At 33.2% G+C, this 71,264-nt stretch overlaps 8 protein-coding genes across 16 annotated transcripts in view; 4 read left to right on the forward strand and 4 right to left on the reverse strand.

Moving 5' to 3' along the window:
• Nucleotides 1–1,652: 1,652 nt before the first annotated feature.
• On the reverse strand, nt 1,653–7,503 carry LOC123711972 (5'-AMP-activated protein kinase subunit gamma-2-like). 6 transcript variants are annotated; one of them, XM_045664864.1, is made up of 3 exons: nt 7,435–7,469; nt 7,184–7,363; nt 1,653–4,074 (listed from the first exon to the last, which is right to left on the reverse strand). In XM_045664864.1, the coding sequence occupies exon 3, from the start codon at nt 4,000–4,002 to the stop codon at nt 1,990–1,992; it is 2,013 nt and encodes a 670-aa protein (XP_045520820.1). In that variant the 5' UTR covers nt 4,003–4,074; nt 7,184–7,363; nt 7,435–7,469; the 3' UTR covers nt 1,653–1,989. The 6 variants fall into 6 exon arrangements, with proteins under 6 accessions (XP_045520820.1, XP_045520819.1, XP_045520825.1 ...); XM_045664863.1 differs by having other exon boundaries at nt 7,184–7,503; XM_045664869.1 differs by lacking the exons at nt 7,184–7,363; nt 7,435–7,469 and adding an exon at nt 7,034–7,124.
• Nucleotides 7,504–13,269: 5,766 nt separating this feature from the next.
• Nucleotides 13,270–25,293, forward strand: LOC123712543 (probable nuclear hormone receptor HR38). The gene is made up of 4 exons (XM_045665698.1): nt 13,270–13,639; nt 22,338–22,414; nt 22,661–24,089; nt 24,407–25,293. Exons 1-4 carry the CDS (start codon nt 13,576–13,578, stop codon nt 24,664–24,666), a joined length of 1,830 nt encoding a protein of 609 aa, XP_045521654.1. The 5' UTR covers nt 13,270–13,575; the 3' UTR covers nt 24,667–25,293.
• A 3,409-nt stretch (nt 25,294–28,702) lies between these two features.
• On the forward strand, nt 28,703–33,148 carry LOC123712346 (vacuolar protein sorting-associated protein 52 homolog). Of its 2 annotated transcripts, XM_045665374.1 has the most exons (7): nt 28,703–29,232; nt 29,369–29,514; nt 29,662–30,229; nt 30,740–30,895; nt 31,652–31,770; nt 32,013–32,136; nt 32,502–33,148. In XM_045665374.1, the coding sequence occupies exons 1-7, from the start codon at nt 28,981–28,983 to the stop codon at nt 33,129–33,131; spliced, it is 1,995 nt and encodes a 664-aa protein (XP_045521330.1). In that variant the 5' UTR covers nt 28,703–28,980; the 3' UTR covers nt 33,132–33,148. The 2 variants fall into 2 exon arrangements, with proteins under 2 accessions (XP_045521330.1, XP_045521331.1); XM_045665375.1 differs by lacking the exon at nt 32,013–32,136 and having other exon boundaries at nt 32,502–32,634.
• A 2,726-nt stretch (nt 33,149–35,874) lies between these two features.
• LOC123711797 lies at nt 35,875–47,147 on the reverse strand. 2 transcript variants are annotated; one of them, XM_045664596.1, is made up of 12 exons: nt 46,955–47,147; nt 46,572–46,639; nt 46,155–46,293; nt 45,775–45,876; nt 45,160–45,325; nt 44,783–44,946; nt 44,636–44,699; nt 42,162–44,561; nt 41,349–41,861; nt 40,766–40,948; nt 39,592–39,846; nt 35,875–38,037 (listed from the first exon to the last, which is right to left on the reverse strand). In XM_045664596.1, exons 1-12 carry the CDS (start codon nt 47,024–47,026, stop codon nt 37,844–37,846), a joined length of 4,320 nt encoding a protein of 1,439 aa, XP_045520552.1. In that variant the 5' UTR covers nt 47,027–47,147; the 3' UTR covers nt 35,875–37,843. The 2 variants fall into 2 exon arrangements, with proteins under 2 accessions (XP_045520552.1, XP_045520551.1); XM_045664595.1 differs by having other exon boundaries at nt 46,946–47,147.
• A 1,280-nt stretch (nt 47,148–48,427) lies between these two features.
• LOC123712576 (BTB/POZ domain-containing protein 2-like) lies at nt 48,428–50,587 on the forward strand. Of its 2 annotated transcripts, XM_045665744.1 has the most exons (3): nt 48,428–48,490; nt 48,680–48,758; nt 49,012–50,587. In XM_045665744.1, exon 3 carries the CDS (start codon nt 49,012–49,014, stop codon nt 50,362–50,364), a length of 1,353 nt encoding a protein of 450 aa, XP_045521700.1. In that variant the 5' UTR covers nt 48,428–48,490; nt 48,680–48,758; the 3' UTR covers nt 50,365–50,587. The 2 variants fall into 2 exon arrangements, with proteins under 2 accessions (XP_045521700.1, XP_045521701.1); XM_045665745.1 differs by lacking the exon at nt 48,680–48,758.
• A 138-nt stretch (nt 50,588–50,725) lies between these two features.
• Nucleotides 50,726–52,644, reverse strand: LOC123712571 (peroxisomal N(1)-acetyl-spermine/spermidine oxidase-like). The gene is made up of 2 exons (XM_045665736.1): nt 52,279–52,644; nt 50,726–52,101 (listed from the first exon to the last, which is right to left on the reverse strand). Exons 1-2 carry the CDS (start codon nt 52,554–52,556, stop codon nt 50,799–50,801), a joined length of 1,581 nt encoding a protein of 526 aa, XP_045521692.1. The 5' UTR covers nt 52,557–52,644; the 3' UTR covers nt 50,726–50,798.
• A 207-nt stretch (nt 52,645–52,851) lies between these two features.
• LOC123712643 (aromatic-L-amino-acid decarboxylase) lies at nt 52,852–58,516 on the reverse strand. The gene is made up of 6 exons (XM_045665871.1): nt 58,405–58,516; nt 55,694–55,778; nt 55,202–55,436; nt 54,762–55,011; nt 54,323–54,471; nt 52,852–54,203 (listed from the first exon to the last, which is right to left on the reverse strand). Exons 2-6 carry the CDS (start codon nt 55,771–55,773, stop codon nt 53,484–53,486), a joined length of 1,434 nt encoding a protein of 477 aa, XP_045521827.1. The 5' UTR covers nt 55,774–55,778; nt 58,405–58,516; the 3' UTR covers nt 52,852–53,483.
• Nucleotides 58,517–63,983: 5,467 nt separating this feature from the next.
• The window catches only part of LOC123711906 (trifunctional enzyme subunit alpha, mitochondrial), a 13,995-nt gene continuing 6,714 nt past the window's right edge, over nt 63,984–71,264 (forward strand). The window contains exons 1-8 of the mRNA XM_045664759.1: nt 63,984–64,179; nt 64,302–64,408; nt 64,808–64,994; nt 65,873–66,065; nt 66,273–66,394; nt 66,943–67,169; nt 69,815–69,994; nt 70,530–70,696. Coding sequence (XP_045520715.1) covers nt 64,113–64,179; nt 64,302–64,408; nt 64,808–64,994; nt 65,873–66,065; nt 66,273–66,394; nt 66,943–67,169; nt 69,815–69,994; nt 70,530–70,696 — 1,250 coding nt within the window. The 5' untranslated portion in view covers nt 63,984–64,112. The remainder of the gene's footprint in view (nt 64,180–64,301; nt 64,409–64,807; nt 64,995–65,872; nt 66,066–66,272; nt 66,395–66,942; nt 67,170–69,814; nt 69,995–70,529; nt 70,697–71,264) is intronic.

The following is a 71,264-nucleotide window of genomic DNA, read 5'->3' on the forward strand; positions in this document are numbered from 1 at the left end:
TGTTTAGCGGCATCGTGTAGGCAGATTTGTCACAATCACGCGACAAGCTTCCATATTTATTTAGCCAGTGTCAGGTAACTTACCGGTTTTGCAGCCGCCTCTGCTTCATGATTATCAATAGAATCTGTTACGGAATACTCTTTTATATACTTATATATAGATGAACCTGTTTGTATCGAATCTCTTGTAGGTTGGTCTCATTGTCCAAATTTCATTCCTGGAGCCCCGTTTTTTAAAACGATTGGAGAAGTCTACAATGCAATCTGTGTTTTTTTGTATATTGAAGCATAATTATGTCTTTAAATTTGCACTTATATGTATTAATTATGTTTAAATCAAACTGTTGTTTTCGTATATTAAATAAATACCAACAAATCTACAATAATTACCGGATAAATAAAAGAATTTAAGACATTGTTCTTTATTTAACACATCGCATTACAAAACCAGTAAATAAAGAAATTTAACAATTAGTAGGGCAACGGGAGGGCACATCTCTTCCAGGTAACCATAACAAGGAAAAATAAAATTAAGTAAGCAAAAACTGCAAAATTACAAATTCAATAACTACTGTTACGAGAATTATTCGACACATACAGGATGTGTCATTATTACTAAGCAGTCTTACGCCAAAGCTAAATACAGAAGAATAAAATTCTATTATTATTAATTCTGAAAGTATACAAATTCTAGTAGTATTTTGTAAAGGGGATTATTAAAAATAACCTCATCCAAAATAATGTCTAAAAATAAAAGTGGGACGTTTTGAAGGCGTAAATTAATGAACAACAAAACCCTTAAGAATAAATATAGCCCATTTATTTTAGTCTTGGAAGCTGACAGCTAGGTAGTAAAAGATAAAATAATAACCTCTTGAAGTAAGAGATACGGAGCAACCTTGAAGCAATGTTGTTCCGGGTACTACTTACTTCTTCCAACCGGTCGTCTGCTGCATTTACTTTACAATCAACATTCTATCTGCTGTATGTCAGGTTATACGTCCTTGTGTTTATCTTATAGGTTCGATTCCAGAAAAAAAATCTTCATAGATAACCTATATACCTAAAATATTTCGTGAAATACCTGTTAGTGTCTGGCCTAATAAGTTTAAAATAAATGTAGTTTACAATATACAGCCTTTGCTGTTTGATAGCTAGATATACATATTTTTTATTATTTAAAGTATTTGAAACGTTACCGCAATTAAATAATTGATATAAAGAATACAAGCGCGAAACCAAATCATTTCAAAAACATGTTTGGCTCGTTAGGTATACAAGAAAAGTGAAAAATAAAACTAATTTTATTTTCTTGCAAATCAACTCGAATGTCCTTGGTTGGTTTAAATAGCATGTATTTTAACAGGTTGCGATTTCAAGCGAGTCCGAAAATCAATAAAAACTCAGGAAAATAGCAAACAGAAGTATATTGTTATTCTTTGATTGTATAGGGACTTAATGTATTGTTTGAGTGACACAATATTCTAATATAGATAAACCAAAATCAATATTATATTCAAGCTATGTAGATGTCTGTTTTGATGAAGAAACAGACGAAGACAGCTGTCAATGGTGCCTACCTACGCATTTATGCCTTTTTCTGCTTTTTATTACATTATTAATATTTAAATGAATAAGTAATAAAACAAAGTATTGTGCTTAAAATTTCTACTTTTTATAACCAAACAAGAGAAAATGACGAAAGTAAGATATCTGCCAAAATATTTTATTGAAATTTAGCAATAATGTTATTATACAAATAAGGCCCTCGCACGGTGATTAATGCAAAGTATTATATAGACAATGTTATATACCTTTATTAATATCGAACTATTAAAGATAGAAGCAAAAATCGTGACACGGTATTTAATTATATGTTATAAATTAAATTGTTTAATAAGTAACATTAAATATCTTTGGGTTTAGAAAATTACTAGTTATTTTCATCTACAGTATTAAGTTGCGATTCGTGAGTTTCATCTACATTATCTCAGTGTGGGACAACATTTACGTCAATTTTGGGACTAGCATCACCTGCGTCAGTCTCTTTCTCGTTTTCGTTTATCGCTACATCAATAGAACTAACGTTTTCAACGTTAGGATCATTTTGTTCGGCGACCGTCGCCTCAGGTACATTGGGGGTCTCTAGTTTAGGTACTTCGATGGTTATAACATCACTATCTGTTTCTTTAGCAGCCTCCGGAAGTTTATTCTCTTCTAAAGGCTTAAAAATTTCTTGTAGGGATGAAACTTTTTTCTCTGAAGGTATTATCCTATTTAAATACACTAAAATATCAGACAAAGAAACAATTCCCACAAGTTTGGCATCCTTATGAACTAATAGTAATCGATGACTTTCTGTTCTTACAATAACTTCTAAGGCCTCATACAAAGTTATACTTGAATGACATTTCTGTAGCTTTTCTTCCCAGTCTTTCTTTCTCGTCCTAACTTCACCCACGGTCAGAGACAAGTTCAAGTATAATTTCTCACTAACTAAATTCAAAACTTCATACTTAGCATAAACATCCATAAGAGTACCATTTTCATCTAATATCGGCAAGGCAGAAACATTATTATCTAAAAGAAGCTGGAAAGCATCTTTAACAGTAGTTTCATCGGTTACTGATATAATATCTTCAAACGTACCTATTTTCAGATCTGTTAGTTTTTTATGGAAAAATGTTAACTCGGGAAACTCATTTAAATACACGAATAGGAATCTTAATATTCTCTTATGTGACAATATGTAAAGGACGTCTCCCGATTTTGGATCTATCATCAGTAGACGATGCACTCTATATTTTATTAGGAGATTTATGGCCTCATGTAATGATTGATCTGGACCAATACTACAAAGAGGTTTTCGCGTATCACGTAGTAATTTTCTCCATGTGTGTAAAGTGTGACTTTCTATATCATCCATTGAAAAATTTTCCTTTTCAAAATGTAACAAGATTCTTATAAAATCAGATACGGTTATCATACCAACAAGTAACTTTTTATTGGAATCCCACAATGGCGCTGATCGTATTCCGTGAGATACAAGTGTTGGAAATGTTTTCTTAACTAGAAATTGGGTATCAAAAATTATAACTTTAGCTGATTTCGGTAAAATTTCATAACATCGGTGGTATTTAAAAAAGTTTAATAATAATCTAGTTTTATCTCGCCCTCCAAGAGATATTTGAACGATAGACAAGTAAGGATCGTATTTGGGCAATCCACGAATTTCCCTAAATAATTGTTTTGCTTGAAGGGGATCTAATGCTGCATATGAATTTTTATGATAAGTAGGGGACGTAGTGTCTAAAGACGATCGTCGTATTTGGTTTTTAGTTTTCTTTTTATGTGAATCAGCTGCTGGAGGCTCTGTTGTTGACGGTTTACTTCTAAATATATCCATAACTCGTGTGATAGGACTATATTTTCGAGACGATACTCCCGTAACCGTATAATAGTATTTTTTATGAGACTCTTTAGAATCAGCATTGTCATCTTTAGTAGTGTCTGGGGATTCAGCTGCTTTAGATACTTGAGTTTCTTTAACATTTTGCATAACAGATTGATGTTTTTTGGCATCACTCTTCCTCCTTATGCGAAAAATATCAAATATTGAACTCCGTGGACTAGTCGACGTCCCATGAAAAGTTTCATACTCTTTTTTAGACCCAGAATCTCTTTCAGCACTTGCGGACCTAGATGTTTCAGCCGGCAGTTTATCCTTAAAAATGGACCTAACGTGGGGTCGCTGTGACTCTGCTCCACGAGTACCAAAATGGACAGTATGTACATTGCTTTCAGGTATACGACTTCCACTTGCTTCTTGCTCGTCTGACGCTGACAGTTTTGTCACAACAAATTTTCTCCTATCTCCAACAACTGTCTGACTTTCTTTTTGTGACTCTAAGGGACCTTTTCTTTTCTTGTGCTTTTGTTTTGATTTTCCTTGTCTACCAGGAGATTCTGCGGTGGCTGATTCGTTTTCTAATATAGGATCCATGTTATATAATATTTACATTAAATTTTCTTTAGTTTTCTAAGCACCATAATACTGAAGATGAATAAGTAATACCTGTAACAAGAGTCCAATGTTAAAACATGACAATGAATACTAATTTTAGTTAGATGCGTTTCTTCGCCTATTTTATCAATAATTTACATAATAGTCAACGTATAAAATACTAAATTTACAAGCAAACTTAGCTTAAATTTATATGTATGGGTGGGCTAAAGGAAATATGTTTAGGAATTATAAAGTAGTTATGACAATAATGTTATATATTTTTTTTATAGTTACTACTACGAGTATAAAATGTTATTCATAATTATGGTGCAACATTTAGATACCAAAACCCGCTAAACAGAATCTCCAATGCCAAATACTCATGAAATTATGACGTCAAATATAATATGAATATCGTTACTAAGCAACACGTTGAAGTAATGCACCAATTTAATGCACCAGCGCGATACGTACGATTAAATGCAATTAGATAATTAAACAGTACCTTATATTGCATTGTACGCCTCAAAGTACTTTGCCAATAAACATTAAAATTATAAGGCTAACGTATACTTCACAAAAAATTACATCGACATGCGGTTATGAATAGTTGAATAGTAAATAATCAATACAGCATAGAAAGGTGACGTTTAAATATAGTTACGTAAAGACATTGCCTACCTGTTTTTTGTTGCAGTTTCATCTTCATAACAATTTTTACTAAATAATTGAGAAAACCATGTAACCGCGGCCACTATTTAATATAACAGAAACTTATTCAAAAATAATCTTGCCGAGCATCGCGTGATGTGATGCCGGATTCGTGAATGAACCGCCATATTGTTGTTAGTCGGGGGGGCGAAGTGACATCTACCGGTGGGTGAAGAAAATCGGAAAAAACAAGGGAAGTTCACGAACATTCAATGTTCTTATAGAACGAAAGATGTCATTGACATTAGAGATGTCCATTCGGATGTACTAGTTCTTTTAAATTATAATCCTAATAATGTGATACACTATCAAGATTCTTTTATTATTTTAAGAATTCTAAAAGCTGTTAGAGTTATAGTATTTTGTATAAAATCTATCGTGCCATGTCATTCAACGCGTACAGCGATATGATTTGAATTAATTATAACAAAAAGTAGCCTTTATAAGTAAAATAATAAAATAGCTTTCTTAAAAATTCTCTAGTTCTTTCTCTTGAGACACAGTTGATTTTACATTTAACACGCATGCGCCCGTTTCAATTACGTCACATATCGTCATAGATTTATGACGTCATTATTACCCCAGCAGGGGAAAGGATGACGTATTAAGTTGCGGGGCGGAGAGGCCAGATCGATATATTCTAAGTTTAAAAATATACCGGCTAGTAACTTGTAACGCTCGATTAGAGTATATGTTTCCATATAACACGGGTCGGTAACTCACGTGCACTATTCCATATAGATAGGTCAGGGGTTCATTAAGTTGTGACATTATGATATGAGAGTAGCGATTAGTTGACCCATAGTGAGCTTCGTTCGATTTTCAAGTGCAATGCCACGGGTCAATAAAAATATAGGATGTTAGACCTTGTCCCGTATCAAGGGCGAGGAAAATTTTATTTAATAATGTGAGGCTTGAGTTAATAAGCGAAGCGAACTATGAAGCCTATACTCGTATACTCGTATACATATAAAAAGTATAGAAATAATAGTTTGGCAGCAGCAGTTGATGAATTAGTTGAAAATTGCCATCAAAACTATATCAGGGACTACTCACAATTATGTTTTTGAATATTTTCTAATTAAACGTTATTATTATAAGTTAACTCAGATTAGGCAAAAGGAGCGAGCCATTAAAATGGAGGCAACGAGAATTTTGATGAAACATGTATGACGAAATAAAACACTCAGCGTTAATTCACGTTCATTAGTAGGTACCAATTATAAGAGATACGTTTTCATCTATTTTAGTACGCGTCCCACGGAACGTTGTAGTCTGTTTGGCAGCATAAATTATAACGCAGAATGAGAGTTACATTAAGCATAAGAAGAAGTATTAAAGTGCCGGCAAGGGTTGTATTAGAATTTTTAGTATGTCACAGGGTGAGATTCTGTAACGAGACTTTCCACGAGCTATGACGTATGTCAAAATCTAATATATTGTTGACGTACCTCAGTCTCGTTTCTAAATTACCAATAGAACTGTAGGGATAAGTTCTAAAGCACAGGCTCAGCCTGAACGATGACTTACGTGCCTATGTCAAAAATTTTATAAATTCAAAACGCATGTCAATGCTGAATATTATTAAAAACAAAATCTATTCCTGTTTGATTATTGTACTTTTAAAACTTAAAAAATGTTTTTCGTTATTACAAGAGCATCTTATTCGTCTCTCAAATACACATCTCTCAAGTACACAATTATTACTCATTTTTAAATCATAGCCGTCAATTTAATCCTCAACGCTTATGTGAAGAAGCACTTGTATAGATAAGATAAAAGTAATAATTTTTGATAATTTCAATATAGTTACACAATTTCATAGACTGATTATATTTGGTAGATAGGTAATATTCATAAGTATGTTAAGCGAATATTATCTGATTATTTTTTTAGATATAGGTACTTATTTAACAAAACGAACGTATAAGAGGATAAAGTCATGAACGTTAAATATATTTTTGGGGGAACAAGACAGGGTCTTAAATTTGCAATTATAATAATACAATTAGTAACAATAACCGGCTCTTCTTAGTATCCTATTACATGGATATTAGTTATTCTTAGAACTGCTATCTATGTACCAAAAATACGGGTAAGAAGGAGATAAGTATTTATGCCCTTAATATACATAAATAAGGCATATAAAAACTGGCATTTTCAAGGCAGTCTAACTGTATTTAAAAAGACAAATGTATCGTATAATTAGAACATCATATTAAAGTTATTTTTAAAATTACATTCACTGTAATAATTTGAATAAAAAACACAAAACATTAGAAAATCTATATATAAAATAAAGTGTATTTATACTGACCTAAATTTTATAAAAATAAACTAATGTTACTCCACATCTCATGCACATTATTGATAGAAAAGCAATGAATTGCCAAGTGTAGTTCACGAGAAAGTTTATAACATAACCTCAAATTACGACAAATAATCACAAACATCAAAATATACTTACGATAGCGATCATTTCGTTGATCTCCTTCCGCACGAACTATTTGTGAACACTTCACACACACACTTGCAATGTGCATTATGCACCCGTCCTAGTGTTAAGAGCAGCGTGCGTTGTTTCTAACTAATTGATTCACTATCTTGTTTCACAGGGCGCTCGCAAGGTTATAAAATATCATCAACACTAAAAAATAAATAGACTCCAGCGTTAATGAGGGCAGCCATGCTCAATTAGTATAATTTACAATCACGCACAATATTCTGACAATACAGACGGCATACAAAGCTGATGTTTCACGTAATGTCCACGCGGGGCGCTGACTCCGCTGCGTTCGCAATCCAATGGTAACACTTTACTCACACTAGCATGCGGGCTCCATACAGATACTCTGAATATGTGTCTCTGTGTCTCACATGACGCGACGGCGAACCAGGCATCGGCGCGCGAGTTTTGTTCTTTAACAAAATATGCTGATTGTGTTTATCACTGCAATTGTTGGATATTAACTGACTATTGTTCATAATTATTGCAGCTTATCTCTTCACTTGCGTTCTGTTAACATAAAATCTATGTCAAAACATTAATATACACATTATAGCGTTACATACATATTCTGATGTTTTTTTTTAAATGGATTGTTACATATATTGTTGTTTATGTGAAAGAAACATATAAAATGTAAAAAATGATTAATTAAAAACAAAATTTTCCTACGAGACATTTTGATACTGAAAAAGTTTGTATTTCTTAGTAAGTACTTCAACCTCTTTTTTGTTAATCTTTTTGTTACGCATTGATTCGTACGATGTTTACATCACACATTTATTTCCTGAGTACTTAAGTACCTTTTTAATCATATGATTTATCTCATGCAATAAACTGTGACCTTGGGCCTGTGTTGTTTTTATAATAATAATTCCAATTACTTATCCCGTCTAGCTATAATTTCGCTTTAGAAAATAAACTGATAAGTGTTCGAAATTTTAAGGATTTTTTTTTAAATTCATTTCTTTCAAACGCATTATGATAAATTACATAAGAAGGTACAACATTATAAAGTACAGAATACGTATTTCCTTTTTAGTAGTCCTGACAGACAAGGTTAAAAAATTAACAAATGGTACTTTCCAAGTCATTTTGGAATAACCGTCTCGGTCAAAGAAGAACCTCCAACTGGTTTTTCCTATTTTACCATAAGATTCTTAACCAAATAGCCCATTTGTTTATTTGCGAAGAATTAATAGGGGAAATGGGCTATTTTCAATATATTTTACATAAATATGTTGATTTATTAAACCTCGGATATAATTTTTCGGCTCTACGTTTTATCCAGTGTTTTTCTTTTATGCAACATTGTTAATATATATTGTGTTATTTTTTGTTTTATACAATATTGCCTCATCATTTTCGAGTAAAACATGAACAATCTATTTTTTTTTTGGCGTGACTTATTAGTTAATCTATCTGAATCTGTTTCGTTACTTTCTATACTTATAGGAAAAACTCATGGTATAAATAAATACTAATTGAAATAAATATGAATCTCTGTGGGCGATATAACTTGGTTAATACCTTATAAAATACAATCACTTTCCACTGATAACACAAATTCCTATGTTCGCGGCATATTTATGCATAACTTAACTTTAAGAAATCTTCCGCACCCGTCGTTTTCACAGGCTAGCGAGTGCCTATATAGTGATTTATTTAATTTATTATACAAATATTGTCTTGAAAGTTCTACATATTTTTATGAACGACTTTAATAACGACACAATCAGCCATATCAAACTAGCATTCAAATATCGAATTATCATTAAAAGCAATTAAAATGTTTATTATGTCATATTCTAGGTTAGTATCTCAAAAATTATAATCAAGGAACTACTAGCGGTGAGTTTATCCTTCTCACAGCTGCAGTTTTTTACAATATGCATACGTTCTGTAGTTATAATTTAGAATTACTTTTTTCAAATTGTTCCAGCAGTAATTTAATAATAAACAAACGAATCTTACATATAATATTAGTGTGTATTCAACTACAACTGTACCTATATACGTCATACTTTATATAGATATACAGCTATACAAATAATGCTTACAGGCATAGGTAACCAGCGTTTTCCATGCCATGCAAATAACGTGTTAAATATTTTGTTTTAAAATAGTTAGATTGAAGGCTTTTTGCTCTCAAAAATAAACTTAAGTATACCTCGTTCTTCTACCATTACCTTTCGTAGAACCGTCCGAATTCTACTGTTGCTAGGATGTAAAGTTAGGTAATAAATTTTCTCCTCAAATTGTCCCCGTCCACTTTTCTTATTCAGAGTTTCAAAGAACTATTTATAAAATGTTTTATTAAGGTTCATTTAAATTTCTCGTTCGTTAATCCATATATGTATTTATGGTTTTTAAGTTTTCTATTAGTTATTATACAGTTAGTAAGCATGTGTTTGCCTGTTAAACGAGTACTTCCTTTAACAGTCAAACACATGTTTATACATTGTTAATAAATTAGTCTTTATTGTTTTTGTTTTTAATTTGAGAAACAACATTTAATTTTAATGCCCATTGGTAATTTAAAAATTAGATTAATGGTTTTTTGATAAACATCATACCTGTCACTGTAACGCACCTACAACTACTTATAAGTGTGGATGGCTCTAGGTTCTGATACATGTCCAGGGGTGATTCTAGCCAATCTGATTGTATACCGAAGAAGACCGGGTTGTCATTAAAACACTTTTTTTTTAAATGGCATTTTTTAAATTAATTTATTTACTGCAGTAGTAATAAATAGATTAGGAATCAAATGATTACTTACTCGTATTGTTAAAAATTAAATCAGTCATATAAAACTGTTTTAACTAACTAGCAGTGATCTGTATCGTATAATAATACTATTTCAGGTTTTATAAATACGTAAGTTTATATACATGTTCAAGAATGAAATCCGCTAAATAAATGATTATTGCAGCATTGTAAAGTCAGATGCAAAATTTAAGTTAGATCCTCGAAAGAAGTCTTTTGTCAGTGAGTCAATACGACGACATCGATTATAAGTAAAATTAGATAACTGGACGTGTGCCCGACGTGCCGGCAACAAATAGTACTAGCCACTAGGGCATGCTACCAATCCACTGCAAATATATGCATCGCGAATGCGGACGAGAAATACCGATATAACATGCATTTAAGTGCTTCAAAAAACGAAAGCGGTTCTGTTAATGGTCAATTGTCATTAAACATTTTGACAGCGTTGACATAAAGGGAATTTGTAAATGGGATTATTTTTTATTTAAATACTCTCGTTAATAATGAATCTGTGTGTCGTAATTTTGATAGCTACTTATGGTTGTTTGTTACTTAAATGTTTTTTTTTAATTACGCCGAGTGTGAGTCAATAAAGAAAATTTCAAATTAAATATAGTTTTCCATAATCTGAAACGATAAAAATATAAACCGATAAAGCAATGTTATAGAAAATAAAATGCTAGTTGGTCATAAACAATTGAAAGTATTTATATTTTTATATTTCATAAGAATTTCTTATAAAATATAAAAAGATTCATACTAATATTATGTTTTAACCTTACACTTATTAGGTAACATACACCAATATCCAGGGCACGTTCAATGTGTTACTTTGTCACAAAAAAATAAAAATGAATAGTAAAATATATTACTAAGTACAAAACTAGAAGACGGATAGACCGATTCGAGATGTTATTAACTTAAATGCTTGAAAATTTGAAAAAAATTACGGGAAAACTTTAAAAACTGTGTTTTATTTCGTAGGATAAGAAAAAAGTCATATTAAGGCCAAATTAAGTTCGCGGAGCAGCTATTAAAATAATAAAAATTACATAGAGTATAGAGTATTTTAGAGCAGTACACAGTAAGTTATATAAAAATGCGTTGATTTTTTTATATAAGACCATAATCAAAAGCCGCTATACTTTAATCACTCTACACTTGTATATATTACTCTTATTAAAAACATAATTCACGGTGAACATGTTCTTATTTCAGTTTTAAGTACTTTTACATGTATTTTAGCTGTCTTCGTAATTTAACATAATGATAATAATTAACGATTAATAAGAAAACTATTCATTAAGTCCGGAAACAAACACTACTTGCGTCAGCAGATTATTTTCTGGTACGTTTATACGAATAATTTTATAATAATTAAGAGCAAGGAAATGTACTTCATAGTTTATTTATAAAAACCGCTACATCAAGTACGAGTCCCGTAATCTCTAGCGAGACTGCACGAACTGAGACAGACGAAAATTTGTTTATATTGAAATGTGTTTCAGCAAACTGCGTGAGTATAAAAGGAGTCAACCAAAAAGCCAGTATGTGATCGTTAGCTTCCAAAGCTTACATAGTACTAAATGTTCCACTCTGGGTGATGCTGACATTATCTACAAAAACAAATTATAATTCAGGTTATGGGACTTTGCCGAATTTGTACCCATAAAGCCAAACGGCGTTATTTACTTATTTTTGAGAGTTTAAATTACATTTTACATTTAAATACATATTTATTAAAAATTATTAAAATGATATTAATATTTTAGTATCAAAATTATAAAAATTATTAACCTAATTATTAGGTAATGATATATAACTTTAATTTACTAAATATGATAAATAATATAAAATGTTTTTTTTAACTAATTGGAAGCGATTAATTAATTAAAATACTTATTTTGTACCGACAAAGAATAGAATCACTTCTTCTAGAACAGTTTTAATTAATTTGTTTGTCATACCACAATACTGAACGTAAATAATAAAGCATACCTACGAGAACCCTCTCGAAGGATAAAGCTCGACCTAGAGATTTTACGCATTAAATTCATGCAATATATGTTTTACTTAATAATTGTTGTAAATAGTGTATATTTTAGTAAAAATTTACGAAACGGCTTCTTTACATTCCATAGAGAATTTTTTAATGAACGTATGTTTTACTTTTTTTATTAAATGTTCAAACTATTATTATTTTTACTTGAATTTTACTTTAGTCTGTGACTGAACCGTTATATCAAAGTGAACACTACTTTAAAAATAGCGTATTTTCGTAATGCTCTCGCTTGGTATCTACAACATAAGAAAACCCTAACCCAAAGTTTTGACTTCAGCGAGGACATCGCTTGACCTGATACATCCTTTTTACAGGTGCCTTAGAGAGAAGCAACAATATGTAGGCCACACCTGTATATAGGCGTGTAAATTCACTCTATAGATATCCGCGTGACGGCGACACAATCAATGCGGAAGGGATCTCGAATGAGAGCGAGATGCGTAGACGCACGCCGCCGCTGCATTTGTCTCTCGATACACGCGTAATTGCATCGAAATTAGTGCATACAGAATCGTCTAGACTTTTTTACTATTTATAAAGTCCTGGTGTAATACTAGCAGTAATGTTAAACAACTCGAATTATACACCGTGTATTAAGCTACAAGCTTAATTACATTATTATGAAGTTAAAAATTATATCTAAAAATGCTTTATAAAGTTCGACCATAATTTATTTACGTAGCGGTCCACGAAATTCTGTAATTGGCAACTTACTTATAGAGGAAACATTGGAAACAACAGCAATTGTAAAATCAACACTTTTTGTTTTAAGTTAAAGATTGCAGAGAAAAGTACAACTTTATTTGTTATAAAATACGTTCAAGGAAGTTTTATTACCAAAACGTTTTATGTCACGAGTTACACCTTTCAAAACTTATTTTTACTCTCAATGTTTTATAATAACAAGACCTTATGCAAAAGTTACGTTTCTTTATTAAAAACACGTGTTTCCTAATTATTACACGAGAGAAGTATAATCGTGAGGCAAGGGCGTCGCTATGGGGTTCGGCGCGGAGTTACGAAAGCTCTGCTCCGTACTAGCGATGCCGTTAGCGCAGGCTCGGGCGGGCGGCAGGCGGCGGGCGGGCCGTGGGAGGTACCGTTAGTGACGTCGCAACCGTGACGTAGCGACCGTGACGTCAGAGCCCGCGATATAGCCACCAGCCTCGGCGGCGGCGGCCTCAGTATCGCACCGACCGTCAGCCTGCGCGTACTTCCGTGCGCCCCTCGCGACACTTTGCCGACAAACCGTGAGTGAGTGCGCGTGCAGTGAGTGCTATGTGCTCGGCCGCATGAGGATCCTGCTAAGCGAGCTGGGACTGTCTGGCGCGTGCCTCGGAGTGACCCTGGAGCCGCGCGCCGCCGCCGAGGACTCGGAGAAGTCAGCGCCAGGTCAGCGCCCGCACGACGATTCGCCTCCCTCTACTTCTGTGTTTATTTTCGCTTTCGTTGTGTAGAACCTCTTGGTGTAAACCTTAGACTCTGTGTGGAACTGTTGTGACGATGGCTATCGGCTAGAATGCGAGGTGCGTTGCTGACGCCCTCCAGCCAACATTGCGGCCTTAGAAAATTCCTTATTACACGTATGTACCGTTTTTGTTTTATTTATTTTTATTTACGGCCTTTTAATTTATTTAAATCCCATCTTTATTATTTTGATGTGTTAATTTATTTGTTAAATTTAAGTTTGCTTGACTTGACGTTACATTTATTCCATCTCCGATAATTTACACGAAGATAAAAATATTATTTAATATTAAAAGGTAAATATCAACGTGGGAAGAAAAATTCTTAATGCAACAGTTGCCCACTGACCTATTATTAATTGCTACGAACATAAAAGGAAAGCTCGATACGTTAAAAATAACTTGAAATTGTTACAATAATCCGGAATTTATATTACACTTCTAACATAGCTCAAATAAATAATAAGTATAGGAAAAAAATAACTAGGTTTGTTTCATTTAATAAATTTAAGTGATTATCAAATTTGCAAGCGTGAACGCTACAGCTTTGTAAATTAAAAATTAGTTTTTTTTACTTTGAAGATTGTCGTGGCTTTTGGATTTGAAAATCGAAAGTTGATAACAAAGTTCGCGCTTGAAAAAGTGGACAACAAATTAAAAGCTTCATATACGTTTAAATTATATACTCCATAACGAAACATTAATTACAGAAACACCTATTTATCAAAAGCTCGAAAGTGTAAAGCTAATAAAAATGTGTATTGCGTTTAAAAATACAAAATTGATTTCAGATAACGTCAACGTGTATCATACGTCTTTTTTTAACCTGAATGTCATTTAATCCTGATTTTGATTTTCAATTATGTGATGATGGAAAATCACACGCATTATCACTTAAAGTTATTAATTTAATGAGTAATATGACATGATGTAATTATAGACATGTTAGTGTGTTAAATATAATGTAGTTTTTGTCTGTTAGGTAACTAAATGGGATGTCGCGATCGGCCCGAAGTCGATGGCCTCTAATAAACTACCTTCCTTGCCCAATCGTCTGTCGCAACCGGCAGACGTTGCACCTGCGGAGATGTCCGCAAATGATCACCGATCGCATAATACTGTAGTATTGTAACATACAAAGTCTAAGCATCAAATGCTTCAACTTTCACTTTTTATTTGCACGAATATTTTTCCGATCGGACGTTAAAATCAAAAGTGGAATCATAAATTTTTATTTACCCACGTAGCAAATCCTACTAAGCGAAAGTTTATTTATAATCATAGATTAAATCTGATGAATGCTTATAATAGTTAGAGATGAAGGTTTTTGACAAGAATCTTATAAATTAGTTGATTCAAGCGTTGATAGGGCACGATATCGTCCAGCTGGTGTGACGTAGATCCGGTATACATTCGTTCCCTCTGACGTCACGATATACACCTCCATAAACTTGGCCGACGCTACGGGTATAAAGATATAGGCACGTGATGTAATAAGGGAGGGTTCGCTTAAGTATAAATACCTAAGTTTAAATTACCTTGAAACTTTATTCGAAATGAATTAACGGGCACCAGATAACCTTAAAAGTATAAAAATAAATAAGAAAATGCTTTGATGAGCTTAATAATATCAATAGGATTTTTTTTCAAAACAGACTTTTAGCTTATACGTATACAAGAATTATCAACAGGATATTTAAATAAATTAATTAAAATGAATAACAGCCTCCGTCGGCAGCCAAAGTAGGTATCTTATGTTACATCTAAAAGACTATTAGAAATTTATTTACATAAACACCAACTCTTATACAGTAAAAACACAATAATTTTATTAACACGCAATTGTAAATCTTACTTTCAATCGTATTCTAAAAATAAATTTCTTCGAATACTTAACACATAGGTGGCAAAGCAAAGAGGACCCAGTTGCCTTCTACCGCATATTTTAGCCATTCATTTGAACTGCTCAAATTTACGTCACAGCGACTAAAAATACGTGGGTGGTAGTAATGGGGTGGGTTGGCCTCGGCCGCCGCCCGTGACGTCACGTATTACGCCACGCATCGACCCGCCACACTCAAGGTCGCTCTTGCTTACCCTCGGCTATCGACTTCCTTAAATTGATTATTATTTAAAGGGAAACTGATAAATCACTTCTTTAACGATACAATTTATTTATATACTTATTTGTTAAAAGAGATGCTACTTGTCTAATCAATAATGGAACTGAATATCTCAACAGTAATTTAAGGCAAAAATGGACTTCCCTTTACGTAAAAACTATCTTTACAATATACTTTAATGCAAAAGCATAGACTTAAATTTTTGGGTAAATATTTTGTTGTTAAACCTGAATACCCTCTCGCCAATAAAACAGATTTGTCGCTACTTTAATAAAACTAAGAAATTAGATTATTAACACACGAGGAAAAAATATCAACGCATGATCAAATCTTTATTCAAATTTATTCAATATAGTTACTTAATTCACAAAAATAGCCGGCGACTACCAAGCCACCGCCAGACTTCAAGGTCACGACTAAATTGAAAAAAAATGTTAGATATACAAAGCTTAATGTTTTATTGTCTTAGTGGTCTTATATTTTTTACATATATTAAAAAATATTGCCGTTTTAATAGTTACACTGCGATTTGAATGTCCATGTTCAAACTTGTGTTTTTATACCGTATTCTCTGAAACTATTTAATATTATTTATTAAAAACATATATATATGACGTAAATCACAGTAAAGTTGAGAGAATGTTTCTTTGAAATCCCTTAATGTGCGTTAAATTTCAACTCTTTTTATTTATACTATTTATGACCAACAAAATTCACCGTAAAAAAACTTAGTTCCGTTTTATAACGCATAAGTAATAGTATGCATTGGTCTTAAAATATTACATATGAGAATATATAACTATGTGTTACAAATTATTTAGAGGATAAAAACGAAACCGAAGTGGCGCCTTTGTGTTGAATATTAATAATCTCCGTCGCACAAAAACCTGTTATGCCTAAAAGGTGTTTGATTTTATTAAGAATGTAGATCTATAGCAAAATTAATTCTTATTTTAATATATTTATCAGATTTTTAAACATTTTCTACAGGTGACATGGCTAATAAACAAATACTTCTGTTTATAATGGCTAAATTTCAAATTCTAATATATATATTTATGGGACGTACCTTTTTACGTTTGTCGTTTATACTAACTGCTTATTACATAAAACATTGTCAGGAGTTCGTCTTATTAATAAAGGTACTATGAATATAACCCTCGTCACATTCATATATAATCAGAGTGATACATATATATATAGTAATAGGGACAAAACATTCAATACCTATTTCAGGCGACTTTAAAAATGATCCTTGAAGCCGTACCATACACTAAATACTGAATTTAAAAACAGAACATCAATTTATAGAATAAGGTATTTATTAATTTTTTTTTTTTTTTTTTTTATTCATTTTTTAATGTAGACGGCCAAAGTCTATAGACGATGCATCGATTACGATGTTTTCTCTTATTCAGTTTTGAATTTTTAAATTATCTGTGGAAGCACTCTCTATAGCGCATGTGCGATTTCGAGGTGCTGGGTTTTGGCGCCATTTGGTTGTACAGTGCATTTGTTAGAAATTAAATTTATTTCTTAGTTATTCGCGCTTTGTCTTATAACAGCGATTACGAAGAATATTCAATTAATTTGCGAGGTGTCAAGGACGAATCCTAATTAATTAAACATAAATTTAAGATGAAAGAAGTTATAAAAGAATAGAAAAATATATAGCATAAAAAATAGAAATAAAATCGAATCGTATGTAACGTTTTTATACTCGTACGTCTTGCAACAATTGACTGATATAATCTGTAGTCTTTAATTAAATAAAATATATACAACTGTCGTTCCAAAACATGAATATATTATTTAGTGTATTAACTGTGTGACTATCAATATATATGTATTTTGGTTACAATACCATACTAAACGTATACAAAGAAATAAAAGCCAAAGATATAAATATAATCGATCATATCTTTTCAACATTGAACTAATATTGGCGCCAAAATCTCAAATAAAGGCCTTACATATATGTATAATATAAGGCTATTCTAAAATAATTGTTGTATTTTTAGTACATACGACAGTAAAATTTAAGTACTGCATACGGCAATATTCGTCACCACAGTATTTAGTCTTGGGGGGATATCTACGTCAACTGGAATGACGTCACTACACAGTTACCCACCACCCCCTTAACCCTAGTTGGCTGACGCTATCACAGCTGACTATTTATATTTTCATTAATAGAACATTGAGTAAATTTACGCCTTAAATTATTTATTCATATATCAATATTATATATTTGGTACCTTGGAAAATCAATTAAATCTTAAAAAAATACATACCTGTTTAAGCCCCTAAAATAGCATGGAGACATGTCTGTTTCATTATTAGTTTTTTAGGTATTACACATTATAAAAAAAACACTTTTAAAAAATGTAAAACCAAGCGTACCTATCAACCCGAAAGGATAATATGGGAATCACGCTGGAAATTAAAACCAAGGACACAATTATGCATTGCATGCTTAAAAATTAAATACTAGGCTACGAATCTAATAAAACATAATTCTCCACACAAAATTATTGAAAATTGATGCTTAGTTTATAAAAATACGTAGAGAATTCGGCCTCTTTAATTTTATGTAAGCTTTTATTAAAGCTCTGTTACTGTAGCGCCCTCTTTTGTCAAAGTATAGATTTAGTTTATTTTCTAGTTTGGATGTGGATTGACATAATAGAGTGTAGTCATCCCTCAGTAAAAACAACCCCTAATAATTTTTAAATTATCCGATAGATGTCGTACTTCTACATTCAGTTCAGGATATGAAACAATAAAAACTTCACTGACTAAACCATTCCCATAGACAAAATATCTTAGAAATATATTATGCAATATTTCCAGTCATAGTGATATACCCATTTTATGGTTTGCATATGTACTTTAACCTGTACCGACAAAGCAAAGACGATAATATATATAATTTATATGAGAGATAAGGTTTAGTGATGCATATGAAAACTTTCTACTTGCAGTTGCCTATATTCGCGTAATTTATATAGAAAATCCTAAAACCTCTTTGTAAGATAAAGGGACAATATATTTATATACTACCTAGTATTAATTTAGTACTCCAACGCTATTAGTACTACAATTGATTAAGAAATACAATTGGCAGTAGGCTTCAGACAGAAACAGAAGTTGCAGAACCACTACATTTTCGATTTCTTTTTTTATACATAATAGGTACTACACATTAATGTATATAAATACATTCAATATATAAATACAACAAACTCAAGATAGAACTACGAGCCCTGGTGATCAAAGTAACAAGGAAATGATGTGGCCGATATGTTCTTAATATCGAATCAACAACTTACCAATAAAACAGGAAAGACTTGCAATTCGTTATTTTATTCTTTTATAGCGACAAGAACTTGATCTAAGGAGTTTTATTGGAGGGCGAATATATAAAACAAGTTTTGTGTGGCCATTTCCATTTATTATTAAAAATATAATATTTTAAATTTCTGTTTCTAGGAGAATTAAGGTGTAATATTTTTACGTGTGTCGTTTGTATACTTAGCCAATCTTTACATATAATTTAACGGCCTTTCTCTGAATCGAATCGTTTCCGGTACATTGTCGCTTAAGATATGGGCTGTTAATAAAATGCTGCTTTTTGACACATTCATTCAAAGACAAAAATAACGTTCTTTTTTTTAAATTTGCTTGTAGAGAATACAATCGAAATAAAAAATAAAAATGCATTATGTGGTGATATTGCTAATAAGCCATATTCAAGCCAGAAATGAATAAAAAAAACATGTGGCCAAGTGCCAGAAGTACGAAGTACTTACATGGAAGGACATACTAGTCCTATTTAAAAATTAAAATATTAACTTAATAAACCCATTAGAAGACAATTTTTTGTATAGTTTATTTATGCTTCATAGCGGCATTGATTCTTTTTCAATTTCTATTTACGAATTCTATATAAAAATCTGTCTATCTATCTGTCTAGGTCTGAATATCCATAGTTGCAGTTTACACTTTAAAATCACATCTTAAGTTTTTATAATTTAAAAAATCGTTGTTTTTTTCCTTTCGTGTTTGTTATGCTTGTACACCTATAAGTGCTTGTCACATTGAATCCTGTTTTTTTCCTTTATGTACCAATGTATGAGAGTGCCGAGCGTTGGCAAGCTTTTGTAAATAAAATAAAAAAATATATTACCTAATGAGTTATGTCGCGATTTATAAAATTCAATTTATGTCTAAAACAAAATTGAAATGTTTAAATAATATATCTATTGCATATAACAAAACCTATATCTACTTCAAAGTAATAAGTTCTGCTACTTTAAATAACAGTTGTAATCATAGAGAATAGAGTACATTATTTTTAATCTAAATATAAATGTTTTTGAATGCATCATAAAACAAACCTTTTAAATATACTTTCATAATACTTTCTTTCATTATGCACCGGATAAATGCACTTATGTAATATTAAAACGAAATACTTGTAGTTGCTGAAATTTTATTTGTCTGTTTTCCAATAAATTGGCATATTAATTGCTTTCTACCAAACATAAAATAATACTCACTTTCGTTTTCAAATATATATGCAAGAACATAAACGAATGGTCAATCAATGGCTTGCTGAATTCTCAAAATATATGTTTCGCAACGAAATAGATAAATAACGCCGTTTGGACAAATGTGTATGGTCACCGTCAGAAATTGTTGGTTTGCATCATATTTTTGAATATCGATGAAGCCTGACTATGACATTACCTTATAAATCACCTATAGCTTTAAAAAAACATAAGAATTTTGATTGATAAGTGAATGTATCTATGCACAAGCGTTACTTTACCGTTATATACGTAAACTACTAAAATTCACAAATAAGTAAATTAATGCAAATAAATAACTAAATAAACATTTACATAAACAAATTGTTTACTAATTAAGTAATTAGCAACGCCTCTATATTTATGCTATATAATTTATAAATCATGCATAATGAGAGCAGTGTAGACTTCAGCGTGCGACTCTCATCCCTGAGGTCGTAGGTTCGATCCCCGGCTGTGCACCAATGGACTTTCTTTCTATGTGCGCATTTAACATTAGCTCAAACGGTGATGGAAAACATCGTGAGGAAACCGGCTTGCCTTAGACTCAAAAAGTCGACGGCGTGCGTCAGGCACAGAAGGCTGATCACCTACTTCTCGATTCGATTAACAAATAATTATGAAACAGATACAGAAATCTGAGGTCGAAACCTATAAAGGTTTTATTGATTTATTTTATTTATTAATTCATAAATCATTATACAAAATAGAAGAATAGCAAAACAGATACTTAAATAAACGAAAAATGCATGTATTGATAAGATATTCGGCGTGGACACTAGTATTCTTATATAGCTCATATATTAAATCTAAGCTCCGCATAATATTAAATGAAATCGAATTTGAATCTTAATTGGCTCAAACTAGTTCTCACTTCCACGTCTGGCAACTTCCTGGTCTGCAAGGCAGGATCTTCATATTAACGTTTCGCTATAAATTTACTTATTATTTTATTACGATTCATTTCCTTGTCACCGGAAAAATTTACGTATTCGTTTCTTTAATATTTTTATTGCCTCAACAATTGTCTTGTGTACTTCGTACAATGAAAGTTTATAACATTAAAATAAGCGTTTTTAAAAATCGACTTATTGTACTACTTTTGGAAAAACATGTATTCTTCACATCTATAATTTATTGTTTTCGTGAATATTAATTTGATAACGTAATAATATATTTTTATAGAGATATTTTATCACTACATAATATAAGACTATAATGATATGACTCATAGACAAATTTGCATGCCATTGTATGGCAGAATATGCGAACTTTAGATTGTACCACCATAACATTTTTTTCCATATTCTTACAAACAAATTATTATTATTATAAAGAAATAAAAAATGATTAAATAGAAAGGACCTGTAAATTTTATTTCGTACCGGTTCAGTTCGTCCCCTACAATATGTATATCGTATATGTACAAACAAAGAATATTAACGTTGTTTGTGCCTTAATAAGCTCGAAATTAATGGTTCTTAACATAATAGAAACTGCAAATGCCACTGATTTCATAACCTCCCCGGGGATGTATCGCCTTCGCGCCCCAAAAACTTTATCGTTTTCCCACTGTCCCAAAGTATCCCTAAGCTTAAGTATAATAAGGTTGATATTGCCGAGAAAGCCTTGCAGTTAGCAAATTTTTTAATAGACATAGATGAGGTGTATACAGTAGATTCAATTTTCGGGGCGTGGCGAATCAAGTACCGTGACACGAAGTATTCAAAGAGGCAATATTTAGCTACCAAAACAGCAGTATAAATTAATAGACCTTTCTTCAAAACCCTCAGAACTGTTTATGGCGGGGTTGTGTTTGGACATCAAGTGAATATCAGCTATTGATTTATCAATTACGTTTGGCTATTGTGAAGTAAGAATCAAAGTATGTTCGTTGGGGGTAAATATAAATAATGCAAGGCGTAGCGTGATAGTTCAACGAGTGGTTCCGTCAATTGTCTGTCCAAACGGCTTGGCCACTTTAAACCCCAATATTACGTAATTTAAGTTGTGTAGAAGAAACTCAATGAAATGAAAAATATGTAATATGCATTGTGTATTAAAGTAGAAGTTTGTAAAAATATGTTTATTTTGTTACAGGGCCGAGCGCTATAGAGTCGCGCTCGCCAAGTGCTTTTTCGTCCAACTCATCCAGCATGCTACTGCTGCAAACACAAGTAAGTAATTATTATGTTCACATCAATGGATATATTAATTTTAATAAGCGTGCAGATGCATTTAGCCACCCTCCTAGCTATATACATTTTTTATGTTAAAATTACAGTCTCATTAACGCACCTGCACGACAAACTCAAAGCGGTCACAATGTTTAGAAAACAACGGCATTGGCTTAGCGTGACCGCCCATTGACGTCCGCCTACTGTAATGTTACGCCTCTATTTATCGATTACTTTTCATTACAGAGCAACTACAGTTCATCCTTCGCTGATCTTCTGTCATCGCAGTATCAAGAAGACTCTGAAATCTTAGACGAGAACTTAGATCCATTTCCGGACGTAGAATTCCATGCACCTATTGAACCGGAAATAAAATCACAACGAATTACGCCTGTGAGCGAAACACCATCGCCGACGCCCGGTCCGGCGTTACCAAGTTTTGAGGAGACCTACTCGGTTAGATACCCTAAACTGGAAATGGCAGAATTTGGTATTAAAATGGACGAAGATTGTTACAACGTAGGACCATACTCTCACCAGGGTCATGCATCAACGCAGTTACTTTATCAATACCACCAGCCAACATTACCATACGTTCCCTCGCCATACTATGCACCGGCTCAACCCTGCAGTCCAACATTCGATACAGGGAGCGTCACTCCTACACCAGATTCATACTCTTTACCACCTTTTCCTAGTTCAGTTGACTTACACATAACAACAGATCAAAATTCAAGACAACGACGGGCCTCTCTACCAGTACAAAGATCGGAATCGAGCAGCTCAAATGAGAGTCCCAAAATTCACGGTGGAAGAGTACATTGCATGCAAGCATCAGCCCCCAGTTCTGCAGCGAGTTCGCCAGGTGGTGCACCGCAAGATAACGTGGTAACCCGTGCGGCCCCTCAGTCACCCAGCCAATTATGTGCTGTGTGTGGAGATACAGCTGCTTGCCAACACTACGGTGTGAGAACGTGCGAAGGATGTAAAGGATTCTTTAAAAGAACAGTTCAAAAAGGATCAAAATATGTATGCTTAGCCGAAAAATCTTGCCCAGTGGATAAAAGAAGACGCAATAGGTGTCAATTTTGTCGTTTCCAAAAATGTCTCGCAGTCGGCATGGTTAAGGAAGTCGTCAGAACAGACTCGTTAAAGGGAAGACGCGGACGGTTGCCGTCCAAACCAAAATGCCCGCAGGAATCTCCCCCGAGTCCACCAATCTCACTCATCACGGCTCTCGTTCGAGCACACGTAGACACGTCACCAGACTTCTCTAACCTAGATTACTCGCAGTTTAGAGAACCAAATCCGATGGAACAACCGATGTCAGACCTAGAAGTTATTCAACAATTCTACTCATTGCTAACGACTTCTATTGACATGATAAAGGTGTTCGCGGAAAAGGTACCTGGTTATGGAGAGCTTTGTCCTGAAGACAGAGAACAATTGTTTGCATCCGCTCGCTTGGAATTATTCGTACTTAGACTTGCTTACCGCACGCGGCCTGAAGACACCAAGCTAACCTTCTGTAATGGACTTGTGCTTGACAAACGCCAATGCCAAAGATCATTTGGAGATTGGCTTCATGCAGTACTGGACTTCAGTAATACGCTGCATTCAATGGACATTGATATTTCAACATTTGCCTGTCTTTGTGCGCTCACTTTAATAACAGGTACGTTTATTACGTAATATAAATTAATACGCAAAATCTTTGCTGCCTTAAAGGCAGGTCTTCATTGTTATATTTTTGTTTAGATAATTTAAAAAAAAGCATACCTACAGTCTATTATATATAGTATATTATTTCTTATTCGCCTAAAAATTATTACAAATCGATTTTTTCTAATCTATCAAAAAGCTATCAATTTTAATATATTTTGTAAACGTTTAACAATTTCAAATAATAGCTTATAATATATATCCCATTTCATATTATATAAAACAAAAGAGTGTATACATATGAATCATCATTATTTATTTTTCTTTCAGAACGGCACGGCTTGAAGGAGCCCCACAGAGTTGAGCAATTGCAAATGAAGATAATTGGGTGTCTACGAGCACACATGCCTGGTGGCGGGGGCGTAGGAGGAGCTGGGGCTCCACACTTTAGTCGGGTTCTTGGAGCTCTACCTGAACTAAGATCTCTCTCCGTACAAGGTCTCCAGCGCATATTCTACCTGAAACTTGAAGACTTAGTACCGGCACCGCCACTAATCGAAAACATGTTTCGTGCAAGCTTACCGTTTTAAGCAGTAGTTTCAGGTCCCGCCTTAAAAACTCATCCTTTAAAGCCGGCCCCATTATTTTTGTAATTGTTTACTTAAATTAAAATATTTTTCTAGAATAACCTAGCATTCGATCTCCATGAAATCGGTTCTTGAATGAATTTCAGTATAATAAATAAGTTTATTCGTTACATTTAAGTAAATATAATCATAAGTATAAGATTAATTTATTGTTATTGTAAATTGTGTGATTCAGTTATCTTTTTAAATATCTACTTAGTAGGCTGCATTTGAGTTACCGCTCGTGATCAATGGCATCTCGTCGTACAAATATTCCTATGTTATTTACTTGTGTATTAATATTTAAATAAGAAAAATCTAGTCACAAGACTTATAAATATAAAAAATTTGGCTTATGGGTCACCGATTTTTATAGTATTTTACAAATATTGAAATCGTTATTGATGTCATACATGGATACGATGTCGTTGCGATGTAGGTACCGTTTTTCGGTACTTCGTATCTGGAAAGACTAGACTTTGAGTCGAATGAGTATCAGTCGGGAGTTACCTTTTAGATTATAATTATAATTAAGTCGTTGTGAATATTTTTGTTACATTAAATCCTTTCGTACAATTCATATAGAATCAGGAAAAAGTTCAGCATTGTAAACTCCGTGTCTTAAAAAAGTAGATAGACCTTTGTAGATAGTGTATTGTGAGAACCATTTAGCTTAAATTCGATTTAATAATAACATATCAGCGTATATTGATACACAAATTACTATAATATTAACCTAAATTGGGGCGTAGACCATGTAAAAATGTATTATATAATTTCATAAACATTTTAATATAACAGCTTGAAATTATTAACAAATTACTAGTTGGTAAATACTTACAAATATATTAGGTGCAATGATCCTAAATGGACCAAATAGTTTTAAAAACTATATAAAAATAGCTTAAAATTTTATTTTACGTTTTATAGTCGAAACTAATTACCCTTTAGACTGATTACATATATATATATATATATTACTTATACATGTTTCCCTTATATTATAAATCATTAAATATTTCGTAAAATATATATTAATATTATCTTATGATAATATCTTTATATAAAACGTGTATATAGGTATTTGCCAGTGCCTGACAAAGCCTCTTTTCATAGTAATTTTTCAAGTACTCTGATAACATTCTTAAGTTCTAATTCCGCAGCGATGACCGCAAACACCAAATGAGTTTCAGTGTTGTGGAAAATTTATTAATTTAAACCTTTAGACTAGAAAATATTGCACTTAGGCGTTTCGAGGAATTCGTCATTTTGTATTAAAATTGTAATTTGATATTGAAAACGTGCTGAACTTTTTTTATGATACTCGAATCTATATAAGTTAGTTCATAGCTTTTTAAGTAACCTTTATATTGTAACTTATTTTCTCTTCCGGACACTTTGCTGTACACATTTACTTTAATCACAGATTCGTTAAAGTTTTTAAACTGTTAAGTGTAAATACAAAATAGATTAATAATTTACATACGCAAAAAGCTTACTCCTTATAAATTGTCTTTTGAAATAAAAATACCGCAAATCATCAAATATACATTCCATCAAACAAGCTGCATTTCCCAGATTCAAACAGTTAAGCACAAATTAGATTTTATAAGAGATGTTCGTAACGCTTCCTATATGAAAAATAGTTTAATAGTTAGATACTTTTGCCTGAAGTAATTCCGTATTTAAAAAATGTAAGTAATTGTTAATCATTGTTTTATCTTAGCAGTTTACAGATCAACACGTCCGAATGATAATTTTATTGCATTTCGTTTTTCTTTAAATAGATTAATGTGCTTTTGTTACTTAAATAATATTAATTATTGTTCTTTTTCTTTGTAAATATTTTGTCACAAATATAATGACGCGAACAGCGTTAATTGAAATAATATGTTGGTTTCATTGCCCTAATATAGCCAAATAGCTCAAACATATGAATTGATGAGGTCAAACTTCGTGTCCCCAAAAAGATATTAGTTTACTGTCCTTTGTTTTTCCTCCTAAAAATTACACTCGTATGCCTTTATTTCACATACAAAGAACAAACATTTGTAAATCAATTAAAGGTAAATTACCTGCGAAATGACAATGTTCAATTAGAATTCGATTTACCGCCGCAGAACAGAATTTGACAAGCTAATGAGGCAAGTATGAGAACAAGCGACAATATCTAGCTAAAAATTAAAACAATTAACTTTTTTCGTTAGGTTTTTAAGTGTTTAGAAAAATTATTTAATGATGTAAAAACACTTGTTTTGAGAGGTTAGGCCACGATTATTATCATTAGCCGAATAATATAGCAGAGAGAGGTGGAATGGTTCGGAGATGCTTTGCAAAAAATTAGCTACGCTGCAATGCCAAGGATCCATCCTATTTCGGCCCGCCGACAGGTGAGCTGGTGGCCGCCTAATCCCACCCAGCTACGGATGGCTTGTGTATCTGTTCGACGGCGGTACATCCGATTATGTCGCAGATGCCTTGCTCCACGTTATACGGAAGAAGAAAAAAGGTGCTACGGCGAATACCAAACCGCAAAAACTACACTACGCATTGCAATCTTAGAGGCCAAAGAGAAAGTGTGGGAAGATCTTCTACAAAGAAGAAGCTGGAGCTAAACCATGGGGGCGGCCACATAGGCTTAATGACTAAGCTGCGCCCCTCAGTGCCGCCGCTCACTACCACCCCAGAGCCGGTGTTCCTAGATACAGTAGTCTGCTCGTTGTTCCTGGCTAACACTTTGCAACCGAGGAACTCGTGTGCTTTCAAGGCCAAGAGGTATTTGCGAGGAGACACTCTCACAAGTGCTGGCGGTGTCATTAGACATCGCAAACACTTTTAACATCATGTGCTGGAATACCATTATAGATCTACCATGACGTACCCGTATATCTCCAGCGCATATGTTAAGATCCTACCTTTCGTTCCGAACTGTCATCTACCCGGGTCGGAAAGGTTGAAATGAACATAGGGTTGAGTGTGTTGTTCCACAGGGGTCTATGTTAGGCCCACTCCTATGGGACATCGAATATAACTGTGTCCTTCGTGGTTCATTACCGCAAGATGGCAGCCTAATATTTTATACCGACCACACACTCACAACCGCGTGGAAGGCATAGGTTATGGCGCAAATAAAGCGCATTAGCCTCCAAGTCAGCTTTGATAAATCTGGGACGGTCTGTTTCCACGTTCCAAGACGAGCTTCTCCTGACGGTAGACAATTGGTTGTATGTGGTGTGCCCATGAGAGTAAGCCAAAGTATCTCGAGCTCCTCCATTTGGACAATGGACATTAATCATTTGGCGGCACTTGCCCCGAAACTCGCTACCAAATACTATACCAAATCTAGGTGGGCCGAGCGTGGGGTTTTGATGTCTCATTAAAGCTATAGTGGAGGCTAACAACCACGGCCCATGGAACACTGTTAAAGCCTTCTGTGAGGCCGTCGTTAAGAGAACGCGTAGAGGGTTCGGGAGTGTAACCCAGACGCTGAACCTCAACGCAAAAAAAGGCCTGCGTGACGGCGACGCGATGGCCCTCGTACTCCACTGTAACTTTGGAACCGGATTAGACAACTCGGAAGTTAGGCCCTCAGTAGCACAGAAGACGCTCTTGACGGGAACACGGATTCAAGGAAACCGTGCCTCCCGTCCATAGCGAGCAGTTGGGGTTGTTGGCTTTAAGTCCATTGCAAATCACGGGTCAAAACGCACACTCCACATGTCACTGTTGAAAATTGGCCCGGCATGGGTGTCTCTAAATTGATTGCCCAATATAAAAAATATGTTGAGTTACGCAAGAAAATACACTAGAAAAAATAGTAATGGCACTAGTGCAGCAGATTAAGAGAAACTATTACCCTAACTCGCGTCAATAGCCTAGAAGACAATAGAATTTGTTAACCAATACTGTCAACACTGTATTTTCATATTACTATTGCTGTCATTTAGATTACAGTCAGATGTCAATAGTCAAAAAAATAAGAAATATTGCGAATACGAAATTTTGCTTATATTGTTCATGTATAATTTGTATATAGAAATATGTTGATATAAATAATTAAAACGGAATATGCAATAAAGACTCAGATAAATAATATTGAACTTAATCATAAGAAATATGTTCTGATAGAACATAATGTGAAAGTCTTTAGTAATATACAATAAGTTTGATAGTGTAATAAAAATTAATTCTTCTTTCACTCTAGTCTGACCTAAATTTTAGTTTCTGTAGATCTTAATCAAATATCTTTATGTATTTTTAAACACCTCGGCAGTAAATATGTCGAAAAATTCAGATATGTCGGAAATTCTTGATAAAAATTTAGAGGATATTGAAATTCAGGAAGTCCTTAAGAATGGAACTGATCTGAGAGAATATGCTTTACAAATTGACAAAAGTATTAAAGAAGCTGAGAAAGCATCAGTGGCAGATTATTTAAAAGAAAGTGAAAATATTGGTTCCCTTCATAACCAGATTGAAGAATGTGATGGTATTCTTGAAAGAATGGAAAACATGTTGTTAGTTTTTCAGGTAAATACTACCATTGTCAATCCTTGCTAATATAAAATTACTATAGTGACCATACCATTTGAAAAATATACCATAGTCCATAAGTTATTTTAAAATTAATAAATATTCTTGGTCCTTTAACATATTTTTATTATAGAATGATTTAGGAAGTATCAGTAATGAAATTATTAGTTTACAAAAACGTTCTGTAAATATGTCTATACAACTGTCAAATAGACAAGGTTTGAAGGGTCCTTTATCATCATTTATTGAAGACATCGCTGTATCGGAAACTTTAATTTTGTAAGTATATCTATACATCTGTGTTCTTTTATTTTAATTTTTGTTGTGATGATTAATAAAAAAAGCTTTGACAGAATCACTGTCAAAGTTAACAATGTGGTATATTTTTGTTTTCCTCAATGATGTACTTTATGCTTTCTTTTTTAGTGGAATAAACAATCTACCAATAACTGATAAAGAATTTATGATTCAACTGGCCATTTTAAACCAGAAACTAAATTTTGTTAAGGAACAGGATTTCAAGGAAACAAAAGCATGTCATGATGTGAAAGATGTCCTGGAAAAACTTAAAATTAAATCTATAGCTAAGATAAGGACCTATATTTTAGAGCAGATTTACAAATTTCGTAAACCAATGGCAAATTATCAAATACCTCAAAATGCAATGCTGAAGTATAAGTTTTTCTTTGAGTTTGTGTTGGCAAATGAGAGGAATGTGGCTCAAGAAATATGTAATGAATATATTGATACATTGAGTAAAGTTTACTATTCATATTTCAAATCATATGCTTCACGGTTGGATAAGTTGAAATATGAGGAAGTACCAACTAAAGATGATCTGATGGGAATTGAAGATGGATCAAAAGGAGGATTTTTCCAAAAGTCTAATCTTAAGAACAAAAGTACTATATTCACTATAGGTAACCGTGGAGATGTTTTGGCTCAACAGTTGGAGGCCCCTATCATTGTGCCTCATGTCCAACAAAAAACAAAGGTACTACCTATTGATAGATGTAGGTGAAGTCTGGGTATAAAAGTTTAATCTCGTTATATACCAGTCTAATTGCACCATTCAAACTAGAGTACTTATCTTCAGATTTTATTGGAGATAAAACACAATTTGACAGAAAGAAATAATACTTTAGTTGAAACAGTACAATTAGACATTATTTTTTTATCAATAAGAGGGTAAGTGTATCCAATTAGTGGAAAATGAGACAGCTACATATATACTAAAATTATTAAACTGAAGAGTTTGCTTATTGTGTGATTAGATAGTGTATTGAGGAATATATTACTTTATAAGTAACATCATGCTAAAACCAAATAAATGGGATATAGAGCAAATATGATTTATTACTTTTAAGGATTGCCAAACAATAGTATCACTGTAATTTCATTTAATTTTTTACTAAACCTGAACATTTATTTTAAAATTAAATTTATAAAGGGTTGATTTACAAATCTGCAAGGCACATAAAAATTAAAAAATAATTTTTTCCAGTATTCCTATGAAGCACTATTTCGAAGCCTTCAATATGCATTGGTAGATAACAGCTGTAGAGAATATTTATTTACAACGGAATTCTTTCATGTCAAGGGTAGTCATGCACAAGAATTGTATGATCGAATTCTTGGTAAAACTTTGTCTTTGCTTGTGGTAAGTAGTCAAGCAATTGTTTAATTAGTTCTCTCTCATAGTTCATCAATCTGTTCTCGTTTTATATAACATACTTAATTATTTAAATGTTTGCTTCACAATTATAAACCTAAATCAGGGAATCAATGAAAAAATCCTTTCCTATTGGGAGCTTCACTTTGCTTAAATTCTAAAAAAAATATTTATTTATTAACACTTCGTTACATTACTATACAAAAGCAAAATTGAACATAATTAAATCAAAAGGAGGGCAACTGGCGGCCTTATCGCTTTCGAGCGATCACTTCCAGGCAACTTCTGTGACTAAAGGAAAAAAAGTATTAAATTACATAAGATAGACAAGAAGTGCAAAAATACATGTTATACACAGTTATTAAGACAAAACTAAACAGGAAACAAAAAAAAACTGAACTAAAAATATGATACATTAAAAATAAAAAGTTAAAAGACACAAAAATCACGATAATTTAGGATAAGTCTCACGTCGGTAAGTAGTTAGTAAGAAAACTACGGATACGATGTGGACAGGTAATGTTTGTACAGAAGAAATTTAAAGGAAGATAGATAAGATGGGAAGTGAATTCCATAACCTAACTACAGAGACCTTAAAGGAATCGCCAAGAAAGGAGGAGTTATGAGATGGGATTTCAGGGGAAATATTAATAATATATAGACAAAATTTAAGTTTAATATTTTCACTATTGACATCACCTATAAATTTTTCATTTCATAATAAATATGTATACATTATTTCAGAAAAATGTTGAAAACTATGTTGTCGAATGCTTTGACTGTTTGGCCCTATTCCTTTGTATACAACTTATAAATAGATACAGATGGATGTGCCACAAACGAGCTGTTGCTGCTTTGGACAGGTAAGCTCGGCTCTGTACTGATTTTAATACCCCAACAAAACCTTATCTTGTAAACCTCCTACTTTATTTTAAAGTTGGTCAAAATGCATACTTTACTTATTCTTTTCAGTCGTTAATCGAGTACTGTAATATTGTTAATTGTTAATCGACATTTGTAATGGACAACTAAAATTTATAGAAAAAAAACATCTTATATTCTTTATATATGTGTGACCACAATACATATCCTAAATTTATTTTAGTTATTGGGATTCATTACTATCCACATTTTGGCCCCGTCTCGAATATGTATTAAAATTAAACATCCAAAGCGTACGTGAGTGTGACCCGGGTAAATTGGCCAATAAGGAACTCGGACCTCATTATGTATGTATCGAAATATCTATGGTTTTTTCCCTTTGTTCCTTGGAGTCCCTGAAAAGATAGCTCTTGAATGAGATTAATTCGCGAGAAATAAAGAGTCGCTTTTGAAGTTGGAGCATTATTGTTATTATTAAACGTCCAATTGTATTGGATATGTCGTTACCAAATTCAAAAACCGTTAAAAATATTCTTCTATTTGAGAATTATACTATGAAAACTTTATATGAATTTAAGCAAAACAAAATTATTATGTTAAATTTCCCGGAACTGTGTGTTCTGTGTTAGGTTTTTTACGAATTCATGTATAGTCATAAACTCTTAAAATATAATTTCAAACAAACTAATTAATTTCAAATTAATACTTTCAGATCACACGCAGGTATGCTGAATTTTCAGCAGCAATGCTCAGTTTGAGCGAACAGTTCCCGTCACAGGAACTAAGCAATATTCTTCTAGTGCTCCAAGATGAAGTGCATTGCTTCCTCTTAAAAATGGCCGCCGAATTCACTCAAAGAATTCAGCAATTAATATTCTTGATCAATAACTACGATATGGTGTTAAGCATTCTCATGGAAAGGACAAGGGATAATACTAAAGAAGCGGAAAGTTTCCGAGAGCAATTGCAAGCTCGAAGTTCAGAGTATGTCGAAGAGATTTTGAGTCCTCATTTCGGGGGTATGATGCAATTTGTAAAAGAAGGCGAACAACTCTTAGAGCAAGACAAGAAAAACGAATTAGCCGGTTTAGAGAAGAAATCGTTAGGTCTGGTCTCCTCGTTTTCGTCAAGTTGGAAGCAGAGTCTTGAAGAGATTCACCGAGAAGTGCTCGTGTCATTTCCCAATTTGGTGACCGGATCGGGATTACTGCAAATGGCGTTGACAAACTTTGTGCAATATTATCAGAAATTTAATAAACTCCTCACGCCAAATGCGCGGACGCAACTTGTTAATATTCATGTTATTATGGTAGAGATTAAGAAATATAAGACAAACTTTTAATAAATTATTATATGATATTTTGGCTTTTAATACTCTTCTTTAATAAAATCCCAGTCTCTTTTATCTCTGCCTTTTAATAAATTTAAGAAATGTATTAAAGAAAAGCTGTGTTAAAAGGCTAACTACAAAGTTAACGATTATCAAGTTGATAAAAGGGCCTGGTACTAGTGCTAGACAGGCTGCTTCTAATTAATTTGCGATATTTGTTTTAAAATAAGTGTTGTTTGATGTTTTGCTATTTTAAAAGAGTGCCGAGAGTTTTTTACGCCGGCTTTTTCTCTCGGCCTACATCCTCTGTCTTCTTTGCCGATGAGTACAAATATAATGACGTGGAAATAAGTGATACTTGTATCTTATGTTCCATAATAAAGATTTTATTTTATCTCAAGTTGATAAAATTTATATCTCAAGTTGATAAAATTTATATCTCAAGTTGATAAAATTTATATCTCAAGTTGATAAAATTTATATCTCAAGTTAATAAGTTTATTGCTCAAGTGAATAAAGTTTATATCTCAATTTAATTAAGTTTATATGTCAAGTTGTACATCTCACGCAATTTTGCCCAATTATACGAAGCTTGAAAGAATTTGTATATTAAGACTTAACGTTAGATTATGAAGATATCACTTTCCTTAACGTAAGTAACGTCCGTAAGTTCTGTAAGTTCCGTAAGTCCCTGAATGACTAGGGATTTTATTAAAAAATCTACTTAGTCTTGGAAAGTATTACTCATTTTATGCAGCCTCCTGGTTGGTAAACTAATTTTGTCTTTATTACCAGTTGTATAAGTTATAAAGTTACTATTATTTTAATAAGAATTTATGTTTTTCCGCACATACAATAATAATATATTTTCATAAGCGTATTGATACATTAATCTTTTCTTAGTTTTTTTGTAATTTGTACAGCACATGTTCAGTATTTTCTCCACGCCATCATATAACTGGATTATACAAACTAACAACGATGAGTTGCTCCAGCTACACATAAGATACCTCAATAACGCATTCCACAGAGAGGCTCATTGTATCTTTTCTTTCCTTAAATTTGGTTTCCTAACAAAATTAATAAGCCATGTATTGCTTTTTCTTTGCCTATCTGGTTATTACAAAAACTTAACAATTTCATTTATTTTTATCCAATGTTCCATTGTACATATGTCAACATTTTCTTCATTCAATAACATGTTAATATAGCACATTGATAGTAACTACTTATGCTCATTTTTAAAGTGTCTATATTATGTTAACTATTTCTTGAAACATGTTTCAAGGTTTGTACTAAAACTTGCTCAATAAAAGCAGCCTGTCTCTTTATTATATTATATTTATATTTGCCAAGAAGTAATTATTACTACTAATGTAGGCTACATTGGCATGTACTTTAAAGTTTTTATATTAGGTTCTTACATATGAAATTGGCGTTTTGTCGTACTGGCCACTTTGACCTCAAATACCTCCTCTTTGGTTAGGAATTTCAAATTCAAATTTGTACAGCTATTTACTCATGTATTTGTGCTTCGATGACCGTTATTCATTTGTTTTTTTTGTTTGCGTCACTCATTTTACAAAATGGAAAACTTAAATTATCGCATTATTTACGAGTACTAGTTCCGCCGTGGCACTAGTGCTGCGGAAACGACTCGAAGGGTGAATGATGTGTATGGTCGTTTTTGGTTCCAACGTTTTCGTTTTGGAAATTTCGACCTGCAGAACAAGCCCTGTAGACGGCCTGAGACCCAAGTTGATACTGAAGTAAGGTTGTGGAAGCGGATCCATCGCAAACCACGTCCGTTAGCTGCAGGCTGCGGTGTTAGTGATAAAACTGTTTTAATTCACTTGAAGCAAATTGGGAAGATTAAAAAGCTTGAAAGGTACCTCACGAATTGACTGAAGCAAACCTGCAAACGCGCGTCGACTGCTGCGTTACATTACTGAACCGGCACAATAATTAAGGTATTTTAAACCGAATCATTACCTGTGATGAAAAATGAATTCTTTACGATAATCGGTAGCGCTCAGAGCAATGGTTGGATCCTGGCCAGCCAGCCAAATCCTGCCCCCAAGCGAAAATTAACCCCAAAAAAATTACTTGTAAGCGTTTGGTGGACTAGTGCCGGTATTGTTCATTGCAGTTTTCTCAAATCTGGCCAAACTATTACGGCTGATGTCTATTGTCAGCAATTGCAAACCATGATGGAAAAGCTAGCGGCTAAACAACATAGGCTGGTCAATCGCTCCACGCCACTGCTACTTCACGACAACGCTAGACCACACACTGCACAACAGACGGCTACCAAATTAGTAGAGCTTCAATTGGAATGTCTAAGACATCCTCCGCACTCCCCGGACCTTGCTCTAACAGATTACCATTTTTTTCGAAATTTGGACAACTTGCAAGGGAAAAAATTTAACTCTGATGGGGCAGTCCAAATCGCCTTCACAGATTTTATTGATTCCCGTCCGACTGTTTTTTTAGTAAAGGGATCAATGAACTACCTATGAGATGGTGAAAGTGCATAGAAAACAATGGTTCATACTTTGATAAATTAAATATATTATATTTAAAAATATTCGACTTTTTGTTCCTCCCATACAAAACGCCAATTTCATATGTAAGGACCTAATATAATGTATGCAGCGTCTGGTTCAATATAGTACGTCTTTTAACATTTTTTTATGTTATAGGAGGCAAACGGGCAGGAGGTTCACCTGGTGTCATTTACACCGCCGCCCGCGCTTTCAATTTAAATATAAGGACAAAAATAGTAAATTTTAAATTGATCAACAAATAAATAGGATGTTAAAAGTCAACACAACCGATGCCGGTCACTAGAAAGTAAAACGAAAATGTTATTTGAATATTTATTACTTCGAAAATGAAGCTTACAGAAATCACAGTATGCAGACCATTTGAAACACATATACCATTGCTTTGAGCTTTGACCGCCATTTCAAATATCATCCTTATCAGTAATCTTAAATTAATAGATACTCACACAATAGTCATGCATAAAACTTAACCTATTATCAAATATTTAAATCATAGAAGTGCTATACTTAGGGAGCGTTCGTTTTGGAGATATAGAATATAGAAGGCAAAACTACACAATTCATTGTTTATGCATAGAAATGTAAATTGTGATCTGTGGAAATGAAATGCCTTGTAGCAGTCTGCGACTATGATTTAAATGTTTATTATCTGGTGGTATATGTTAATAAGGGCCAATATAAATAAGAAATAGCTTTATTTTTATTCGTGACCATCAAAGCAAGACTGATATACTATGTTTAAAACAATTAAATGTAATGTTGCTTTTTTGGTAATTCCACATATCCAGTTGTTGTTATACGTTTGAACAAGTTTAACAACGAAATGAAAGTTCTTATGACAAATTGAATGATAACGTAAAATACATCTGGGATATTCGAACACTTAACGGCGCCATCTTTTTTGATCCAGAAGACAAATGAGCTGGGTCACTATAGTGCTAAAAACCTGCAATACCAGGGCTTGCAAGTGCGTTGCCGGGTTGCGCGCAACATTATTATAATTTTCATACAAATATTTAACACGGATATTTAGTAGGCTTATCGCACATATCTTAAAAATGCATTTTCATTTGGCCCTATTTGACTTAATACTAATCGGACTAGCAAATACAAACATATTATGGATCTACACAATTTTAGTCTAAACATTTACACATTGTAAATATTTTGTTTCGGTGAAAATTTTTGGTTCTATTTTCACCTTAAGTTACATTGAAAATCTAACTCTGGTTTGTTTCAACGTATAAATCTTTCGCCTTTTACATTTCCATGGTATTCAATTATTACTATACCTTAAATTATGAGTTTCTTAGTAATTTCTATTTATGGAATTAAATTTAAAACATTTAAAAGAATTCAACTAATTTTCACCAGTCGTGAAACGATTTTCTATAGAAAGCGCATTCCATTAAAACATATGTTAAACTACTCAAGAGTAAGCAGTAATCAAGTTTTAGTATACACTAAGGACACCAGCGCCTATTGCGTGACCATAAAAAATACCAATATGATCGAATTGTTGTGGATATAAATATAACATCCGTAATTCATTTATAGTACTTAATATTCATAAGTTCTAAAAACAAATTCCTAAAAAGTTTTTAAAGCTGAAAAATTTACTCGAAATTACCTAATCTGGTGCATTTGGAACTGACCCGTTACAAAAAAAACCCAATTAAAATTATCGGTGCATCTTCCTACAAATTCTTACCAATAAATTCAACTAAGAGCCACGAATAGAAAGTATGCTTCAGTATTAACTAATAACAAAAAGGTCCCATACATCTTTAAAAAATTAACATAATACATATTAACAATTTATATTAACAGTAGACGCTTTTAAAACAATAAAAAAACAGCATTACAAGGACCTAAAACGTGTAATAAATAAAAGAAAAACACGTCACCGTTTCATTGCGTTTCAACTCCCAGAACTTTTTCTCGCGTGTAGTTTCCCAACTTGAAACTGGCATAAAGTTCAAACTATTGCCATAAAAAAAACCTCCCAGAACTTAGGGAATTTAGGGTTTCAGAGCTAAGTTACGTTTTTTCTTATTGGCAACACTGTTAAGTCATAGCTGAACAGTAAAAAAAAAATGTCTCGTAGCAAAAACTGGACCTCTTTACTCTATACTAAAGTCAGAAAGAAAAAAGCACTTAACGTGTCTTGGAGAGTATCTTCTTCCATGCTTTAATAGGTTTCTCCCTGACATAACTCTTAACCAAAGCTTCAAACTCCGACGACACGCTCTCCGGTGTCCATTTTAACAGAGCACCGTTAACGCGTTGGGGATTGTGCTTGCTCATACATATAAGACTTGTGAATATTCCTTCCTTTATTGCGTGTGATACTGAAAGGAACAGAAAAGAACTGGAATATAAATGCTATACAAAACAGTTTGGTACCATGATTACGATCATATCTATACTAATGTTATAAGAGATAAGAACTGTGAGGGGTCTAGATGGTTATCACTCTACTTAACCGATTTGAAAATTATTTTAGCAATAATGCGATATCGCAACCTGGTGGCAAGAAAAAATCCGAGGCTGCGTTGGTGGGATGGAGTTGGTGACCTCAAACAATAGGTGTTCGAAGTTGGATACAAAAAGCACGAGATATATTGGCGATGCCAAAAGATACTTGCGGAAGCTAGGGGGATAAGGGGCTGTACAGCCATTGATGATGATAATCTTAATATATATAAATCTCCTGTCACGATGTTTGTCCGCGATGGACTCCTAAACTACTTAACCGATTTTAAATTAAATCGGCACACCGTGAGCAGTCTGGTCCAACTTAAGAGATAGGATAGCTTAGATCTTTAATTATAGTCGCAATTTTATTTTATTGCAAATTATTTGTCTATAATTAATTGACAGTCACAATTATCTGTTAACTCCAAAAGATTCTAACAGATGTCGATACTTTTCGACTGGATTCAGTAAGTAATCAATAGATGGCACTGCTATGGTAAACCGACAAACGTGTCATATAAGCTGCAATTCAATATCATGATTACCACGTGTTATTGAGGCTAAAGTATAAATTAAATTTATTTTATAGTAAACGAAATACCGTGAAATTCAATTATTTCTACTTTTTGAATTTTTGCTGTTAGCATAGCCAACCACGTGTTACTTAGACCGAAGTGTAAATCAAATTCAAATTATAGTGACGATAATACAGTGAAATTATTCTTTCGTGTCACGGTATTAAGGCTAACTAAAACCACATTAAGGAGAAACGAAGTTCGCGGGGGCAGCTAGTAAACTTATATAAATTTATTTTCTAAATTTCCATGTTTCATATATATATATATAAAGATTATTAACCCGAAAAATCAAAACTATCGTTGTAGTCGGATTTGCAAGGTCCGACAAAACGAAAACGTTTCTTACGAACGATACGTCTATAAAAAAGTCATACATATGCTGTCTTACTTTTATATCATATAAAAACAAGCCCTTAACGATAAATAACAAACTTCAGTTTTCACCTATTGGTGAAGAATGATCTAGAATGGTTTGTGAGGAAGTGATATAATATTTCAAGGGCAAGGATCGATATTTGTACTATTAAACATACTACTAGAAAACATTACCAGTCCACGTTTTTCGAAGATGTTTTTATGGCAAAATTAATTGTATTTATTCTACGCTTTTTAACAAGTGTCATAGCTACTCTATTGCACTTAAAACATTTGAATGACACCTGAATTTCAAAGACCAAAAATTGTGAATAAAGTATCAAGTTCTGTTAGTTACACTAGCTTTTAGTTTTTGGTGTATTCAAAAATATTAAAAACATATTCAACAACAAACACTACGACTAGTACTAGTTTTAAAGCACATACATGACATTGTTTTTTATTAAATAAGTATAGAAAATATTGACAACTCACAATTCTCCTGTTCCAACATATCCAGTAATCGATTGGTCATAATTTCGCAATGCACTTTCATATTAATTGGATAAGCCTTGAAAAGAGGTCCAAGAACCTTTATACAAAACACTTTGACCCTCTCTGTATTATTTTCATTCTCTACATTCGGTAAAAGTAGGTTATTTATGATATGCCTTTGACACCATTTGACACCTTGCCGCTTAGCAAAGATAATTATCGCCATTCTCAACATATTCCTTTCAGCGGGATCATCTGTAATTATGTTAAATAAATTTTCATAGTTTTATACAATTTGTCGGTACATAATCCAAAAGAAATGTATTCTAGTTTTGTTTTGCTTTATATCCTTTTTTTTATCAGTGAAACTTTTTGTGGATATATCCAATGCTTTAATTCTTATGTTTATATTTCTTTTCTGACTTCTACTTTTAGAGATGTATCTGTTTGTTTCCCAAATGAATAAATAAAATAAATATTGGAAATTTTTGTAAAATCTCAAAATATACAATATTTTTCAGTTCATATTTTACGTACGTTAATTTTTACATCATGATAATTTTCATCAAATATAAGGAAAAGATTTTGTGGAGATTTTTTTTACATAGAGAACTGGGAGTTTAAACAAGATGTCTTAACAGTAGTGTATGTAGAAAGTCGAAAACTAAATTTGTATGAAACTTTGTCAACACGAACTGTCATTTTCATACAAATTAAGTTTTCGTCTTTCTACATACACTACTGTTAAGGCATCTTGACTAAACTCCCTGGACGGACACGCAATCTCCATTGATGTTAACAGAGATTCAGCCTATTGCAGGGTAGGCCTCTCCAGGAAATGCCTATTCAGCCGCTTAAATGAACCCATGTTTGACTTTTTTTTTGGAGACTCACTGAAGATGTACTCTACCCCATCTAGGGGTTATTAGACATTAACTCACTTGGTTAGCGAGATTTTGCTTACGCAAGCGATTCATTTAAATCGAGGACAAGCTAATTGTTTGTTTTGTGGCTGAGTTCACAAGAGCTTGGTATATCATTAGTTATAAGGTTTTTTTTCTAATTTACGATATTTTTAATTGCATAAATATCATGATGTATGTTTTATTGTCTAATTGTATTGTATTAGTAAAAATAGATGTGGAATAACAAATGTAGAGAAATCTGTCTTTACCTCTGATGGTTTTGATGGCGTTGCTGAACATATCGAGTACTCTATTTTGATTCCATTCATTGAAGTTGTACATGTATTTCTTATCTAACAGCCATCTTACATCTGTCGCTCGCTTCATACCACGGTTGTCACACTTCAAAAAGTGTAATAAGTACACTATACTTAATAATAGCGGCGATTTGGCTGGAAAGGATTAATTTATTGCATCAGTATCCTAGTAACACATAAAAAGTGACCGTCAAAATCACAGTCATTAATCATAATCCTAAATGACTCAATATTAACATAATGTCTACCTATAAAAAAATATATGTGTAAAACAATTGCTTTAATTTTGTATGTATTGTGAGACAATTTTGTATGTATGTACACACAAAAAGAGAAATTATAAAATCTAAAATCTTGATAAATAATAAAATTTACATTTGAATGAATAACTTATTAAGACATATAATACTGAAAAGATATATATTATCAATTTTAAACAAATATTTAAGATTTACCATTTTAGCCATTATTGTGTCAACCGTTTCACTCATTTAATAATATATACACACAAAATAATTAAAAAATAAAAACTCACCGTGAGGTAAATGTGCCAAAGGTAAGACATGAGGCCAAGTTGCCAGACACTGCTTAACCACAACGACCGCCTTGAAGTTAAGACAGTACATCGCATCCAGCATGAACACTTTTAACCGATTCTTCAAATTAAACACTCTACATAACACTGCATACATATGCGATAAACTCTCTAATGTATCAAACTCAGGATTTAGACTCAAACAGAATAAAGCAAAGTCTATATTTGTCAAAACTTTGTCCAGTATATTATCATTCATTTGCTTTATAATATATACGATCATCTGTTCCTTCTTTGTCATGGGAACTTTTGTAATAGTTTTGTTATACAATTCCAACTTCCGAGCTGGATCTTGGAGGAATTTCATGAGCCCAGATATAAATTCTTTCCGATTAAGACTTTTTAAATATTGAATTAGGTCATCCAATGCTATCTGGAGCTGATCAGGTGGTTTCTCTACAATATCTGCCAATGTCGTGTCTATCTTTTCAAAAATTGTGTCTATAATTTTGTCTAAAAAAACAAATTTGAATTAAATTAATATGAATTCAGATATATGATTTGCCAGGAGATCTTTGCAGTATTGCGGATTTTAAAAAATATTGTAGTTTTTGTACTAATTCTAAAGCTTTAAAGAAATTATTGTTACTATCATATTAAATAATGGACTGCCTGCTAAATAAAAAGTTAATATAAGTCCCTGCAATGCAAGCCCAGGCCTTTAAAGACACAGGTCTGTACACAAGTAAATTATTGTTTAGCCAGAAATCAAATGTGGAACCAAAAAAAATTACATATAATCTGAAATCTCACCTGATACTTTTGATGCTGAGGTTTTAATAACATTCTTTCCGTGTTTTCTAATCATTTTACAAAGTATGCTATTACTGAAATTATTTGCATGAGTGGAAATTTTATCAGAAATGTTCAGTCTTTCATTAGGTGGAGTTTCATTTATTTTCTTTACTTTATTATCTTCTGTTTTCTCTAACCGATTTGCGTTTCTGTCTGTATTTGTATCTGTAATATTTACATGTGAATTCGAACTGCGTAATAATCGTTGTGGTTTACCCGAATCATTTGAAGGAACCCTCATTTTTCTTTTAACTTTATTAAGTAGGTTTGTGTGCGTTTCTTCGTCCGTAGTTTTACCGAAAGACTTATCTACATTTTCCTTTTCCACATCAGTTTCAATAGGTGTATCAAACATATCTAGATCGTTATAATCTATATTAAGTGGTCTATCGTCCTTATTTTCTTTTTCTTTAGACTCTATTTTCTCCGAATTTGAACTTCGCAGCATTCGTTTATAACTAACGTTAGAACTTCCGGAATCAATCCGCTTGCGCCGTCGGTTAGTTTTGGGTGTAGTTTCCTTGCTTATGTGATTGTCTTGTTTTTCATTGTCTACAACTGTCGACGTTTCTTCATCTTCTGCTATCTTTTCATAATTAGTATTGTCTTCTTTGTGAATAATTTCTTCTAAATCTATAGTTTTTACCTTTTCGTTTCCATTAATGACGGAAATAGAACTTGTATCTATACTGCTGTCACTAGATGGTGCCAAAGGCATGGCATGTCTATTCTTCTTAGGGCTTATAATCTTGTGTTCACAATTAGAAGATTCTTTTGTACTATCAATTGTAATTGGATTACTGAAAGTTGTTTTCTTAACAAAGTCTTTTTTTGAAACTTTAACAGAAGGTCTATCATATGTATTTCTAATATTACTTCTATTTTCTTTTTTCTTAACAATTTTTTGTTTTATAATTTTGGGTTTTGATTTATCATTAGATTTCAGTTCAACCATTACCTGTCGTGCTTTATCATATGCATCTTTGTTGTTTATGATATCTAAGAGTTTGTTCTTTAAATCTTTCCTGACAATAGGTTTAAGAGGAATTTTCTTAACTCTTCTTGCAGGTAACTGCGCCATTATTTTACTCCTCGGCATTATCTTTCTTTTCAATAAATCAAGTTTGGTTTGTTTTCGTCGCTTAAGCCTTGAACCATTCTGTGATTTATCATTCCTAGGAAAGTCATTGGAAACTGTAATATCATATGTTTCATATTTTCTTTTGTTATCTATAATAGTATCTAGACCGTTTATTTCGGCTTCGGCTTCAGTGAGAATGTCAGTGGTATTGACATTTTCAAGCAATATTCTGTTTTGAGACTTTTGTGGAGTTTTGTTTGAAAATAATAAAGTTATTGGATCGTTTTCACATTCTGTTGCACTAGACCTCAAATCAAAATCAGTTGAGTTGTCACATGTGTTGTTAACTTCACCAACAGTACTTAGATCATTATCACCTTCCATGATAGTATCTTGACTATCACCAAATAGGCTTATATCACTTTCAGTAGTTTGTATATTCTCATGACTTTTATTTGTTAACATACTCTTAATTAGCATAATTTCTTTGCATAAAAAGTCAACATTTGTTTTTAAAGTTTTATTTTCTTCTCTGATTTTTATTGCTTCTGGACATACTCCATGAGCTTCCTTAATTGTGTGCATCTTTGGTCTTTTTGGAAGAGGACTGATTATTTTAGGATGAAACTTCATTTCTCTTAAAATCATTTGCACTTCCCTATCATTACTAATTTCATCATTAACATCCATACTTTTAACTTCTTCTATGGGTTTCCTTGATATTTCCAATTCACAACCACTAGACAAACTATTCAATCCCATCTGGCATTTACCATTGTCGTCTGTAGATGTGTCTATCTTTGCTTGTGCGGGATTAATGGCTTGTTTTGGACTGGCAATAACATTAACATCCTCGTTATTATCTTCAAAGATGATGGGACTAGTACCTTCATGAACAACATTAAGTGGAATCTTCATGGGACTTGTACATGCATCAACTAATTGTCGTTTCTCTTTAATGGTAACAATTTCTGAACTTAAAGGAATGTCTGAAATAAAGTACTCAGGAGTTTTAGGTGCATCAGCATTTCTATCACTCAGTAATACTTCATCATCAAATATATTTGGACTTGATACAAGATTATCTTCAACTCTCATTGGGCTTGTACCAACATCAACTTGAATAATCGGTTCTTTGATTATTACATTATAATCACCAACCATAAAATCATTTTCTGGGCTGTTCATTTCAGACAATGCCAATGAAGATCCCCTCCCAGTGTCCTCACTAATAACCTCATTACAGAAATCAGAATCATGATCATCATTGAATTTATCTGCAACAGAATTTATTAATTTATTAATTATCAAGCATTGATATATTCTATAGCTTATACAAAATTAAACTCACCAATCTTTAATAATTTTGATTCATTGCATGATTCCTTATTGGCCTTAATGCTTAGAATACATTCCTGAAAATAAAGTTAAATAATATAATAAATTATCATAAACACAATGTAATATATGAGAGCATTTTTATTAAATAAAATCATACCTTTTCTTGAGCTTCATATAAAATATTATCTATTGGTGATGGAGATCTGATGGGACTCTCGTCAAAGTCATCTAGATCACTACTGTTATCAGACTCTATACCATCATCAAAGATTTTCATGTCTTTATATTTTGATAGAATATGTTTTATATCTTTAACTTTTTCTGGAATAAAATAAAAGTAAATAATATTATTTATTTTCTAACAACAATTATGATTATTTTAAATAAGTTTATTCAACAAGTTAAATTACATTTTTAAGTTGCAGTTACTTTTCTATATTTAAGACCTAATTGATCTTTATGAGGTAAATAAATTGCAGAAAATCAACACTTACAAAGCACAAATATATATTTATCGATAGATATTTCACTTACTTTTACCAAGAACCACATCTTTGAAACACCTTATATCGTTTAAAAATGCCTCTCGTTCTTTTTCATATGATGTAAGCTTTTTCTCATAATCTTTCAAACTGCTTTTCTCCAATTCTTTTTCTATTTTTAAAGCTTCCACCATTGATTCTTTTTCCTTAACTAGTGTCTGTTAAATTAAAGGATTTAGATATTATTATTCTGACATAACATTTGAAATGTAATAGTATGTATATTAACATATTCTTAAGAAAAAAAATTGTTTTCATTGAATCTCCATTAGATTATTCCTCAAAATTTACCAATGTTGCTTATATATGAGTAATTTTCATTTCCCATATGAAATTGCCTTTATATAGATGATATAGATAGATTTCTATTCTACTAATAATTTCTTTAATATGAATTATATATTTGCAGCTTTGAGGTTTTTTTTTAATAATTTTCAAAAATGTAAACTTATACAATTAGCATAAATACTAAAACAAATTAAACACAACAATTCTATTGAATTTGCTGTACAGTTATTAAATAGAATAACATAATTTGTGTTAATGTAAAATTGTACACAGCATTGACTATATTGCTAACACATTATTAAACTGTATATGAGGTTACCTGTAATTGATAAGCATGTGAATTCATTGCTTCCACCTGGTTTTGCAAGTCAGTAACATTTTTTACCAATTGTTGATTACTTTCTTTGAGTTTCACTGCATTCTGGAATAAAAATAGTTTAGTTTAATAAAAACAAATGCCATAGATCAGGCACATACACTTAGCACTATGTCTTGACTGAATCATAACTGCAGTTTATGTTTTTAAATCTAAATTGTTTGAGAGCAAAAGGTAAAAAAAAATTAAGCATATCAAAATAAAACATGTGAGGATTTTAAAGTGTGCAAAGGAATATCACCAATCCAACAAACAAGTTGTTGATATTGAAATAGTGCATAGCTTAAAACTCTCATCAATTCCAGTGATATTTAATAAGCTACCTTTTCTAATTCAGTATATTTTTCCAAAGTTCCCTTATTCTCTATACAAGCTTGTTTACATTCTTCTTTTGCAGCCAAGAGCAAACATTCAGTTTCTTCAAGTCTCTCTTTTTGTGTATAGAATTTTTGTACAAGAGCACTGGAAACATAAAAAAATGAAAGTTTTAAATCATTTCATGAAATTTAATATTTAATTTTAGTAAAAAAATATTATTTTGCATTGAAAAAAGCATTGAAAAAAATATCGTTTCAATGCTTTTGTAGTTAATATAATTTAGATGCATGTAGGTTTCATAATTTTATTCTTTATTATATTATAATGGCTATATTTTTTCTAAATATTAATAAAATATCATAATAAAAATTATTAACACATTTATAAATGTTATTGACTAACACCAAGAAAAATATTCTTACCTGCTAGCTACAATTTTCTTCTTTACATTCAATAGTGATTGTCGCTGTTTGTCATGTCTTAAAACATTCTGTAACAGTAACAAAATTTAATATTTTAGGTAGGCTAGACTAATAAGCAAAATAATTACTTATAAATTATATGTTACAAATGGTAGTCTGGATATTTTGCTAGTAAATAACTGATCCTGTTATAGCTAACTTAATAAATATAAAAAAAATGTTTACATGCTCCTCACATAATAAAAGCTTATACATATACATATCTCCTATATGTTAAAAATACAATAAGATGTAAACAAATTTTCAAGCGGACTTCTTTAATTGATTTATGTAGTAGTTATCTATTAAATTGATTTAGAACTTCATAAACTAACCTTACTTACCACATTACTTGTAGATGGTTGCAGGAAGTTTAAATCAAAATTTACCAGTGTCTCGTCATATAAACTAGCCATTATCTTCCTGACAAAAAAAATTAGTTACCAGGATTAATGAAACTCTACATTTTTCAATGATATAAGCATTTTACAACCATTACAACCAAACACCGGGAGCGCGGATTATTTAGCAATTTGCATTCAGCGGCGACATTATTTTCAACAATTTCAAATCAACTGTCAAGTGTCGACCTGACATTTGGGCATTTATGTTTGACATAGAATAGGAAATAACAGGCAGTAGTATTTTCTTTAATACAAGAATTATTACTTAATACTTTTAAATTTAATTAAATTGTTGTGTTTGTCATTATATCAATAATCCTAAAATTTCTGCTTATATCACTTTATTGTATTCTGGTATATTAACCTGGTATGCTTTAGAAGTTGAAGAATATGCTATAAACATGCTTTTTGTTACCTTATTCTTTCCCGAAACAATGTTTATCGGGCACGTAAATTCAGACCATCCCACCAGCCCATCATTTTAGTGGGGCAATGGCCTCTATTAGCAAGCATCTAACTTAGCCTAATAAGGTTCTGTTTTTTCTCTAACTTCTGCCATTTTGTTGTGGTCTATTAATACCGGTGAGTCTCCCCTTTATTACATAGCAATTACAAGCAATAATTAAAACCTTAATTAATGCATTCGATACCATTATCAGATTGTAGATTGATTGGATTTATTTTTTTATTGTGGTGTTGCGTATGAACTTCATTTTTATAGTTCTTGAAGACGCTTAATACGTGAAGTTAATACATTACTCATTCTTTTCAATAAATATAGGGAAGTCATCAATAAAATAATGTCACAAAAAATTCAACACAATTCTGTAATATTTCTTTTACAAATTATATGCCGTACATCAATAAGTTTTTCGCATTTATCTTATTTCTTTAATTCTGAGCTTTTTCGTAATTTGCGTTCTAAATTGTTTCTGCCTCTCCTGCCAACTGACAACGTATTCGTTGCTAACTTTTTTATCCACTATCCAACTACACCAGACATCCTACCTAAATTTACACAAAAGTATATAAACAGAGTCAACTTTTTAATATTTAGACAACAATCTCTTAAATTCATAACAAAGTGACCAAATAGCACTTAACTAATTTTATCAAATGAATACAAATGACGAACTCAATTTATGATTTTAAAGAGTATACGGCCACCAAGCAAGAAAGGTCATGAATGTGAATTAGGTGTCTCATTCACCCATTACACAAGTCATGTAACTAAGCGGTTTCTGTACTTAAGTTCTTATTCTTAGAAAATTATAGAACTCTTTTTATTTATAAGAATGCTATAATGAACAAGAGTCGAAAAGTTGTTTTCCTTTTGTCATATAGTTAAAACTTTGTTTCTTAAATGACAATGGACTGACAAACAAACGGTTAATTGTCAAAGGACTCGGATGCTACAAAATATTTTGATTTGAAATTCGTAATTATTTGTGTTGTGGGTCAGGTGTTGTATTCAAGGTTTGTATTATCTATTTGATTTTCCTTTAGTTACATAAGATTTTAATCAAGGTTAATAGTTTATGTTGGTTTTGCGCTTCAGTGCTAATAGTTAGAAATCAAATGCTTTAAGTTACGATAAGTATAGCTATCTCATAACTTGTTCCCTGGTCATTATCAAGTTCAAGGTTTAATGTTAATACCAAACAGGTACAACCGTTATGAGAAGTGCCAGGCAGTAGAGCATAATTTGTAGAACGTCGAACCTTAAAGAAAGAAAACAAGTAAGGTGAGTGCTGGTAGAATCTACTTATTAGAAGAATGTTCTAATAAAATATTTTGAAACAATATGAAACCAAGTATGTCAAATATTGGTTGTATTTGTTTGTATTTTTGTTACTTAATCAAGACTGCCATTTCTTGAACTGGGTTATGTAGTTCAAACAAAATTATCACAAGAATTTCCTCTTATGTTTAAAAAATAAAGTATCATATCAAAAAAAAAACAAACAATATTTTGTAATTAATAATTTTCTTTGCAGATGGGTTCTTTCAAGAGTGAATTAAAGCATAACAGTCTTTATGATCGTGTGAACAAATTACTTGTGTCATATGACTGGAGTGATTGTAGTTTTCTTGTTTGTGGCCAGGAGCTTAAAGCCCATAAATTAATTTTAGCTATTAGCAGTCCAGTATTTGAAGCTATGTTTTATGGCCCATTATCTACAAATAAAAGTATAATCATAAGTGATATAGATCCCAATATATTTCAACTACTTCTTAACTTTATTTATACTGATAAAGTGGATATACTAACTATTGAAGAAGCTTATGATTTACTTTATGCATCTAAGAAATATTTACTGGATACATTAACCGAAATCTGTTTGGAATATATTAAAACAAATACAAGAATTGATAATGTTATATATATACTTAACCAGCCAGATTATTTGCAAGATAATGAATTACTTACATGTGCTTTAAAACTATTTTGTCAGCATGCTTACCATTTATTACAAGAACACAAAGAAGATATTTCGATATCATCATGGAAAAAAATTCTAGAAGCAGATGAAATAAATATTAAAGAAAAAGATTTAATAAAAATAGTTTTTGCATGGTCAACTTCGTACTCAAAAAAATATAAATTTCACACAGACACAACTGATAGAAGGGATATATTAATTAAAACTGGGTTGTTCTCTTTACTACGATTCAGTGCTTTAAGCATTGAGGATTTGGATGACATTGTTAAAGATGAATTAAATTTGCTTTTACCAGATGAAATTTTAACCATCAAGCACATGTTAACAAAGACACTATTTAGTGATAAAAGAATTAAGTTTGAAGATAAAATCAATACCATAACAGTTCCTCGTAAGTCAATAGAAGTACAGTCTCACCTCTGCCACCGTGCCCTGATAAGGTCTGAATCTCCTATAACAATTGATTCTCACAATTATTGTATACAGTCAAAAATAAAAGCAGATAAGACGTTTTTTATACATTCTCTCAAAATACAGTCAAGAATGGCACCTGTAAATAATTTATACAATACCTCAAATATTTATAATGAAGACTTTGTAATCTCTGTCCTTTCTGAAGATGATAACAGTATTATTAAAGAGTTTGATTTTAAAGAAGATACAGAATATGATTGTTGTATTGATATTGAGTTCTTGGAGCCTTTATGTATAAGGAGAGACCAATGGACTAGAATTAGCTTTATTTGGCAAAATCTAACTTTGTATGACACTCATATGTATAGTGTACAAAGTAGAGATTTAAGCTATACAATGTTATATAATAAAATTAAGTTTGAGTTCCAAGATATTTCCTCATACTCTAATACAAGTGGAAGTTTCCTCAAAGGTTTTAAATTTTGTATGTAAATATTTATACAATGTAAACTAATCAGCTAATTTACAACATTTAGCGTATTATTTTGAGTATTATCTAATTTACCAAATATTGGTTAAAATTTATTACAAACGGGTATCTTATTTTAGTTTTAAGTATGGTTATAATCTTAACATAAGATCTGAATATTTTTGTTTAATGTAACAATTTTTTTGTGCATTTTTTATTGCATGAGTAAGCTAAATTATGAGTGGCCATGAAAAGCTAACAAATAAAATTAAATAATTTTATTTACATTGGTGTATTATTTGTGTATAAATGTATATGTAGCAAATATATTGTTTGCATTACCAATTATATGTTTAAGCGAAAAATAATCAAACAGTTCCCATTTAATACATTTACTGTACAAAACATGTTAACTAAACAATTTTATTTAAAAAAAAACGAAATTTACAAATTATATTCAACGTGGTGGACCTTCAAATTTCTTAGTCAATAGAACAATTCTTTCTGCTTCTCGAATACCACTCAGCCTTGCCCCATGGGTTGTCGCGAAATATCCAGGAACAGTAGCTTCTCCAGCAAATAATATTATCGGAGGTTGGGAGTCGCAGGGACCTGGTACAGGAGTGCCTAGCTCACATTGATGGCTAACCGTTGAGCAACAGCCCATGTAAGAGTAAGATCCGCAGAAATGGGGATCAGATGCCCATCGCGATCTTAACAACATTTGAGGGTATGGTAAGCAAGGATTTCCCGTGAACCTTCTCAATAACTGTGTTAGACCTTCAGCAACATCATTATCAGGCATTGATTCCATTTGTGCAGCTTCTTGGCCAGAAACACAAGCACATAAAACATGTTTACTTCCTGGTAATTCATCCACCGCACAAATACCTTTACTCCAATCACACCTGCATTGAAGTTCTTCAGCTGACCAAGCCATTTTTAAATTGCCTTCGTGACATACCCAAAAGGGCTCGGCATACTCTAGAAATATTTTGTCGCTTAATCCATAGCCAAGACAACAGATAGCATCTAGTTTGCATGCTGGAAGAGGTGGTGCGAATAGTTTATCAGCTTGACATTTCAGGCATCCCAAGGACATTGTGACAATTACGTAATCTGCGGTTATTTCCTCCCCATCACAACATTTAACTAAAGTTCGCCCATCACCTGCCTGACCTGACCCCCATCGTATAACATTAACTGGTTTATTATAACGAATACTATTATCTGGCAGATCTCGGATTAAGGGGGCCATTATACCAACGTATCCCAAAGGAACTCGAACGCTCCCACCAGGTAACTCGATATAACTGCCATATTGATCAGCACTTGCAAGAGTCAGATCGTCACCAACACGATTTCTCAGAATATTTGATAACCCAAACATCACTCTTGCCGCATCATACCTTTGATCTTCGGGGAAATTATGTAACTCCTGTTGTATTCTTAATCCTAGAAAATTTAATAATGTTCCATGTGGTCTTTCTCCTCCAAGTCGGAACAAATTGGCTGCCTGCTGTTCTATTTGGCGAAAAGTGTGATATGCAGTAATTGTAACTGGTAGATCTACAGCTCGCCCTTCACTAGTGCAAAATAATCCTCTCGAAGCGTCTAGTCGAGGTAATGGTGACTGTAAGAGTCTATCATAAGACGCTAAAGTATATACAGCGTTAGGGAGGCAAGCTCCATATATCCACTCAGCACCCATTTCTATTACAGAGTCTCCAAGCCAGCACGAGTGAATTCTGCCACCCGGTCTACAAAAATACTATAGAATCAAAAATTTAAAAAGAGTAATACTACTACTAATACTCTGTCTCAATTCCATAAGTTGTTGTTGTTCTATAAAATATTTAGGTAATAAAAATTATAACATAAGAAAAATATGAAGACAAATCGTTGCCGTTAACTAATTAAAGCATTGTTAATCATACCTTTCTTTTGCTTCAAGCACCACAAAATTACGAATTCCACATTGCACTAGTCGATGGGCTGCAGAAAGTCCAGCTATGCCTGCTCCTACAATTATTACTCGTGGTTCTCTGCAATTAGTACCTATACAGCATGAATCCAGTATACAATGTTCTTTGCCTGCACTGAGAGCGCTACTTTCACGATAAGATACCAGTGCCACACAATTTTTCTTGCCTGAGCCTTCCAACAAAGCTCCCCGTTTTTTGACCCAAGAAGATAATTTACGTGATAATTTCATATTGATATTTAGAATTTTATTTATACTTTGACATCGGGAAATATATAACTCTAAAATTTTGATTTTACAAAATATCGTCTAAGTGACAACATTTGACATTACTGAAAGAAGATTTCGGTTATCTAAAAACATTATTTCTTGTAATCAGCCATTAACAATATATCTTCGAAGGATGTGTCCACACAATAAGTATAATAATTATAGAGTTTTCTTCGTGATCATTAGAGTATGCTGCAGGGTTGCGACTTTGAAAACATAAAAAAAACAAACAATAAATGAAACGAAGATATTATCATGGAATATGATTTATTATTGCTCTTATAAGTTATAATTATGTACTACATTGAGGAATGTCGTCCTCAAATGATAGATCAATAATTTCAGTGTTTAAAGTAGATACTTCACTAGGTCAAACATATAGAAGCTTTTACATAAAATTTTAAGCTATATCTCTATTTGATAATACTGAATTTATAAACGACATTAATGATAACTACATGAAGTATGTAGTTCTGAATTTCTGCTGTAATATGCTGTGCTCAATGTATTTGAAATAACAATTAAGTATGAATAATATACATGCAATAAAATTTGTTTATATTGTAAAATACAGTAGGTACATAAAATCTTAAATTCTCCCATTAAAATGTAAATCAGCACCTTATAACATTTAAATCATTGGCAAGTTAAGGAGATAAACTTATCTCTACACATACACATTGAATTTAATCATATCAACACACAATACACGATATGCTGCAATCAGATAACATGAAAAAATTACATTTATCAATATACTTCATTGAATGTAAATATTTTTTTTTCAGTCACGCTAAGCGCAGACAACAATTTCTCTAATACTTTTGAGTACAATAACATAATATTAGCTATTTACGATAAATATATCTTGTCTGATTTATGTTGTAATCATTTGTTTTCTGCCAACACATCACTAGCCGAAGCCTTAATTTCCTCCCAAGATTCTTGTATATCACTCTCCTCGGAGAAACGGGAACAAATAGCCAATCTTAGGAAGTATGAGTCGTCAATTTTTGATGGAACCAAGTGAATCTTTCCTCGTCCGTTAATACGTCTCAATAACGCTTCATTTAAATCGTTATCACCTTTTAGTCTAAAACAGACAAGGCCCATGAGAACTTCCTCAACCACTTCGAATCTCTCATCTTCGCCACAAAGTTTCTCGAAGAAATGTGCTAATGCGATATGTTTACGGATGAAGTTTTGAAGGTTTTCAATTCCATACAATCTTAGGACGAACCACAGCTTAAGAGCCCTAAAACGACGGCCGAGAGGAATTTGCCAATGTCTGTAATCCGGCGCTGATCCCTGCTGATCGTGCTTTAAGTACAGAGGGTCAACGTTAAATGCATCAACGATCCAACGGGGCTGTTTCAGCCACATAGCGGAGCAGTCAAAGTTAACTAGCAGCCACTTGTGGGGGTTAAAGTTGAACGAGTCCGCTTTTTCTATACCTTTCATAAGATATCGGTATTCGGGGCATATGAATGATGAACCAGCGTACGCTGCATCGACATGCAGCCAGATATCATTTTCGCGACATACGTCACCGATTTCATCAAGAGCATCAAAAGCGCAAGTTGATGTGGTACCTAGAGTAGCCACAGCCTGAAAAATGAAATGAAATAATTTCAAATTTATCAATAAGGAAGCTTAAAATGGTCGGAGTTAAATAGATTTAATGGTTTGCGAAATATAAAAAAACAGAATACTTATAAATAACTTACGCAAAATGGTATGAGACCATTCTTGATATCTTCCTTTATTGCATCCCTGAGTGTGTCACCTCTTAAACTCCGCTTGCTGTCAGGATTTAGTGATCGCAGCTTTACGCCTCCTAGGAGACCTGCTCGCTCTACCGAAGAGTGTGCCTGTTCTGAAAAGTTCATCTTCATTTTGAAATCTGATATCGATAATTTTTTTAATTGCTTTGCTTGCTTTTTCTAAGTTGATCCAGCCTCGGCCACCTTTGAAATAATGACAAGTAGTCCTTCTATATTTAGATTTAGACTTGCTAGTTTTCTCATGATGATAAAATAATTTATTAGCGCATAGCCAGAGTTCGAATGTACGTCCTTAGGGATCGAGTCGCTTGCCTTACACGTCTTACTTCTTGATTTCCCTCTATATTTAAGGAAGATTTATTAAATTATACAAGACACTCACTGTTGCAATAGCCAACAAGTTTAGATAATATTTCCACGTCAGTCCATTCGGGGTGTTGCTCTTTGATACGATGCATAGCCTTTGACTTAGCACCAAGTAGAGCGACCAGTGTGGCCTCACTGGCAGTCCCTTGAATAACACCGCCACCTTCACCACCAGAACGGGCCAAGAACTCTTCAGGAAGACCAAGCATCTGACCCAGCCAATCCAACATCACGACTTCGAGCTCAGTGCAAGCAGGACTTGCAATCTGTAAAATCAAGCACATTTATTATTGTGGATGAGTACCATTTCGAGATATTTTATAAAATAAGGTCTAGGTCATATTAATTATGCCCCTTGAATCGTGTGATATTATGATTTATTCATGATTTCAATTCATAAATGGACTAGTTCTCCTTCACGTCACAAGTTTTAATTTATACTAAAGTAATAGATACCCATGAAAATCCAATGCAGGCAATTGCTCCACTCAGCATATCAGCTACTATAGCGGGATATGAGTTGGCAGTGGGGAAGTACGCGTGAAATTTAGGTGAATGCCAGTGTGTGACTCCTGACATGACAACCCGTTCAATATCCACCATTACTGCGGTCCAAGGTTCCGGTTTCTCTGGAGCCTGCTCCGGCACCAATGGTCTCAGATATCCAGGCTTCACAGATGGCACCACTTGCCTGAAAAACGTAAAATACTATTTGAGTAAGCACAAATCATTTTGGACTTTGTTGCACGTACAGGATAAAATTGTTAAAGCTACTACTATATACTTATACCACTTATTTCACCATAATGATTCAGGTGAAGTAGTAAAAGCGTATATTGAAATATAAATAAAGACCAATTTAACCAAAGGAACTGCTTATAAACCTTCACTTGTATATGCTTCGTATAAATATGTTAAAATAATTATTAGAATATTTAATTATCTTACCGATCTCGTATGTTTTCAAGGTATTCTGCGATGTAGTCCGTCATCGCTTTCGCAAACTCCTTGAATTCCTTTGCCTCCATTTTGTCTGTGAAAAAAAATGTATACAATTATACTGATGTTCAAGAGCTGTTAAATGATAACAGTAAATTAACTATCTACTAAAATACTCTATTCAGCTACGTGCTATTTTACGTGCTCTATCTAAAAGGGCTGGATTTATTCGTATAAATGTTTACGATAATCCCATTATTGGCCTTTTTATAATGTAATATGCCTAAAGTGTCAAATTAAGGTCACTCTCATGTCATGTAAAGTTAATAATTTTTATTTTATACTTATTGAATCCGTAAAGTAGAATACATGTAATTAAAATCATAATAAATCTCAGACACAAGCTGTCATAAAAGAAGTATTTTATTGCGTCTCATTAATTAATTACTAAATTATTATAATTTTGTTCCTTTAGGCGTACTTCCTTTGGCCTTTAAGATTTTATAACAAAATTATCGCATTCATTCAATGTCGAGAGAATGGTACTGAATGGTGGTTAAGTTGCACAAGCAAGCAAGTGGTGCGAGGTTATTGTCGGACCTCGACACTACGTCGCGAACAAAACGCTATAAAATGCTGTATAGAATTGTAATCGGATGTCTGTTCTTATAAGCAAATACTGATACACAAGGAAACGGTTGTTTAAAAAATAATGTCATTATCGTCAACATAATTATTGCAATTTCAAAAATCCCATATCACATTAGCAGGAAAACGTGTTGAAAATTAAGAAGGGCTTCTCCAAGTCCCATTAGACACTACTGTTTTCCCTTTTAAACGGAGTTTAAGTCGATATAAGCAATACAAGTACCGTAGAAAGGTAATACCGATCAGATAAAATTTTGTACGTCACCACTTTGAAGAGTAAATAACGAAATACTTGATAATAATAATTAATAGTTTTACATAAAAAATTAGGACTAGGCCGCTTGCACAAATTTTCAAGAACTGTTATAAAAATATAAAATTAAAATTATAATTAAGCATTGTCCCAATTAAAAAACTAAGTACCAATTTTCCTATTATGAAAGGAAAAAAAACAGTGTTTTTATAAACACGTAATCTCTCAGTTCTTGAAAATTAGAGTGCAAGCGACCTAGTCCTAATTTTTTATGTAAAACATTCAATTATTATTACTAAGTATTTCTTAATAAATATAAATATTTATGTTGTTGTGAAATGTTTTATAAAAAATATAAATTTTATTATATATAAATTGTAATTAAGCATTGTAGGACATAATATCTCATATTTAAGGGTTGACTTAAGTGCATTTCTACGTGAAAAAAATTGGCTGCTATGATAGATATAATCTTTGTCAGTAAAACAACAATTTCAAAAACCAGACTTGACCGCTTCATAAAAATAATGGTAAGCCAATAGAATTGACTAAGGTGCTCAAACGATACGGTAAATACGTCAGAATACCCTTTTAAGATCTTTATCGTAATTAATGAGAAATAATTTATTTTAAGTTATTACGAGTGAAAATCATGGCCATTAATTTTATGGTAAATGGTAATAGACTAGACGTACAGTATATATCCAGTATAAAACAAAGGATGCAAATTTTGCAGAATTCGAAAGTCACAGTTCGCACTAAATGATGACTGTATTTTAAGATCCCTATGTCTAACCGTCTGTCTATACATATGTAAAATGAAGCTTAAAGCTCGTTTGTCTAGCTTGTGTTTGTTATTAAGTGAACTGTAATTTAGTACATTATGTTCTTATTGTTTAAATAAACTACTGTCTTCTGTTATTTACATTTCAACATTATTTTAAATAATGTTTCAAAGTTGCCAAAGCAAGAACCTATTTCAAGCTACAAATAAAAAATACCAGTAATAAAACTTCTCACTACCAGTAATAACAGTCTTTAAACAATTCTAAAATTGCCGTTTTATTAAAATGTCTGTTCTTAGTACAATTTATGTACATTCTTGTATGGGGTTTTCCACTGCGAAAGCTGAATTGGCGCGCGGGTAATCCCTCAATTCCACTTGGAATATTGTTTAATATCAACTTACGTCAATATTTTCCTCATAAAACGAAACTGACGAAACGTAATTGCTTAAATCTAAATAAATAGGTGTATCCTGGTTATTGATAGTAAAATAATTAAACAATGTTTCCGATGAAGCGTTAATATCATATAAAACATGAAGTTCAAGGTTTATCAAATAATTTTTATACCTCTAAACAAAAGTGGTCTAAATTCTAATTTTGATTCAATGCCAACTGTTAATTGTGTCATAGGTGGTTCCAGTATCTTGACAAGGCCAAGTCTGATTAAAGATTAAAAGTTATTCGTTACGAACTATGGTTGATTTGACGTTATTACGTTATTAATAGGAATCCTACATCGTATGTGTGACAAGTTTTTGTTGTCAACATTTCCAAGGTGAGCCTGCGTCAGGTGAAAAATTTAATTGATTAAGTGTAAAATTATTTATCAATGGAATAAATCACAATTTAGCGCCAATTAAATATCATCAATATAATTTTAATATCAAACAATATATTGTTAAATATTATCAACACATATTGGCGAACGATAATCTATTGTTCCATAAGTTAAGTTAGCTTTTAAAGTAATCAAAATGACATTGGACGTGTTAAAATTCTTGTTAGACTTTAATTTATACCAGTGTACTCACCGAAAGGTTTATTCACAAGGTTTTAACACGGGCAGCGATATAAAATATTATATATCGAGTAAATCACGGTACGCTTAACCAAAAACCACTCGCGCACTACGCCCGCCGCAACGATCTCTCACTTTATATATTCGCTGGCCATACAGCTATAGGTAAAGCGGAAACTACGCTATGACGTAGAGATTTAAAGGATCCCAGGGATAATAGACTGGTTATGGCTTATCAATAAATCATATATCCTTTAAACTGAAAGCTTATTTATGTTGGTATGAAGACACTTATTTGCTAAAACTAAAGTTACAAGAAGAAAGGAAATAATAAAAGTACAAATTTAAACGCCGCGTCGTGTATATAACTTCAATATATGTCCATGAACTATATAAAATATATTTGGCGTTAATCCCCGTAAGCCCTAATAATATTATTCTGTGGAAAATTCATTTAAAAATTCGGTTAAGTGAACTGTAATAAAATAAAAACAAACAGTTTATTTAATAAAGTATATTATTTTAATTTTGTGTAATTTAACTTAGAAAGATATATAATGTTTTAAATAAACCGACATACGGAGTTCCTAACATGAATGCGTATCTACTATTTATACAATTGTTTCTATGATTTATAAAATAATAGAAACAAGAATAGTGTTGTATTGATGTTTTTGGATTGTAACACATTTAGTACTTACCCATATTTGATATAAAACTTCCAAAGATCTAGCTAATAAGAATATAGAAATTTAGCCCACATCCCGTGGTTCCAAGATACACAATGATCCTGAAACTGTAACATGGACTCCTTTTATACCTTTCCTGTGTACAGTCCCATAAATATTCAGTAACTCATAAATTTTTACACTTTATTACTTATATTATATCAATTAATTGATAAGAATACCATCGAATATCTTTTTTAAATTACAGTAATGAAAAATGGAGTTTAATTAATAAAACAAAATGTAGTTGTCACAAAGAAGTTAGTTGACATACCAAACCATCAAATGTTATTTATGTAAAGTATGTTTATAATGTATGACCTAATTTAAAAAAAAACCGCCTAACTAACCCCTTGCACGCCTAGTGCAAATTCGAATTATCGTAATCATAATGACATGTAAGTTTCAACGTTTGAGTAATGCTCACTGAAACAGTGATATATGTTGAAAATCTTATAAATTTCTCCGGAGATTGAATAGATGCTAATTTCAATGTAATACTTTTTATATTCAACCTACTTTGGGAAATTAAAATTATTCGGAAACATTCACTTTAAGGTATAGTATGTGTATTTATCTAGCTATTATCTCATTTCAGATCCTAGCCAAAATCATGAGCTACAATCTAAAAATAGGAAATCAAACGTAAACCTTGAAATAAAATATACATAATTAAGAATACCTTTGAAAAAATGTTAATCATAAGGGACGTTAAAAATTCTATCGTAGTTCTACGTAAACGTAGTCGCAGGCAGTCGCTAAATCCAAGCGCACCGTGGGGTGAGAAATCTCCACTTCACCCCTCAACCGTTCTTGCTCCGAGGAGAATTGAATCAATTATCTAAATGCGACTTGTAAAATCTGGGACAGTAGTACAATAAGCTGTTCGCAACTTTTATTGATATTCATCGCTTCAATTTTCGCTCTATTTTCCTTTAACATTTCTTTGTAATAATTTTAAAATGTTATTCAATACTAATAGATATAGGAAATACAAAAAGCCTCTGTAGATGTAGATAATTCACACACACGTTCACTTGCCTTGTAAATACTAAATTAAAAATAATTTGGCGTATGGGAGAAATCTTTCAATTTCAATTGGTATAAAATATTACTTAACGCGTTACTCCTAAAATATAACTCCCATTCTGCAAACATAGAGTACGTACTCGTTGTTATAAATGAGTACCTATTTAATAAACTTAATACAGTATCTTTTTTGTTGGCGCATTCTCGGTCTGTCACTGGACTGTCATCTATCAGTGGATTCAATAATTTTTTTGCATATTTATAAACAGTGGAGATATTCTAGAGACAATACCGAACACTAAAGCTAAACAACCTCAATATAAATGAATAATTCATTGAAGGCGCTATCGTTTTTCCTACCCGTTGATATACTATCCACTTGTTGCAACTGGAGTGAGGGTGGCTCCGTAACTATAGCAACAACCCTCCTATATGTCCACCCCCTCACCCACCTTGGACAAGTCAAGAGCAGAGTGGGCCTGCGTCACCGGGTAATTACACTTCTAAAGCTTTTGATGAAGTGGGGCTTATGTGGAAGTGATTTAATGGCAACGACGCGTATCGTATGGAATAGTCATGTTTGAATTATAAAATATTTATTAAACGTATATTTTGATTTTTAGACCCTTTGTGAAATAAGTAGTACTTTATGGACTTCGTCACAATTTTTTAATCATTACCTTTTATTAGGCTTACCTGGAATAGATAGATAAAAAGGGATACTTTAATATTGATTTACATTTTAAGTTGTTTTATAATCTCTTGTCATAGTATTTATTTATTAATGTGCAATGAGGTGTAAAAATCACACCAACTTAATTTTTATTTTAAGCGATTGTTCAAGTTAAGTCGTACTAGTACAGTGGACCTTAACTCAAAAACTTTAGCATTTAATATTTAGTCATCAAAAAGTGGTAAAGTGAATGATGATATGTTTGTCTTTTTTGTATTTTAAAGAATGAATTTATCTTTTAATTTCCTATGGGGTAGAGGTCCACAGTGACCTTCTATCGCGTTTGGTCCTTGAGCTTCGCATTTCACATCGTTCCAAGTCATTACGACTCTGTTTGCCTCATCTGCCTCTTCCTTGTGGGTTCTATTCAAGCATCTGCTTGGGTACGTGCTCTACACCCATCCGCAATGGGATGCTGTTCTCAACTCCTGCACGCGATTTTCGGGTGTTGATTTTGAGTCCCGTAGGTCGCGCTTTAGGTTCCAGTTCGTTTTGCGTCGCGGAGAGTTTGACTCAGCAGGCATAGGTCATCGGCTACTCTTTTTCACAGTCACGTCGAGAGCCCAGGAAAAGGAGTGGCGAGGGTAACCTGTGGAACGCCTTGAGTACGCTTGAATTTTATGATATTAGATGACACGAGCAATGGCGGATTTACGAGCAGGCTGAGTAGGCTGGAGCCTAGGGCGGGAGATTTTTAGGGCGGCAAATTTAAAAACCGATATTTTTGTTACCTCATAAAAATCTAAAAGATTTCTGCACGACTGTTTTCTGATATTGTATAGATAGAAGTCTACAACAAATTTTGTCCCACCCCCTAACCACTAAACGACCTCTGCGCGGTCAGCTCACATCATTTTAAAGTGAAAATGACGCAACATTAAAAATAATTCTTGCGTACGAACACCATGTAATTCAAACGTTGCCTGTACTACTCCATATGTATCTGCAAAGTACTTTTAGAATTATTTGGACAGAGATAAACATAAATATATATCTCCTTAAAGCCTCAGCTAACATTGGAATACTGGGCATTGACATATCGAATGACTTTCAGTTTCGCGGTTATTTGGAAATGAAGGCTAAATTAGCCTTCAAAAAGCTTGGTGTGCTCAGAAAGGCGAGACGGTACTTCACTCCGGGCCACCGCTTGCAACTCTATAAAGCGCAAATTCGGCCCCACATGGAATACTGTTCGCACCTCTGAGCGGGAGCTCCCCAGTACCAGCTCCTTCCACTTGACCGTATCCAACGAAGAGCGATTCGAATCGTCGACGACCAATCACATTCCAGCTTGATCCCTTGGCGTTGCGTGGAGATGTTGGGTCTCTCTGCATCTTCTACCACATTTACCATGGGGAGTGCTCAGAAGAATTGTTGGGTCTGATAGCCGCAGCTGAGTTTCATTATCGGACGTCAAGACAAAATACAAAATACGATCCGTATCACCACAACGTCCGTCGTTCAACAATTGAGCGTTTTCTAAGGCAGTTTTTGCCACGCACCACAACTATGTGGAACCAGCTGCCCACTGAAGTATTTCGAACCAATTCGACTTAGGGTCCTTCAAGAAAGGAGCGTACAAATTCTTGAAAGGCCGGCAACGCACTTGCGAGCCTTCTGGCAATGTAAGTGTCCATGAGCGGCGGTATCACTTAACATCAGACCCTTGACCCTTCTTCCCGTTTGCCTCCTATTACATTAAAAAAAAATCCAAAATCATAGTTTTTCCTGTTTCTCGTACGTTATATCTTTATATTGTTATTTTTGTAAGCTATGATTTTCATACAAATGCAAAAAAAATATTTTATTAATAAATCTTAGTATTCGTTTTAATTGGTGAATTTAGTATTATTATTATAACAGTTTTTAATAAAATTAAAATAAAATAAAATAAATATTTTTACTTGGTTGTTCATTGTTTTAACAGTCATTTTGTTTATTTTGCTACGTATGTTTAATTAACAACAAATACTTTAATACATATTGAATAGATAAACGCTTGGTATTGGAACTATTCCTTTACTATAGATAAATAAATGTCAAGATAAAACAATATTTTGAAACAAATCACTTAACGTCTCAACTATCTCAACTAACGTCTGAACAACGCCTGACGCCTGTTCGTTTCCCCCTAATTCGAGAAGTTGTTGAAATAAATGTATTTTTAGGACTATGTAGTAAGTAGCAAGTAGCGTGTGATATTGATTATGGCTAAACACTATAAAAGCTGATTTGTTTTAATGCTATATACCGATAATACAAGGCTAGTAAATAAATCATGAAATGTAAAAATCAGTTATTCTAGTGTATTGTACAGCTACACGCCCACGTAGCATGAAATTGTTGATAGAATCGCCAGCCACACCTTCCAGGAGGCGACATGAGCGAACGCTAGTGCGAGAAACTAGATGGTGCGCTCGTCGCCTCACCGTCTCTCTCACTTTTTATCGAGGGGTGAGTCAAAGGACGCAAGAGGGCGAGACGAGAACACCAACCACACTCTCACTCATGCTCATTTTGTATGTAACTTATCTACTTTTCTTATGATGACGGAGTGGAGAAACGAGTTGTTTATAGCTTTTATAGAATTTTACTAAATGGGACCAATCACTTGGCACCCAAAAGTGGGTGCCAAGTGATTGTCAATGATTGCCAATCGGATACGGACGGACGGCCTGGACTACCCCTTGGCCCTTGCGCAGCTTCAACTAGCCAATATACTTATACGAGCCATGCCCCATGTGAATCTGGATCTGGCTTAAGATGATCCGATGCCGTATTTCATCTAATTAGAATTGGTCTAGACAGAACCTCTAGTCCAATCACAGACACGCAACACGATCTTAATTCGATTTCTCCATAGATAAACGGAATATACAAAAGTAATGCAATATGAGCTGAAGGCTAGATGCCTTAACACTATAGTGTATGTAGAATGTTGAAAACTAAATATGTATGAAAGTTCGTGTCGACAAACTTTCATCATACTGTAGATTGTCAATTATTGGCATTTAACTTTTCATCGCTTGTTGTCAAAGTACAATCGCAGTAGTCTGTCACTTATGTCATGTATACCTTAAATCAAAGTCATTAGGAGTTTCTCTCCTCCGCCCTCGACCCCCGCCCTCCTTTTCGTAATTCAAGAAAGTTTAGGTTCAAAGTCTGGGTTCAAATTTCTTAGAACAGATTTTTATATTAAAATTAATTCCTTTGTAAAGTTATCTCGTTAAAATGTCCAATAGTAAAATGTTTAATGCTCTAAAAATCCTAAAGCACCGTAATGTTAACTTTTTCAACCGTAAGTACAGTAGAAACTTTTCTATTTTGTTCAAGTTATAATATCCATTTTACGCTTAAATAGTATCAATTATTACTAAAAAGGCATGAAGTAAAAAGAGCTAAATACTTCTATATTTTTAGGGATGCATGGTCGGTCATTTGCGGCTGTGGCAGCTAACAATGTTCACACCAAGTGCAAGTTAGTCAATGGTGTCTATGTAATAACTTTAGACTCTCCAAATGTTAAGGTAAATATAAAACTATACTTTCATCAACTATACTTAATTTGTATACATTAAGAAAGAAAATTCTTGATGTGTGGTGAGATAATCCCAATAAAGGTATTTTTTAAAGTTTTACAAATCTAAACTTTGTGTTGCAATGGGTAAATTCTATAATATTAAATTCCTGGATTGCATTAAAAAAATTAAATTTTTAACACTAATTAGTGTTCTTAAAGTATGTCATTAAGTTTTAGTTTATAGTTTTCTATATCTGTTTTATGTGATCACAATACTTACTATTAACATAGACTTAAACAATGATGGTGATGATAATCAGTATGTTAAAAAATGTGAAGAAACAACAAAATTGGACAAATTTTTTAATAATTTTAATATTAACTTATGAAAGTATTTGTATTTTAGGTTAATTCATTAAATACTGCCGTCATGGATGAAGTAAAAGGAATAATCAATGAAGTTGAAACAAACCCTTCCATTGAGGCGGCTGTATTAATTTCTGGAAAGCCTGGATGTTTTATTGCTGGTGCTGATATTGGTATGATAGAAAGTTGTAAAACTAAGGAAGAAGTTGTCGCATTAGCAAAGAATGGTAAGTTTATTAAGTAATTTTTTTTTAATGATCTAGCATTACCTGCAGCACAAAACATGTGTTTTGAAAAGTTATCCTTATAGAGTAAATGTTTATCTTGAACCTATCTGATTTTGGTTCCTGGTGAAAATTATTAAGAGGTAAAAAAATTCATAAAAAAACATAAATTTAACCCTTATATAACACTATATTGGTGGTTAGTTTCACTTTGTTATTATTCACTGGCCATATGCTGAACTGAGACTTCGGAATACAACTCTTAAATTTCTCTTATAAACAATATGTATCTACAAACTTGTTACTTTGTCTATCATGCTACAATTCTTTATTTATCTACTTATATCACCTATTTTTATGCACCTTCCTTTGAAAAAACACCTGTGATTTTCTTTCCACATCATACAATAGAAAATAAAATAAAGAATATGATAAAACAATTTAGGTAAAACATAGTTCCTTTATCACCACAATTACAAAATAAAGTGAAACTTATATTTACCATATAAGTTATAATAGTGTAAATACCATAATAAAAATAACACACTCACATCATGTCAAAATTTAATTAAACTACATAATTACAGTAAGTAACCACTACCACATTTAATTGTTGGACCAAATAATATTATTAAATGAGACTCATTGCATAAAATTATAATTTAACCAGATGATTACATATATTAATGTTCACCCTTATTTGAAAACCAGTACATGTAACAAACAGTTTAATCTTTGCTTGACATGATAACTTGAAGTTGTTACTGTGGCATTTAAGCAATTATTGTTACAATAATTTTAAATTTAGCAATTACAGTTAGCATATTTTTTTTTAATTTGGTGGAAAAATGACCTTTAATTAGATCTACTACTATTTTAAGGTCACGCCATTTTTAAACAAATGGAGTCATCAAAAAAACCATACATTGCGGCTATACAAGGCAGCTGTCTTGGTGGTGGATTGGAGACAGCACTGGCATGTCATTACCGAATTGCAGTCAAAGACAGCAAAACAGGCTTTGCATTGCCTGAAGTTATGTTGGGACTGCTACCTGGTGGTGGAGGCACTCAGAGGTAAGACTTGTAATATTTGACGTAATAATTAAGACATTTATTTTTAATTATTCCATGAGTATCAATATTAATGTTAAGTTTCTTTTTTCTAATTCTGTTATATTGACAAAATTTTAAACAATATCTACCTTGTATTGTGTGATAGCGTATAACGATGCTTTGTTTTCCATGAAAATTGTTTATAATATTTCTTTTATTAATTTACAGGCTGCCAAAATTAACTTCAGTACCCACGACATTGGACCTAGCGTTAACAGGAAAAACAGTGAAAGCTGACAAAGCTAAGAAGTTGGGAATTGTGGACTTATTGGTCTCTCCACTTGGCCCTGGTAATAAACATTTCTCATATTTATTTTTACATATACAGGATGGCCAAAAAGTCGTGGATCAAACGCAACTAGGGGTTATAAAGCTGCAAAAAATTGTTCTACAGCACGTCCTTAAACTCGACCCCTGCAGAGTTATAATTCCACGACCCCATCTAAGACCTAGTTGCGCTTGATCCACGACTTTTTGGCCAACCTGTATATAGATACATTTCCTGAAGGTGAACTTCAAGATTAACTGAATTTTTTAATAACTTCAAAATTTTATAAATACCAAATCTCTAACTAATTAAATGAGTTAGACATTTACACCATACAGTTTAATAGAATGTAAGAATTTATAGGAATATTAAATTTCAAGTGGTCTTAGAATTATAATAAGATGGTAGTTGTAATGTGTATATTATTATTAGTAATACAATTATAAAATTAAAGTATATTCTCTATTTAAACATAGGATTCTTAAAATTTTTAAATGGTTCTAATTTTAAAATATTGAGAATAATACCCTCTGATTATATATATATTTATATATTTTTTTTTGTGTTCAGGCCTTGTTACACCCCAAGAAAACACAATGAAATATTTAGAACAAGTGGCCATTCAGGTAGCAAAAGACATTGCATCTGGCAAAATAAAGACTGAGAGGAAGAAAGGTATGATGGACAAAGTAATGGCTACAGCAATGCAATGGGAATTTGTTAAGAATATGATTTTCAACAAGGCAAAGGAGCAGGTTATGAAGGCATCTAATGGACTTTACCCGGCTCCATTAAAGGTAATCTTTTATTCATATTCAAAATAAATAAACCTACCCTCTTTGTTGGACCTTCTGCTGACCTCACATCCGGAGACCTATCAAGTCTCTGTTGACCCGTCATTGGGTTCATCGGATCATTGTATGGTTCGGAGTACTGTGCCTACTACGCGCCCTCCTCGGTCCCGTTTTTCGGGTTGTCGCCGTATTTGGCACTATCGGTCAGCAGATTGGGATGGGATGCGGTCTTTCTTTGCGTCCTACCCTTGGGGGCCTATGTGCTTTTCGTCGGAAGCTCCAGATTCCGTCGCTGCCTCTGTCGCCGAAGTGGTTCTGCAGGGCATGGAACTCTTTATTCCATTTTCTGCGGCGCCGATCGGTGGCAAGTCACAGCCCTGGTTTAAGCGTTCTTGCAAGGCAGCATCGCGTCGAAAGCGAGAATACTTTAATGCATGGGCGGAAGCGGCGATATCTCGTGATGCCAATACCAGCGAACATAAAAAAGCATATAACTCAGCCTCCAGGTCCTTCAAACGGGAAATCGCTAAAGCAAAGTCAGAGCACATCGCCAGATTTGGCGAGAGATTGGCCCAACTCCCTTCGGGGACTCGAGCCTTCTGGTCTCTCGCCAAAGCTGTACAAGGGAATTTTTGTCAGCCATCCATTCCACCGCTGCACTGAGGATGACTCGCTCGCCCACACTGCGAAGGAGAAGGCCGACCTCTTGGGCTGTCTCTTCGCGTCCAACTCGACTTTGGATGACCGAGGGGGATCACCACCGACGATTTCGCGGTGTAATTATTCAATGCCGGAAATCACATTCCGGCAACGTGCTGTTCGCAAGGCACTATCTTCCTTAGACATTCATAAGTCGAGCGGGCCGGATGATATCCCTCCAATTGTGGCGATTACTTGTGCTCCTGAGTTGGTTCCGGTCCTGACGCGCCTATTCCGGTACCTGTACTCGCTCGGCACTGTCCCGAAGTGCTGGAAGACCGCTTCGATACATCCGATCCCTAAAAAAGGCGATCGCTCTGATCCGTCCAACTATCGTCCAATAGCTATAACCTCCTTGTTCTCCAAAATAATGGAATCCATTATTAATGGCCAGCTCTTGAGGTATCTAGAGGGCCACCAGCTGATAATCGCTAATTATCAGTACGGCTTTCGTCGTGGTCGTTCGGCTGGTGACCTTCTAGTATACCTTACAAAAAGATGGGCAGAGGCAATTGAGTCCAAGGGGGAGGCACTAGCGGTTAGTTTGGACATAGCGAAAGCCTTCGACCGGGTGTGGCACAAAGCACTGCTCTCGAAGCTTCCAGCCTACGGGCTTCCCGAGAAATTATGCGACTGGATCTCCAGCTTTCTGGCCGATCGGAGCATCAAGGTCGTCGTCGACGGAGCATGTTCCGACCTTAAACCCGTGAATGCTGGGGTCCCACAAGGCTGTGTTCTATCCCGGACCCTGTTTCTTCTGCATATCAACGACATGTTGCAACTTAGCAACATTCATTGCTATGCGGACGACAGCACTGGGGATACTCTTTACACTGGCCGGGCAGGTATTTCTCGGGCAGTTGTCGATGAGTACCGGAACAAACTTGTGTCTGAAGTCGAAACTCTACTACGTGGAGTCTCGGACTGGGGTAGACTAAACCTAGTCCAATTTAACCCCAAGAAGACACAAGTTTGCGAAAAAAATCCCTTTGTCGCTACTCCTCTTTTCGAAAACACTCTTCTTGAAGCCACAGCCAGCATCGGAATACTTGGCATTGACATATCGAACGACGTTCAGTTTCGCGGTCATTTGGAGGGAAAGGCTAAATTAGCCTCCAAAAAGCTTGGTGTGCTCAGCAAGGCGAGACGGTACTTCACTCCGGGCCACCGCTTGCAACTCTATAAAGCGCAAATACGGCCCCACGTGGAATACTGTTCTCACCTCTGGGTGGGGGCTCCCCAGTACCAGCTCCTTCCACTTGACCGTATCCAACGAAGAGCGGTTCGAATCGTCGATGACCAATCCCTCTCCGAGCGGCTCGATCCTTTGGCGTTTCGTAGAGATGTGGGGTCACTCTGCATCTTCTACCGCATTTACCATGGAGAGTGTTCAGAGGAGTTGTTCGGATTAATACCTGCAGCTGAGTTTCATCATCGGACGTCGAGGCAGAATACAAAATTCCACCCGTATCACCTCCACGTCCGCCGTTCCACGACTGAGCGTTTTTCAAGGCAATTTTTGCCGCGCACCACCGCTATGTGGAACCAGCTGCCCACTGAAGTATTTCCGAACCAATTCGACTTAGGGTCCTTCAAGAAGAGAGCGTACAAATTCTTAAAAGGCCGGCAACGCACTCGAGAGCCCTCTGGCATTGAGAGTGTCAATGGGCGGCGGTATCACTTAACATCAGGTGAGCCTCCTGCCCGTTTGCCCCCTATTTTACATAAAAAAAATTCGAATTACAAACTCGTAAGTTTTTTTTAAAATAATAACGAAAATAACAAACAAAGAAAAAACCGAATTTTAAAGAAGGGACTTATGTCACCTAGTTCTTTTTTTTTAATTTTGTTGTTTTATAATTTTTACTATCTATGCATGGCATAGATTATAGAAGCAGATATGAATACAAAAACCAATTGCTTTATGTAATTTTTTGGGGAATTATCAGATTCTAGAGGTAGTAAGAACTGGAGTGGACAAGGGACCAGTAGCGGGATTTGAAGCTGAAGCACAAGGATTTGGTGAATTAGCCATGACTCCCCAAAGCAAAGGCTTAATCGGCCTCTTTAGAGGACAGACTGAATGCAAGAAGAATAGATTTGGCAAGCCTAAGACTAGTGTTAAAACCGTAAGTCATTTCTACAATTATCTAAGGCAACAGCCAGGATGCATTTATTTATTAAGCTAATTTAATATGAATGTTATACCTGAATAAAATAAATCAACGTCGATACAACCTTTTTAGGTCTGAACCTCAGATTTCTGTTCATGATCATTTGTTAATCGAATAGGCAAGTAGGTGATCAGCCTTCTGTGCCTGACGCACGCCGTGAACTTTTCGGCCCTTCACATCCTGAACATCTTTCAGGCCCTTAGCTAAGCGGCTAGGCTGTTAATTGAACGGCTGATTAAGCTAGTTGGCTGCGACATATAAAGCACAGTATAAAACTTTTTAAGGACACTTGATTTTCTGAATAATGAATTACACTATTCTTATTTACTACGTCAGTTTATAATTATATATTTATAATTTTTCACATATCATATCAAGTCCTGTCAAACTATATTGACATAAATGTGTTGTCATAACGTAAATTTAGCGCTTCAAATCCCACGAGGATTTCCTTTCCGCACAGACTATTACTAACATGACTGATTAATAGATTGGAGTTCTTGGAGCTGGTTTGATGGGCGCTGGCATCGTTCAAGTGTCCATAGACAAAGGCTACCATGTAGTTTTGAAAGATGCGACTACTGCAGGCCTATACAGAGGAATGGGACAAATTCAGACCGGCCTAGCTAATGCTGTTAAGCGTAAACGAATTTCCGCGTAAGTTTTTTTTAGTTTAATAATACTGAAAATCATGCTTTATTCGATAAAAATATTGTTTAAAGTAAACATTCGTGGTACCCTCTTTCATATATAACATAACCTTAGTAACGGTTGTTATTTACTTCTTTAAAAATATAATATTTATTATTTCTTTATCGCTTATCATATTAATTTACTTCCTAAATTCCTCCAATCTACAACTCTCCTACTAATAAATAAACAAAATAAATCCAGTATATAGACAGTAGTAAAAAAATATTTTAAAATAAATTTTCCTGATAGTGGCAACTTTATTTCGATAATTTTCTGACGTTATTTAGAGATGTCGTATATCAAAATAAATGTTTTGCTATCACATCATTATTTAAAAGGAATATATTAAAGGTAATGCATTTCAAAACCGGAAACACGGTAATACACATGCAAAGTAATCACAACAAACAAAACATTACAATCTTCGATTTGTATGATTACTACAAAATAAGTGTGGGCTGTATAGCAACAAAATCTTGTATAATTAATTACCTTAAGTTAGAAACAGATTACAATAAATTTACATTACTTG

The sequence above is a fragment of the Pieris brassicae genome, chromosome 7 (genome assembly GCF_905147105.1).
Source record: "Pieris brassicae chromosome 7, ilPieBrab1.1, whole genome shotgun sequence".
Classification (NCBI taxonomy): Eukaryota; Metazoa; Arthropoda; class Insecta; order Lepidoptera; family Pieridae; genus Pieris; species Pieris brassicae.

Coding starts and splice junctions, on each gene's coding strand:
- LOC123711972 (XM_045664863.1), bottom strand. CDS start 4,002: ATGGATCCTATATTAGAAAACGAATCAGCCACCGCAGAATCTCCTGGT.
- LOC123712543 (XM_045665698.1), top strand. CDS start 13,576: ATGCGAGGTGCGTTGCTGACGCCCTCCAGCCAACATTGCGGCCTTAGA. Junction 13,640..22,337: donor TAGAAAATTCCTTATTACAC/GTATGTACCGTT, acceptor ATTTTGTTACAG/GGCCGAGCGCTATAGAGTCG. Junction 22,415..22,660: donor TGCTACTGCTGCAAACACAA/GTAAGTAATTAT, acceptor TTTTCATTACAG/AGCAACTACAGTTCATCCTT.
- LOC123712346 (XM_045665374.1), top strand. CDS start 28,981: ATGTCGAAAAATTCAGATATGTCGGAAATTCTTGATAAAAATTTAGAG. Junction 29,515..29,661: donor GTATCGGAAACTTTAATTTT/GTAAGTATATCT, acceptor TTTCTTTTTTAG/TGGAATAAACAATCTACCAA. Junction 31,771..32,012: donor GCTGTTGCTGCTTTGGACAG/GTAAGCTCGGCT, acceptor AATTTATTTTAG/TTATTGGGATTCATTACTAT.
- LOC123711797 (XM_045664595.1), bottom strand. CDS start 47,026: ATGGCTAGTTTATATGACGAGACACTGGTAAATTTTGATTTAAACTTC. Junction 46,294..46,571: donor AAGAAAATTGTAGCTAGCAG/GTAAGAATATTT, acceptor TTATGTTTCCAG/TGCTCTTGTACAAAAATTCT. Junction 44,562..44,635: donor ATCAAAATTATTAAAGATTG/GTGAGTTTAATT, acceptor ATTCTGTTGCAG/ATAAATTCAATGATGATCAT.
- LOC123712576 (XM_045665744.1), top strand. CDS start 49,012: ATGGGTTCTTTCAAGAGTGAATTAAAGCATAACAGTCTTTATGATCGT.
- LOC123712571 (XM_045665736.1), bottom strand. CDS start 52,556: ATGAAATTATCACGTAAATTATCTTCTTGGGTCAAAAAACGGGGAGCT. Junction 52,102..52,278: donor GTGCTTGAAGCAAAAGAAAG/GTATGATTAACA, acceptor GTATTTTTGTAG/ACCGGGTGGCAGAATTCACT.
- LOC123712643 (XM_045665871.1), bottom strand. CDS start 55,773: ATGGAGGCAAAGGAATTCAAGGAGTTTGCGAAAGCGATGACGGACTAC. Junction 55,437..55,693: donor CTTGAAAACATACGAGATCG/GTAAGATAATTA, acceptor TACGTTTTTCAG/GCAAGTGGTGCCATCTGTGA. Junction 55,012..55,201: donor CCTGCATTGGATTTTCATGG/GTATCTATTACT, acceptor TTGATTTTACAG/ATTGCAAGTCCTGCTTGCAC.